The 60,948-nt window shown below is 42.4% G+C and overlaps 1 protein-coding gene across 3 annotated transcripts; it reads left to right on the top strand.

Moving 5' to 3' along the window:
• The first annotated feature begins 949 nt into the window (after positions 1-949).
• LOC122557062 (tRNA methyltransferase 2B) lies at positions 950-30,775 on the top strand. Of its 3 annotated transcripts, none has more exons than XM_087992265.1 (13): positions 953-1,083; positions 4,605-4,842; positions 7,514-7,568; positions 9,585-9,692; positions 11,365-11,464; positions 14,059-14,102; positions 15,284-15,430; positions 16,829-16,923; positions 20,938-21,152; positions 22,075-22,176; positions 22,998-23,117; positions 26,598-26,697; positions 29,935-30,775. In XM_087992265.1, exons 2-13 carry the CDS (start codon positions 4,613-4,615, stop codon positions 30,059-30,061), a joined length of 1,443 nt encoding a protein of 480 aa, XP_087848391.1. In that variant the 5' UTR covers positions 953-1,083; positions 4,605-4,612; the 3' UTR covers positions 30,062-30,775. The 3 variants fall into 3 exon arrangements, with proteins under 3 accessions (XP_087848392.1, XP_087848391.1, XP_043560255.2); XM_043704320.2 differs by having other exon boundaries at positions 954-1,083; positions 14,032-14,102; XM_087992266.1 differs by lacking the exon at positions 22,998-23,117 and having other exon boundaries at positions 950-1,083; positions 14,032-14,102.
• Positions 30,776-60,948: the final 30,173 nt, after the last annotated feature.

Below are 60,948 nucleotides of genomic sequence, written 5' to 3'. Positions count from 1 at the left end.
TTTACAAAGAGTGGAACCAGAACAAATATATTAAACAATAAACCTACAAACGCTATAGAACTTTCCAACATGTGCACAAGCTCAAGTGGGGAAATATGTTCCTACTGTTTCGTTGTATTAATTTGTATTCCAGCATATAGTTAATTGCCTCCTGAACAGGGGCTAGCTTTTCTGGGCCTAGCCGATAGGAATGTTGCCTTATGGGAGGGGCTTCTCCTATTTCTACATCATGTATAGTTAAGGTAGTGCAGCTTGGCTTATCTCTACTCAAGCCCTTGAATGTGGTGAGTTGTGTGTTGCATCAAGCATATCTTCATCAGGACATTTCCCACTCTTACCATCTGCTATGGAGATGCCAGACTTAACAGGCTAATTATCAACACTGAAAGTACATCATCAGCTTTAAGGTGTTTTAGGCTGTCCTGAAGAAGGCCGATGTGTTCGTTTTTGTTTCTTTGACTTTTTTCTTTCGTTCTTTTTTCTCTCTTTCACTCGCACATTATTCCTTTTTTTTAATGATCATTTGGTAACATCTGATTATTATTTTACTGAAACATACTAGAAGTTAGCAAAATTTGCCAACGAATTTATTAAAGGAGAAGATATTATGGTAATTGTTAAATTCAACCTAGAAGAATGGAAAAGTGAACAGAATTCGGTTCTATGAAGATAAATAAATAATGAAAGCGGGTTCTCTGATTTTTAATGGAATTGCGCTTTGATTTATAGTTGGGGGAGGGAGCATGTTGATGAATTTCCGGCGACTTTGGGATGTGGTTTGGTGGTCGGAACACCGAGTTCCTATCACAATATTCTTAACGAAAATGCAACGTATTTTAGATGTAGTTCGACATTTTAAACGCAGTCGTAGTTTTATTTTCCTTCAGAAACATCGAGGAGTTCCTTCCTGGATGAAAGAGCGTGCTCAACGTCGGTGTAGATGGAGGGGACTTTACCCAGAAGGCCGTGCGCGTGAGACAGTCCTCTATGAACCGAGCGGGCGAAGCAATCCCAGAAGGCGGCGGGGCGTGCATGCGCAGCTGGTTCGCTACCCTCAGCAGATTGTGGGCCGTGGAGGTGGAGGTGAGATAAATGAATAATGAGTAAATGAGGGGGAGGGATTCCTCTGTCTTGTCTTGTATTTCTTCCTCACCCTGTCAGAGACATCCAGACCCATTAGGAAGGTGTTGTGACTTTTTATTCACTCATGGGGTGTGGGGCACTGCTGACTGGGCCAGCAACTAATGCCCATCTCCAGCTGCCCTTGAGAAGGTGGTGATGGTGATGGTGATGGTGGTGGTGGTGGTGCTGGTGAGCTGCCTTCTTGAACCGCTGCAGTCCCTGTGCTGTAGGTAGACCCACAATGCCAATAAGGAGATAATTACAGGATTTTGATGAAGAAACAATCATGTATTTCCAAATCAAGATAGTGAGTGGCTTGGAGGGGAACTTAACAGATGATGGTTTTCCCACGTATCTTCTAGCTTGTCCTTAGATGGTAGTTTGAACTTGGGGCCAGGTAGGAAGTTGTGAATATTTAAGGTTGCTGGTCTCTAATGTCTTTCTTTTTAACTTGCAGGCTGTCTATTCTACACATTTATTGTTAATCTTCTATCTTGGTTTCAAAGTGCTAGCCAAATCTCATTCACAGATGCCTCCCTATCTCTGTCACCTCCTGCAGCCTCCAAGATATCTGCTCTGTTGTATTTCTGGTCTTTTGAGCACCCCCCCCCCCCCCCCCATTTCCATCAGTTGATAAGTTGCAGGTGTGCATTTGGCTGTCCAGGCCCATTCACCTAATATGGTTTTTGTCCTTCCAAATCTAGCAATGAGCATCTTACTGAGTACCTCCAAGTTCATTCAATAACAAACTGTATCAAACTTGGGAATTCCCTTTTGAAACTCTTCCATCCCTTCCTATTTTCAACATCTTGCACTTTGTCCAAGTATTTACTCTCTTAGATTTTAATGTTTTCTTCATTGCCTCAGTTTCAGTTTTTATCTTTTTTTGTGAAACATCTTGGGGTATTGGTAAATATACCACATCAATAGAAATAGTTAGGATGATCAGTTGTGTTAATAGAAGCTATTGGTTGCAGGCATCACACCACGTAGTGTGCCATTAAATTATACATTATTATCAGACGAATATAAAATAAATTGTTTGGTGATTTCTAGTATAGCTTAATCCTTGTATATTGACACCTTAGTTTACAATTTTGGGCATATCAGTTGATTTGAGCATCAATTATAATCACTGATACTTCACTGTTAATGGGTAAAATCCTGGTGATCTCCTGCTAATAGAGCCATGAGTATCCCTCCAACCAATAACTACAGTGGTTCAAGAAGGCAACTCACCGCCATCTTCCCAAGGGAAACTAGAGAAAGACAATAAATACTGGCACAGCCAGTGATGCCCACACCCCATGTATGAGCTACACCTTATGGGCTTCATAGAAGTTTATTAAATCATGGGGGTGTAAATAGGGTGAATTGCCAAGGTCTTTTCCCTGGGGTGGGCAGCCCAAAACTAGAGGGCATAGGTTTAAAGGTAAAGATTTAAAAGTGGCCTAGGGGCAACATTTTCACGGAGAGGGTGGGGTGTATATGAAATGAGCTGCCAGCTGAAGTAGTGAAGACTGGTAAAATTTTAACATCTTAAAAGGCATCTAGATGGGTATATGAGTAGGAATGGTTTAGAGGGTAATGGGCCGAATGCTGACAAACAGGACTAGATTAATTTGGGATATCTGGTCAGAATGGACGAGTTGAACCAGAGAGTCTGTTTCCGTGCTGTACAACTCTATGACTATGACTCTATACGAAGTCCCCAAAAAGTAAATTGGTGTTAAATGAAGGAAGGCCGATCTCTTCCACACATACGTGGAATGCTCAAGTTAGCCTCTCGTATTTTACACTTTAACGTTTGAAAAATGGCTAGAAAAGGCAGTTTCAGGACTTGCAAGCACATTCAAATGAATTTGCATAAGACTACCCTGAGCAGCACTGTGCCATTTTGAAATATCTGCAGACCTCAAGAAAATTGTTTGAGAGAAATGCACCTTGCACCTAGACAGTCATCAAATTATGTATTGGAACAAAAACAAATGACTGGCAGATTTAGCAGGTCTGGAAGCATTTATGGGGAGGAAGTTGTGTTAATGTTTCGAATCCAATGAGTCTTCATCAGAACTGTGGCGGCTATAATTAGAAAAGGCAGTTCCAGGAGTGTGTTTCTGATGAAGAGTCATGACTTGAAACATTAACTCTGCTTTCTCCCCACAGATGCTACCTGAACATAACCAGCAGTTTCTGTTTTTATTTCTGATCTCATCATCTGCAATTCTTGGTTTTATTGGACTATCTGTTGAGTTTAGAGAAAGAAAAGCATTTGAATCCTTTTGCTCAGCTATGAAGAAAGTGGTCATGTCAACCCAGAGTACAGGGTATATCATCGCACGAAACTAAAGGAGAGCGAATAAGATAATTAAGAAAATAACAATTAGATGGCATCGACCTTATGTTTAGGAAGTGTATTGATCATAGGTAAACAAACTGCTGCCACTTTTAACCTTCATAGTTAGACAGAACATTGTAGACCTGTGTGTACAGTATTATGTTGTGCCAAACGTGGCACCAAATTAAACTAATCCCTTCTGCCTGTCCTTAGTCCATAAACCTCCATTCCTTGTATATTCATGTGTTTATCTAAAAGTCCCCTAAATGCTCCTATTGTATCTACCTCCACCACCACCCCACAGGTGGTAGTTACAGACCCCGATCACTCGCTGTGTAAAACCTTGTCCTTCATATCGTCTTTTGAATTCCACCACCCCCCCCCCCCCACCCCACCACCCACCCCCACCCCACCACCCACCCCCACCCCCTCCCCTCCCCATATTAGACATTTCAACTCTGGGAAAAAGATTCTGACTGTCAACCCTATCTATACATCTCATAATTTTATCGACTTCTATCAGCCTCTGCTGCTACAGAGAAAGTGACCCAAGTTTTTCCAACCTCTCCTTCCAGCTCATACCCTCTAATCCAGGCAACATCCTGGTAAACCTTTTCTGCACCCTCTCCAAAGCCTCCACATCCTCCTTGTAATGTGGCAACCAGAACTGAATGCAATAATTTACAAGAAGTCTTACTGTGTGTTACTGTAATGTTGGGAAACAATAGCAAAAAATACATTTTTCTTAGACTATGTCAGGGAAAAGTCCTATCCTTTCCCTGGCTGTTAATTGTTAGCTGATCATTGAACAAGCCTTCAAAATTGCTTGTTATTTTTAACTTTCTGTGGTGGTGTGTGATTACTCACAATGTGGACATTACTGGGTTATCTGCTAAGCCAGCAGTACCTTTACCAGTGGAATCATCCAATTCAAGTCAGACCAGCAAATGAAACTACAATTTCCCGCTCTCTCTCCCTGTCCTAGCTGCAAACTGAATATACTTGTTCGGCCTTTTGGAAGTGCAAGGCGGGTGGGATTCCGATTGTGATTGAGGAGCTAAATAAATTTGGGATTTTAGAACAGGAACATTATTTTCCGATAAGCCAATGCATTCCTCTCATGGATCTCTCCCTCTCTCTGTAGGTGACACTATGTCAGCTGCTTTTCGAAGTCGCCTGTTGCGGATTGTACCTCAGCTGATCAGCCAGCAGGACTTCTGTTTCTGCTCCTATCTACGATGTTGCAGAAATGTGACCTTTGCACAAAGCTGCAGTCTAACCACTGCAACTAGCCAAGTAAATGTGCAGAAACCCTTTGAAGAAAAGCGAAAATCTGGCAAAACTCCAGTACTTCGCAACACAAGTAAAACCTGGGAAGAAAGGTGACACGTTTGTTCTGTACTTTCCAATTCCAATCAGAATTCTGATCATCCAACCCTCTGTGATCATTCCAATCACAAAATCCCCGTGGATCCAACCGCTTTTCCTCTATTCGTTGAGAATTCCAGAGGGTCAGGTTTTAGTATATTTGTTCTTGGAGCCCAAGTGTAATGTTGGCCATTAACTTCTGTTATTCATTTGCAATCCTTAGTCATAAACACACTTCACAGCTAAATATCAGAGATCCCAAGTGGATTTATTTCAGGGAACACCAACGTAGTTTGAGAGATTTTTAAACTGGTTTGAAAGTTGACAAAGCTGTCTTTGGAGAACTGGAGAAAAACCCCTGTAAAAATAGGGATATGAAGATCAGTAGGTGGGCTATCAGCTTGAGCATGGAGAAGCAGGTGAGAATGAGGTGTAAAGATTATGGCTGAAGACTTGGTGAAAGCAAGGAGTCTCAAGTACCTGGGGTCAGTGATGGCAGAGGATGGAAGTATGGAAATTAGGCAACTGATGAGCTCTGGTTGGAGTAATTGTGGAGCAAGTATAATGGAGTGTTATGTGATGGAAAAGTGCCACGGAAATTTTAAAGAGGAATCTGCAAAACAGTTGAGAAGACTGACGTATAGTTTAACTTGTGCAACATTGAGACAAGGAATAATAACTGGACACAAATGAGATGCAGCTACTGAAATGGATCTGTGGAGTAACGAGAAAGGACAAGATCAGGAACTAGCACATTATGGGTCAGTGAAGTTAGTTGGCCCATTGGATAAAATAGCTCAAAAAAGATAATATAGTATCTGTTGCTGGGAGAGATGACTAATGAAGATGGGACCTCTGGGGAGACAGAAGATGAAGGGCCTAAATCAAATGAAAGGATGTCTAGATGGAAACTTAAATGTCAAAGAATTGGAGGTGGACTGGGGTGACTGACAGAGGGAGATGGAAAAGAGTGCTCAAACTAACATTGTAGCAATTCCAAGAAAAATAGGAGAGACAATAAAAAAGTAACATAAGAGTTTTTGGAGAAATGTGAATTAGACCTGTTCATTCCCAAAGTTCTTCACTGTAGGGAGTTTCCTCAGGTCCAAGTCTGTTGCTGCATAATTGGTCAGAATTGTTCGGTCAACTGCTCTATCAATCAGCAGAGTGCCTTCTACTATTAGATAGTTGCACAAACTCGATGGACACTGGTGCGTCTAGTAATAGCTGATTGCACAGTGTGGTAGGACTTCATGCAGATCATTTTGTTCATGTCCAGAAAACATTGGTGGTAACATCAACTAATTTCACTGGGTGGAGAGCTGATTCTACACCCCACTCAATATTATTCTCCAGATTGGCAGCATCTGTGGAGAAAGCAGTAAAGTTAATGTTTCAAATCTGATTTGACTTTTTTCTTCAGAACTGAAAGGAGTTAGAAAATGATAGCTTTTTTATAATTTGCATAGAGCCAGAAGAGAGGCGGCAGGAAAATGTTGCAGAGGCCCAGTGCAAAATACAGAAGGGTTGCGATTTGACGGGAAGGACAAATAGGGATGGAATTTGAGATGTAAAATTAATGTAAGTTAAGTGTGGAGTGGTGGAAACAGGCCCCCTCAGCTGAATGGAGAAAGTGAGGACTTCAGATCAGAGTCAAAAATTGCAATGCTGGAAAAGCACAGTCGGCCAGGCAGCATTCGAGGAGCAGGAGAATAGACGGTTTGTGCATAAGCCTGATCAAGGGCTTATGCCTAAATCGCCTATTCTCCTGCTCCTCAGATGCTGCCTGACCTGCTGTGCTTTTCCAGTGCCGCACTTTGCGACCCTCTCAGCCGAAAGCAAAATAAATGATTCACAATTAAGACAAACCTGAGACAGGGAGAGGACTGTAAGAGAAATTGGGGGAAAGAAGCTATGAAATTCAATATTGAGATGTTGAGGTTGTAAAGTGCCAAAGCAGAAAATAGCTTGTGGAGCTTACCTCATGCATCACTGAAACGTTGCAATAGGCTCAGGATGGCAATGTTAAGATGAGAGCAAGGTGGTTTATTGAAATAATGCCCAACTGGGAGATTGGGATCATCTCTATCGACAGAGCAGAGGTGTTCCGCAAACTGGTTATCCCAGTCTGCGTTAGGTGTCACCAGTGTCAAGGAGACCAAATTGTGAGCAGCAAATCGAATAGGTCAGATTGAAGGAAGTGCAAGCATAAACTGCTTCACCTGGAAGTTGTAACCGAGGTCTTGGATAGTGAGGAAAGAGGAGAGTCCCCTTCATTGTCAGGATTCAGCAGGGATGGTTCCCTCTGTGACATTCTAGTCCAATCGTTCATCACTGTTAACACTTCCACACTCCCCTGTGGCACCTTCCCATCAAATCACAGAAGGTATACCACTCGCCTATTCACCAGGAACTTTAACTCTGTTTCTCGCTCCACAGGTTCTGCCAGACCTGCAGAGTTTCTCTCTCATTCTTACTGTTTGTTTCAAATTTCCAGCATCCACAGTAGTTTGTTTTCACATTCTCCAATTGCTTCATTAAATTGTTCAAATTCATACAATTATAGGCAGCTATAAACAACGGATAATCCTGCCTCATTCCTGATGAGCAATTGAGAATAAAGTTGACCCCATTCTATAAAATGTTTTTCATCCTATTGCATTACCTTTATCCGTTCTGTCTCAGGTTGGCTGATGCTGTGACTCCACTCTGGAGAATGAACTACGAGGAGCAGCTGCAGGTTTGTGAGCGGGTTGCAATGTCTATTATATTATATTATATTGATTATATCCTATCGATAAGAAGCTTTCAGAACACCTAAATTCAAACACTGGGCAGAAGACTGTTCAGATTCTCCTCCAGAGACACTGGGCTGGAGGATTTGAGCTCCAGTAAGTCCAGTCTCTGACACTGCCTCCTTGAAAAATAGTTTCCACCTACAGTGTAGGAAAGAGTTTTGAGTTTACTTGTATTTCCTGGTATTTTACGGGAAAAGCTAGAAAGACACAAAGCAACTTCACTAGACTGTAAAATTTAATACTGTTTTATGTGCAGCCGTTGAGTTATTTGAAAGCAGACTAGCAATGTTCCTTTTACCATTTACCTTCTATCTTATGATTCTCAATCATTCCACCAGTGGGAACAGTTTTTTCTGATCCACTGTGGCCAGATCCTTTGTTAGTTGGAACATCTCTATCAAATCTCCTCTCAGTCTTCTCTGGGAAGAATAGTCTGATCTATCTGTGTAACCTGTCAAACAGGCATTATGCTGGTGACTCTTTACCGCACCTAAACGGTGGTCTAAAATTGGACACACTATTCATGCAGAGGCCAAGCTAGTCTTTTAGAAAGTGTTTTGTAATAACTTTCTTCCTTTTGTATTCTGTATCTCTGATTGTCAAACCTACGACTCTGGAAGGCTTTTCAAAGTTATTTTCTCTCAATCTGTTTTGTCACTTCCTTTGTTGAAATTTCTCTGCATAACTTTCTTCACACACTTCTCTGCATTTAATTTTACCAGTCTGAATCGACCTACCCCACTAGATTGTCTGTGTATTCCTGAAGTCCATCATTAACCTCCTCGCAGTTCATAATACCTCCTAGATTTGTATCATCCTCAAGTTTTGAAATTATACCCTGTGTCCCCAGGTCTGACAAATCATTCATCTGGAATGAAGAAAAGGAGTGGTTAGGATGCCTATTCCTGAAAACCTCTCAGGTTTTTCTTTCTTTCAGTCTGAAAAGCAGTCAGTTGTGAGATTAGTGTCTGCATTGGTGAAGATGGTTTGATGGGGGAGGACAGCTTTTGCCTGTTATCCAGTTCCGATCTGCAGAAAAGAAAAACTGGACATGCTACAGCTGTTTACTTGCAAAGAGAGAAAGCTATAGAATCAAGATCTCGAAAATTATGATAGGTTTGTGGTAGAGAAGATGACCAAATTGGAGATCATAAGCATAAGCTAGTTACCATAAAACTAAGAGAATTTCAGGAGAAATTTCTTGCCCAGAGAGTGTTTAGAATGTAAGAATGTGGGCGGCACGGTGGTGCAGTGGTTAGCACTGCTGCCTCACAGCGCCGGAGACCCGGGTTCAATTCCCGCCTCAGGCGACTGACTGTGTGGAGTTTGCACGTTCTCCCCGTGTCTGCGTGGGTTTCCTCCGGGTGCTCCGATTTCCTCCCACAGTCCAAAGATGTGCAGGTCAGGTGAATTGGCCATGCTAAATTGCCCGTAGTGTTAGGTAAGGTGTAAATGTAGGGGTATGGGTGGGCTGCGCTTCGGCGGGTCAGTGTGGACTTGTTGGGCCGAAGGGCCTGTTTCCCACACTGTAATGTAATCTAATCTAACCTTGCTACCACATTTGAGAGTTCTTGTGAGTAGCAAAGGGAAGGTATATGAGGACCCCATTCTGTGCTGTAAATACTGAACAACTTTCGACTAGAAAGGTAGTTGCTTAGTGCCATTGCAGGATTTTGTTTTGGTCCTGGAGGCTTTAACTCCTCTAACAGCAAGACCCTCCAGACAGTAACTGACTGTCTCTCTATTAAAGAGCCTGAACTATAGTTTGGAAACTGACTGAGTTTACCTTGAACAGGAGGCTGGCTACCAATTTTGATTTTGTTGTATTCATGGGAAGTAAAAACTCTCAATTCAACACCTTGTCATGTGATTTGGCAACATATCTGCCATGTTTCTTTGTATTTTGCAATGTCCTGAGAGCATGAGCGTATTAACTTGGGTATTCTCTTTCCTTCTAGGTTAAATATGAAGCTCAGAAGAGGACCCTTCAGCTTTTAACTGCCAGCCTTCCCAGTTGTGCTAGGACAGAGGACCTGTGCTGCCCACTGCATTCAACTCTCCCCTCGGTTAGTATACAATCACTCACCCCCACTGGTTATTCATTATGACGGTGATATATTGCTTAACCAGGTAGAGAACAGCCGGAGCATGTAATGCTGGTTTCTCTTGAAGGCGTATGGTTTAGCCTCGATTGTTGGATATTTGGGAGAGAAATGGTATCTTTTCATCTCCTGACCCTGTTTGTCTTTCCATTTGCTTTGAATTTTGTCCATGAGATGTGGGCATCACTGGACAGGCCAACATTCATTACCCCGTCCCTAATTAATGCTTGGGTCGGCGGTGAGAGCTGCTGATTTGAACCGTAATGTGTTTGTGAAGGTACACCAACAGTGCTGTTCATTATGGAGTTCAAGAATTTCGGACCAGAGATAAAGGAACAGCAATTTTTTTTAAAATTAGGATAGTGTGTGATTTCTAAGTGAAGGTTTTCCCATGCTTGTTCTTCCAGGTGGTAGAATTTGTAAGTTTGAAAGGTTGCTGTTGTGCATTTTGCATTGCTCCCACTGACCCTTTTGCACTGGAGGGAATGAATGATTAAGATGGTGAATGGAGTCCTGATCAAATGGCTACTTTGTCCTGGATGGTGCCAGACTTTGACTCTTGTCAGAGCTACGCTTGTTCAGGAAAGTGGAGCATTACCTTGCAGTTGTGATGTATCTAGTGGGTGGTAGACAAGTTTTTGGGAGTCAGGAGGTCACTTGCTACAGAATACCAAATCTCTGACTTGCTGTGTAGGGGCGGCTCGGTGATTAGCGCTGCAGCCTCACAGCACCAGGGACTTGGGATCGATTTCAGCCTCAGGCGACTGTCTGTGTGGAACTTGCACGTTCTCCACCTGTCTGTGTAGGTTTCCGCTGGGTGTTCCAGTTTCCCCCCACAGTCCAAAGATGTGCAGATTAGGTGGATTGGCCAAGCTAAATTACCCATAATGTCCAGGGATTTGCAGGTGAGGTGGATTAGCCACGGGAAATGCAACATTACAGGGTTAGGGTAGCAGGGGTGGGTCTGGATGGGATGTTGCTCAGAGGTTGAATAGTCTGCTTCTGCATTTATGGATTCTGCGTAAGTCCCAGGATATGTTTTTAATTCAGTCATAGTGCTATAAATTCACCTGAGCCACACTTGGAAGAGATTTGAGCCAGAAGTGTTAGGAAACTTTACCTTGTTGTTGTAACAGAAACAGACTGTTTCAGTGCTGGGACATGACTGTATGATTTCAAACTTTGCTGCAAATAAAATCTGGGATTGACTCTTTAAATGTCTGAGCAGAATAACTTATTGAGCATTTTATGAAATCTACTGCAAAGTACGTTAGATCTGTAATTTACAGATTAAAAACCTAATTCCTGTGCCAGTCAAATGTGTTAGTGATGGATTATAGTGAAAGCCATAAATTCAAATGAATGAACAGTATGTATAAAATGCTTACTAGGAAATAGAACTTAATTTTAAAATCAACATTTAACTAAAAATGGTTTATTTAATAAGATAATTGAGTAGAAATGTTGGAGATTTGAATTGACAGGATGATGTTCAATGAATGAAGTAGCCTTTTTTGGGTTTTATCGTTCTACTTTCTAGTCATTCTGGTGGTTGCCATAGTGTAGTTGGTGTCTGCGGCAGGTAGATATCTCCTGGACACCTGAGATCTGTTCACTGTGCCACTCTTCGTTGCAGCCAGTTACTGTTGGGTATCGCAACAAGTCAACTTTCTCCGTGAACAGAGGGCCTGATGGCAATCCCAAAACAGTTGGGCATTACATTGGAACTGGCAAAGGTGAGTTACACCTGTGTTTGGCCATTTTACCTCATTAACTGTAATGTACTCATATTTCATGAATATTTTTCGCCAGTATTCACACTGGAAAAAGACAATGTTATCGAAGAGAATACAAGCTATTAGACTAGGCAGGATTGACGTTCATAAGGAGGAGGTGTTAGCAATCCTGGAAAGTGTGAAAATTGTAAGGCCCTTGCATCGGATGGGATTTTTCCTAGGTTTCTTTGGGAAGCTAGGGAGGAGATTGGAAAGCCTTTGGCTTGGATCTGTATGTTGTCATTGTCTACAGGAATAGTGCCAGAAGACTGGAGGCTAGCAAATGTTGACCCCTTGTTCAAGAAGGGGAGTAGAGACAACCCTGGTAATCATAGACCAGTGAGCCTTACTTTGGTTGTGGGTAAAGTGTTGGCAAGGATTAAGAGACAGGATTTATAATGATCGAGAAAGGAATAATTTGTTTAGGGATAGTCAACACAGTTTTGTGAAGGGTAGATCATGCCTTACAAACCTTTGAGTTCTTTGAGAAAGTAACTAAGCAGGTAGATGAGGGTAAAGCGGTTGATGTGGTGTATATGGATTATCAGTAAGGCGTTTGATAAGGTTCCCCACAGTAGGTTATTGCAGAAAATATGGAGGCATGGGATTGAGGGTGATTTAGCGGTTTTGATCAGAAATTGGCTAGCTGAAAGAAGACAGAGGGTGGTGGTTAATGGGAAATGTTCATCCTGGAGTTCAGTTACTCGTGGTGTACTACAAGGATCTGTTTTGGGTCCACTGCTGTTGGTCATTTTTATAAATGACATAGATGAGGGCATAGAAGGGTGGGTTAGTAAATTTGCAAATGACACTAAGGACAGTGGAGTTGTGGATAGTGCTGAAGGATGTTGCAGGCTACACGGGCATAGATAAGCTGCAGAGCTGGGCTGAGATGTGGCAAATGGAGTTTAATATGGAAAAGTGTGCAGTGATCCACTTCGGAAGGAGTAACAGGAATAAAGAGTACTGGGCTAATGGTAAGATTCTTGGTAGTCTGGATGAGCAGAGAGATCTCTGTGTCAGTGTACGTAGATCCCTGCAAGTTGCCACCCAGGTTGATAGGATTGTTAACAAGGCGTGCAATGTGTTAGCTTTATTAGTACAGCGACTAAGTTTCGGAGCCATGAGGTAATGTTGCAGCTGTACAAAACTCTGGTGTGGCCGCACTTGGAGTATTGCATACAGTTCTGGTCACTGCATTCTAGGAAGGATATGGAAACACTGGAAAGGGTGCAGAGGAGATTTACCAGGAATTTGGTATGGAGGGAAGCTCTTATGAGGAAAGGCTGAGGGACTTGGGGCTGTTATTGTTAGAAGGTTGAGAGATGGCTTAATAGTGAAGTATGAGATGATCAGAGGATTAGATGAGGTGGACAGTAAGAGCCTTTTTCCTTGGATGGTGATGGCTAGTCTGAGGGGAGTTAGCTTTAAATTGAGGAGTAATAGATATAGGACTGATGTCAGAGGTAGGTTCTTTACTCAGAGGAGTAAGGGTATTGAACGCCCTGCCTGCAATAGTAATAGACTCCAACTTTAAGGGCATTTAAAAGGTCATTGGATTAACATATGGACCATAATAGAAGAGTGCAGGATAGATGAGCTTCAGATTGGTTTCACAGGTCAGCGCAGCATCGAGGGCCGAAGGGCCTGTACTGCGCTGTAATGTTGTGTGTTCTATGTTCCTTCACTTGTAGGTTCCACTGAAGTGGTATCTTGATAATTCAGAGTCTAAAGGTACCAGCTGATATGGGGCTGAGTCACTTATCGAGTCATAGACCTGTGTTTACTTCAGCTGGGATAGTAATAGTAGCTACAGCTTATCATGTCTGTAGTAGCTAAAGGTATTAAATTAATTGCACTCCTCTGCTTTTCCCACAATCCTGTAAATATTTTCCTTTAAGTATTTATCCAGTTTTCTTTTCCAAGTCACTGTTCGGTCTGCAAACCTCCCCATAATCCTTTTGGTCCAAGGACGATAGCCTAACCGAACCGAACATTTTAGCTTGAAACAATCTGATAAATCTCCTTTGCACCCTGTCTAGAACCTTCACATTCTTCCTAAAATGTGGTAAACAAATCAGAACATCACTCTCTAGTTGTGACCTGGGTAAAGCTTTACAATTTGCATACTTTTCCTAAATATTCCGATTCCCCTGACTCTGTGCACTCTTTAGTATTGTGTCATTGATTAACCCTATATTTTTAATCTTTTCCAGCTTATAACCCGGTGAATTCTCTACATGCTTCTCATTCTGATTTCTTCCATGTCCCAAAGACCTTTGCCTCATCATTGGCCATGCCTTCAGTTTCCTGGGCCCTAAGTTCCCTATCTAAAACAGGTTTTTTTTCCCACATTGAGGTTCTTTACCAACAGCTTGGTCAAAGTAGTAGTTTAATCTGTTTTAACATCTTTACGCAGCCCAGTATAAAGGTTTGTCTGACAATGATTCCTGTGAAGTGCCTTGGGGTATTTTCCAATGTTAAATATGCTATGTAAACGTAAATTGTTATTGGTCTGTTCCTCACAGGGAGAAATATTGTTTGTACTCATTCAGATCACTTGGTGAATATGCCCGAGAAACACAAGCAAGTGGCCAGAGTAAGTCAACTTCATGTAGTGATACAAGGTCTCTTTTGACAGGAAAATGCAACATTAGTAGATGAATTTCTCAACTTAGATCTAGTGATTTATTGTCAGCCAAGGGGAAATAGTGGTGCATGTGTGTTGACAATATCTCTGGGCTAATAATCCAGAAGCCCAGTGTAATTCAGGGACAAGGATTCAAATCCCATTGCAGCTACAGTAGGTATTTTAAATTCAATTCATCAATGAGAATATCGAGTTGAAAAACTATTCTCAGTAAAGGTGATCATGAAGTTATTATTGATGATAAAGCCCCAGTTCACTAATGCTCTTAAAGGAAGGAAATTGGCCTACATGTAACTCCGATCAGAGCAGTGTGATTTACAGTTCTCTGAAATGGCCAAGCAAGCCACTCTACCTGTTCGCTACAGAAAGGTCAAATGGACTGCATTGTGCAAAACCACCTTCTCAAGGCTAAATTGGTATGGGGCTGGCAATATCCACATGCTATGAAAGAATAGTTTTAAAAAGATTTCCTGTTCAATCCCTGCACTGCAGTCATTTTAACAAGCTACAGTGTGGTGGTGAGGTTTGCCTTGGCACCCATGCCCAGGTAGAAGATTAGATTTCCTACAGTGTGGAAACAGGCCATTTGACCCAATAAGTCTACACCGACCCTCGGAAGAGTAACCCACCCAGACCCATTCCCCCAAATTTACCCCTGACTAATGCACCTAATCCCATGAGCAATTTAACACAGCCAATTCACCTAACCACATCTTTGGACTGTGGGAGGAAACTGGAGCACCAAGAGGAAACCCACACAGACACAGGGAGAATGTGCAAACTCCACACAGTTCCCGAGGCTGGAATCGAGCCCAGGTCCCTGGCGCTGTGAGGCAGCAGTGCTAACCATTGTGCCTCCGTGCTGCCTGTAAAATGGAGTGCATTTCTATTATGTATTAGGAGAAGAAGAAGGTACAAATGTCAGGGACAAGAACTGAGAGTTAAAAGCCTCAGTGTGGTTTACAGGTGATGTTTACATGTGAGTGATTGGCTTTTGATCTTGGGAGACCAATTGTCTGGGGAACTGTAATTCAACAAAGATACCACTCCTTAAGGGAGAAAATCTTGAGAGTACTTTTGCTGGTTTAATTGGTTTGAATTTTATTGCTCCCCTGCCCCCACCATGACAGAGTTATGAGCAGTTCATCCAGCTTTCTCCACTGGAGCCTTGCATCCTCTTCCATGAAGGAGGACACTGGCGGGAAATCACCGTTCGCACCAATAGGAAAGGAGATACGATGGCTATTGTCTACTTCCATCCTCAGCATCTAGAGAAGGTACTGCTCCACCTGGATTGTACACAGTCAGAGTAACTCCAGTATTGTGGGTTAAATCTGGTTATTGTACACATCATGTATTTGCAGCCTCCCTCACACTATAGCATGTAGTTTCCCAAGTACATTTGCCAGCATGTTGCACTTAGCAGGTGCTGTTGTATGAGATATTTTCTGTACGCTGTAGCTACAGGATCCATCTTGTTATACTCTATCCTGAAGGAAGAGTCTAGGAAAGTAAAATTAGAGTTTGCATTTATACACCACCTTTTCTACTTTAGTAGATTCTAAAATGCTTTGCAGTCAGTGAAATGCTTTTTGAAACATGGCAACAATTTAGGGCACAGCAGGGTCCATAAACAGCAATGTGTTCACGATTTCTAGTGCTGTTGATTGAAGGATACATGCCAGGCAGGTAAGATAAAAAATTACTCTGCTTTTCTCTGAATAGTGCCATGGCAATTTATTTTTTGCTTCTGGATTAGTGGTGCTGGAAGAGCGCAGCAGTTCAGGCAGCATCCAAGAAGCAGCGAAATCGACATTTCGGGCAAAAGCCCTTCATCATTTGCTCTTCCAGCACCACTAATCCAGAATCTGGTTTCCAGCATCTGCAGTCATTGTTTTTACCTCACCAATTTGTTTTTTGCACCTAGCTGAGAGGACAATACAGCTTGGGATTAACAACTAATGAAGACTCTGAAAAACTGCACCTCGCACTTTGCAGTGCTCCCTTAGTACTGCAGTTGAGTGGCAGCCTAAAATTTGTGCTCGCGTCTCCTGTGGGCATGAACTTATGATCTTCTGAGTAAGCGGTGCAAGTAACACTGCTGACTAGTCTACCTCTCTGCCCGAATGACCTTTTGTATTTAGTTTCTTGTGTAATTCAAGCTGGGTTTGGGTTGTTTTTACCATGCCTCCTTGAGGGTTGATTTGGTTTTTTCCTTGAATTAGCTTCTGCATAGCTCATAAACTGGATGAAACAGGAAGTAGTGTCGACCTCTCAAAACCCATTCACAATTTATATAAAACTGTTGCAAGAGTTCTAAGCCCTAAGAAATTAGCTTCAGTTGTTTTGCATACTCTGCTATCTGGGGTGTGTTTAGTCAGAACATTTCATCACGTTTCAAAGAGAAGTAATAGTTTTCTTCTTTGGTTGGGAATGCTTATCCAGACTGACTGATTGATTGATTGATTGATTGATTGATTGATTGATTGACAATTAAAATTAGATAAAGTGCTGTCCTCTTCAGCTAATTTATGGGAAAGGTTTGGCAGAATTCAGTAAAGACTCCCAACAATATGATGAATTGATAAATTGTTTTTATGAATGAAGGATTAGTCAGTATTAAAGATGAAATGTATGGTTATGTAAAGTATTCTTGTAGAATTTCTTTTTCACAGGAGGAAATTGCCAAACATCAGAAATCACTGGTGGAATATTTTACCATTGGACCGGGAGCTGCATGTGAACTGACGTGTCTCTACTTTCAGGAGAGGTATTTGTTATTCCCTGTTTGCTCATTACCATCTGGGAGGGCTATGACCAGCCGTACGATTATAATTCCATACCATCAATAAACAGCTCTCCTCAGTTTATCATTTCAGTCAGATGTCTAGCAAAGTATCCCAACTGAAATCTGTTCAGTTCTGCATATGTGCTCATCTGTGACACGGAGCCACCCAGTTAGTCAGCACAGACACAGTGCTGGGGCAGCAGGATCGGGAGATTGTGATGTCTCAAATCTGGCATCTGCACAAAATCATCCTGCAGTCACAAATTGGTGAAAAAAATCTCTTCCAAAAGTGAAACTGAAGCTTACAAGGACGAGAGCAGAAAGCACTAGTTATATGCTATAATGGGTTTGTAATCATCCTTTGGTGACATGGGAGTTAGTTCTCTTAGTTCAGTCACTAGGCTGATTGTAAATGCACCTTGCAAGTTGGATTAATATTTTGAAATTTTGTTCATTCGCAACTGGAGAGTTGGGAAAATAACTTCAAAGTTTTATCTTCTGCAAGGTTCATCGATGTTAGCTGCCAAATCAGGGGAACTAAGGTATAGTCAAGGATGAGGTACTTTTTAAATGCACTCACTGTTGTCATGTTAAAACGCAAAATGTGTGAAGGCTGCTGCAGGCAGCTTCATGTTAATGTTGCTAAGCTCAGTGGCTGGGCAGCCAACCCTTACACATATTGTACAATCTAGCTGGAAGACCATTACATCATTCATCCTCTGTTATCTTTGCCCTCATTTTCTAGGAGTTACTGCTATCGTAGTGTATCAGAGACTGTCAGTTTTCTGATAGCGGGGTATACAGGGGTGATGGAAGGTACAGAGTAGAGGTCAGAATGCTGCATAAATGGTATTGTTCCCTTGCTGGTACAGAAAGGGTAATCATATAGCTGTCAAACACAATGCTGCATCTATCAGTGAGTCAGAATTACACAGGAATCTGAAAGTTATTTTCATTGACAAGGCAGTGTAATAGCATGTAACAGCGCCACTCAAACAAGACTGAGATAATTCCATTTAGTGACGTTTGATAAGAGAGAGATGTTGGCTTAGACATTGCAAAAAATTCCTTGCTTTCTAAACAGTGCCATGAAATGTTCAGAACAGGGAATGTAGGAGTTCACTGAGGGCGAAAAGGGGGCTTTGGCTGAGCAGATTAGAACATTACAGCACAGTACAGGTCCTTGGGCCCTCGATGGTTTCACAGGTCAGTGCAACAATCTAAAACCCATCTAACCTACACTATTCCATTATCATCCATATGTTTATCCAAGTACAATTTAAATGCCCTTAAAGTTGGAGATTCTATGACTGTTGCAGACAGTGCATTCCACGCCCTTGCAACTCTGAGTAAAGAACCTACCTCTGACGTCTATCTTATATCTATCACCCCTCAATTTAAAGCTATGTCCCCTCATGCTAGCCATCACCATCAGACGAAAAAGGCTCTCATTATCCATCCTCACTAATCATCTGATCTTGTATGTCTCTCTAATGAAAACAGCCTCCAGTCCCTCAGCCTTTTCTCATTAGACCTTCCCTCCATACCAGGCACCATCCTTGTAAATCTTCTCTGCAACCTTTCTAATGCTTCTGCTATAATGCAGCAACCAGAACTGTATGCAATACTCCAAGTGTGGCTGCACCAGAGTTTTGTACAGCTGCAACATGACCTCATGGCTCCGAAACTCAATTCCACTACGAATGAAAGCTAACACACTGTATGACCTCTGAACAACTATATCAACCTGAGTGGCAACTTTCAGGGATCTATGCGCATGGACACCGGATCTCTCTGCTCATCCAGACTACCAAGAAACTTACCATTAGCCTAGTATTCTGTATTCCTGTTGCTCCTTCCAAAGTGAATCACCTCACATTTTTCCACATTAAACTCCATTTGCCACTACTCAGCTGCAGCTTATGTATGTCCCTCTGTAACCTGCAGCATCCTTTCAATTCGGGTGAATTGAAAGAGGTTCTTCAAGTAGGTTAAAGGAAAAGGAATAACTAGAGAGAATAGGACCCCTCGAGGACCAAAGTAAACTTGTATGTGTCGAACCACAGGAAATGAGCAATGTTCTCAGTGAATATTTCTCCTCTGTGTTTACCATGGGGAAAGACATGAAGGCTTGGGGAGGTTGGTGGTCATATCTTGGGGGGTAGTCCATATTACAGTAGAGGAGGTGTTCGATGTATTAGAATGTATGAAGGTGGATAAATCTCCTGACCAGACATATCCAAGAACTGCAAGAGGCCAGAGAAAAAATTGCAGAGTCCTGGCTGATATTTTTGCATCATAAAATGGTACCGGAAAACTGGAGGGTCGTGAACATTGTGCCGTTATTCAAGAAGGGCTGCAAAGAGAACCCTGGGAACTATAGACCAGTAAGCTTAACATCTGTGGTGGTAAATCACTTGAGAAGATTCTGAGAGGTAAGATATGCATGCAATTGGAAAGACAGGGTTTGATGAGGAATAGTCAGCAAAGCTTTGAGTGGGAGATCATGCTTCACAAATTTGTTAGAGTCCATTGATGAGGTGTTCAGGAAGGTTGACTAGGGCAGGGCAGTAGATGTAGTCTCTATGTAAGGCTTCAGTAAGGCTTTTGATAAGGTTCCAGATGGTAGACTGCTCTGGAAAGTTAGATCACATAGAATCCAGGGGAGCTGGCAAATTGGCTTGATGTAGGAAGCAGAGGGTAATAGTAGAAGGACGCTTGTCGGACTGGAGGCCTGTGACTAGTAGAGTGCACCAGGGGTCGGTGCTGGGCCCATTACTGTTTGTTATCTATATCAATGACTTGGATGAGAATGTACAACACATAATTAGTAAATTTGCTGATGACACTAAAATAGGAGGTATCATGGACAGTGAGAAAGGACCTTGATCAGCTGGGGAATTGGGCCGAGAAATGGCAAATGGAGTTTGGTCTTGGAGTGTGAGGTCTTGCATTTTGGAAAGTCAAATCATAGTAAGAGTTTCATGGTGAATGGTAGGGCCTTAAGGAGTGTAGTGGAACAGAGGGACCTTGGAGTTCAGGTGCATGGTTCTCTGAAAGTGGAGTCACAGACAGGGCAGTGAAGAAGGATTTTGGTGCACTGGTCTTCATAGGTCAGGGCACCGAGTATACAAGTTGGGAAGTTGCATTGCAGTTGTACAGGATGTTGGTAAGGCAACAGTTGGGAGTACGGTGTTCAGTTTTGGTCACCTTGTTATAGGAAGGTTATTATTAAACTGGAAATAGTGCAGAAGAACTTTACAAAGTGTTGCCTGGACTCAACAGTCTGAATGAGAGGGAGAGGTTAGACAAGCTAGGATTTCTTTCTTTAGAGTGTATGAGATTGAGGGGGGAGCTTTACAGAAATGTATAAGATCAAGAGAGGCATGGATAGGGTGAATGCACTCAGTCTTTTTCCCAGGGTTGGGCAATCAAGGATGAGAGTGCATCAGTTTATGGTCAAAGGGGAAAGAATAAAAGGGAACCTGAGGGCAACTTTTTTTTACATAGAGGATGGTACACATGTGGAATGAGCTGCCAGCAGAACTGGTTGAGGCGAATTCATTAACAACACTTAAAAGGCCTTTGAACAAATACGTGTATAGACAATGATTAGAAGGTTACAGGCCAAGTACAGGGAAATGGAGTTAGCGTGGACAGAGATTTTGGTTGGACCGTATGCTTGAAATGTTGACTGTCCTGCTCCTTGGATGCTGACTGACTGGTTGTGCTTTTCCAGCACCACACTTTTGAACTCTGATTTCCAGCATCTGCAATCCTCACTTTTTCCTGAGTCCAAAGGGCCTGTCTCTGTGCTGCAGGACCCTATGACTCTACCTGATGTAGCAGACAAGGCCCCTGTTTCGTGACTCATTCAAAATATGGTCAGCTGTCTATGAACTGTGGGGTATAGTGGGCTCTACATTTTTCCAAATCCTTTCCTCTTCCTCAAATGAGGCAGTTTTTGTTGTTAATTGTGTGTGTTTTCATTGATAGTTCAATGACGCGCTGTCTCCATGAGCATTCACCATATCAACTCCTCTATGGAATTCCTTATATCTATGAGGAAGTATTGGGTCTGACCTTCCGAATCTCTCCAGATGCCTTCTTCCAGGTCAATTCTGAGGGAGCAGAGATCCTTTATCAAACAGTTCGGGACCTGATCAGGGTGGATGGTGACTATATTGTGCTCGATGTCTGCTGTGGTACAGGTACATGGGATTGTGACATGTCAAGATTGTTGGACAATGGTGGAAAAGTACTTTACTTTCCCTGTTTGTTTTTGTCTTTCATCTTTCAAGGTGTCCTAAGTATTTGCTTATTGCCCTTCCTGGCACTGATACCTTATCGGAGGCCCACTAGTCAAATCTGGACTCCATAATTGTTCCATCTGGATCTTCCAATATTTATTTTCCTGTCAGACGTCCTCTTGCTTTCCCTTCATTTCTGAAGGCAGTGACTTTGTCCTTGATGACTAGACGTTTCAGAAGAGCTAGCTCTCCCCTTGTAACTGACTAGATGGTGGCTATGCACAATCGGATGTGCTCAGTGAGATCATTGGTGGGGCACCACTGTCACATCCCCTCCCCCGCCCCACATCAGGTATCTTGGCACTGCACCAGTTATAGCCACTACCAAGACTCCTTAGACAATATTGTTTCTCCTGTAGCCCAGGAATATGGGTCCACTGTGCTGGGTAATTAATCCAGATTCAGATCAATGACTGTTATGACTTCCACATAAATCCAAACAAACAAAATAATGCGGATGCTGGAAATCTGAGATAAGAACAGAAAATGCTGGAAACACTGCATCCCAGTCTATGAAGTGGGGAAGGTGACTTACCCTTCATCTGTGTCTCATGCTCAATATCCAAGTTAGGTGAAGCAACTACAGGAAGGTGAACCACTGTTATTTTAAAATTAGTATGCCCATTGTTTGCTGTAACTGGGAGAATTACCCTGATTCCTCTGCACAAACTTCCTTCTTTCTGACATGGTTTGGTGCTGGCATCTGAGACCAAGCACCATGTTAACCTTGCATTGAGCACTGTGCTGGAGGAGAGCATTAGATATCAAAGACGGTGTGTATTGATGCAAGGATAATTACTGAATGCCTGGTTTTACTTTCTAGGAGCTATTGGCTTGACCTTGTCCCAAGGAGCAGCTAAAGTGATCGGAATCGAGCTCATTGAACAAGCTGTAGAGGATGCCCGGTGCAATGCCATTCTTAATGGTATGTTTGTAATGGGACAGTATCTCCAATTGTCACGTGCCCTTTCTGTTTTATTGTATGCCCAAGAATTTAAATGAGAATAGAGATTGGATTCGTCAGGTTGGCATGTCTCTCGTACTTCACCGAAAGGATCCTACTTGATGCGTTAGGACAAGACGATGGATATTGACTGGCTGATTATCTGCAAAGTCAGAACTAGTCCTTATCTCCTAAACTGTACATGTCTAATGCTGGATAATCATCAAGAGTATGGTCTCTAGTGGATTTCTGACTTCTCCACACACAGGCGCCCCCCCCCCCCCCCCCCAAACACACACACACACCACTAAGTTTACACAGTAATCTGGCTTTCTCCTAAAATTTTCCATCATTTCTGTTCCTTTAGGAGTCTACAATGCTGTTATACAACAGAGCAACACCCTCCCGACCACAGTGTGCTATTTCCTCACCTGTTGCCATCGGTCTCTGATCCCCTTCTTTAAAGTTTGCTTTTCTACCTCAATAAGGCTTCAGCAGAGAAGCAGAAATGAGGCAGCTTGCCTCAGGACGACAAAGTTGGAAGGAGAGTGTTCTTGGTAGTTACCTGCTGGTGTCAGCAGATCACTGAAGAGGAATTAAGATGAGTTTGATATTCCACACAAACATGTCGAATAAATGACCAATCTGAATCTCTCCAGTGAATGAGAGACAGAGAGTCCATCTGTCCTACTCTGTTTCACAATGCATTATCAAAGCTCGAGTTAGATGTCAACCTGAGTTTTACCCAGGACTCCTGGGACATATATCAGAGTGCTTGGTATTCTCCTTGTTCTCTCTTGCAGGTATTGCTAACTGTGAGTTCCTCAAGGGCAAAGCAGAGATTGTTTTACCACAGCTGCTGTCCTCACTGGAGGATGTCAAGTTCCTCATTGCCGTTGTGAACCCATCCCGGGCTGGATTGCGTAAGAATCTAACCTTTTTTATTTAAACCATCTGCTTCATTTATCTGGTGCCTATCTCACTTGTGAAGCAAGATGAAATTTTACATGCTGAGTGCGTATCCATCCCTGTACTCTGACAACAGTGCAATGTTGTTGTGTAGTGTATCCGAGATCTTGTACAATCTGCTAGGCGCTAGCTCTGTGCAGTTCAGTATCTCAGACCATTAGACATGGCAGAAGGAGGCAATTCAGCCCATAGAGTCTGCTCCCCCATTCAGTGAGATTGTCAGATCTGATAATACTCAACTTCACTTTCTGTCTTTTGCCCATAACTCTGATTCTCTTACCGGTTAAAAATCTGTCTGCTTGAGTCTTGATTTTATTTAATAATGTCTCAACTGTAGTCTATAGTAAAGAATTGCATAGCTTCACTCCCCTCTGGGGGAAGACATTGCTCCTCTTTGTCACCATATTAGATAGGTGACCCCTTATTCTGAGGTGATGCCCTTTGATCTTAGAGTCTCCACAAGGGGAAATAACCTTTTTGCATTTATCTTGTCAAGTCTTCTAAGAATCTTGCATTTTTTCAACAAGATCACCTCTCATTTTTCTAACTTCCAATCAGTACCGGATTTATCTACTCAACATCTCTGCATTAAACAGTTCCTCCATACCTAGGATTAATCTCGTGAATCTTCTCTGGATTGTCTCCAAGGACAGTATATCTTTCCTTGGGTAAGCGAGCTAGCCTGTTCACAGTATTGCAGCTGTGACCTGACTAGTGCCTTGTATTATTTTAGCAAAACCTTTGTTTTTATACTCCCTTCGTTTTGAAGTAAAGCTAACATTCCACTTACCTTCCCTATGTCCTGCCACATTTGGATGCTAGCTTTCAGTAATTTATGGATGAGGTCTCCCAAATCCCTGTGTTCCATAGCTTTCTTCAGTCATCCTTCATTTAAAAATATGCATCTCTATTCTGCAAAATGTGTTATCTCTCATTTGTCTATATTTATTCTATCTGCCAAGTCTTTTTCCTATTCACTTAACCTATCTATATCTCTCTCACACACTGTCATCCTCACCACGTGCTTTTTGCATGATATAGCCAAATGTTGTATAGTACATTTGCTTTCCTTATCCAAATCATTAATGTATGCAGTGGGTTCTGATATAACTTGATAGTTCTGTTCCTGTGCAATCCCGCGTTATAAGATAATCAAGTAATAGCGATGACTTTTAGACTAATGGGGCTAGAATCATATTATAGCCAACATAGGTAAGGAAAGTTCACGTTCTACAAATAATGGTCTAAATTCTTCAATCACACTATAGCTAATTCACATTGAAGAAACGTGCATTATAGCAGAAATAATTGTTGCCCTAGCACTGATTCCTGTGACACTCCACAAGTGTATAGGTTGTCATCCTGGAAATGGCCCTGTTATCCCAACTCTGTTTATTATTAGTTATCAAATTCTCTATCCACGTGAATAGGTTAGCTCCTATGTCTCAAACTCTTAAGTTGTCTAATGTGTGGTACTTATCAAAATCTTCTGAAAATACAAATTTATTACATCCACTGCTTCTCCAGAGATCGTGTAGCATGCGCCAACACCTGATAAATATGGTTTGTGCAAGGTACGACAAGGATCAGGATGTAGGCCTCCACTGCTTACATTCTATATTAATGACTTTGCTGAGAATACAAAGTGAGGTGGGAAAGTATGTGGTGAGGAGGGTGCAAGCAGGCAGCAGAAGTATATAAACAGGAGGGTGATTAACCAGAACATAGCACGTGGAATGCAGTTTGGTGAAGTTTGGCATTAACTGGAAAGATGAGCTGAATATTTTGGAATGGAGAGAGAATGGGAAGCCTTTATAAGTTCATAAGATATAGGAGCAGAATTAGGCCATTTGCCCATCAAATCTGCTCCACCGTGGCTGATCTGCTCCTCATCCCCAATTTCCTGCCCTCTCTCCATAACCCTGCAACCCATTAATAATTAAAACTCCTCCTTAAATTTACTCACTGTCCCAGCATCCACCACACTCTTTGGGATAGCAAATCCCACAGAGTCTCAACTCTTGGGAGAAGTAGTTTCTCCTCACCTCTGTTTCAAGTTTGCTCCCCTTTTCCAAAGACTCTGACCTCTCGACCTAGAATGACCCACAAGAGGCAGCACGTCAATTTTACCCACCCCTTTTATCATCTTGAATACCTCAATTTGATCTCACCTCATTCTAACTTCCAGAGAATAGGCCTAAACTGATCAATCTCTCTCCATATGACAAACCCCTCTCCTCTGGGATCAATCTAGTGAACCTCCTCCGAACTGCCTCCAATGCCACAACATCTTTCCTCAAATAAGGGGAGCAAAAGTATGCACAATACTCCAAGTGAGGTCTCACCAATATCTTGTATAGTTGCAACAATACTTCCTTACCTTTTATATTCTATCCCTTGAGCTATAAAAAAACAACATTCCATTCATTTTCTTTAGCATGCAGGTACAGCAGGTAATAGTTTTCTGTGACTCATGAATGATTACACCTAGATCCCTCTGCACCGACGCACTCTGAAGTGTCTCCCCATTAAGATAATAGGTCACTTTCCCATTTTTATTTTGAAATTTAATGGCATGACCATCATTGGAGTCCTATTATTAACACCTTGGAGTTTACCATTGACCAGAAGCTAAACTGGATCTGTCACATACAGGGGAGTCTGCTTTTAAAGTTATTCCTGTTAGCACCATTTCACTTTAACATTATTCTATTCTAGTTAAAAAATCTCACTGAGCCTTGCAAGGTTCATATTGGTATTGTTGACAGTACTGCCATATGGTTGCTGACCAGATTGGTGCCATTTTGGAGTGTCCCCTCAGACTTCCCAGCTTCTTCCTACTTGTGCCCTCTCCCGTGATGCACCTCTGTCTGAAGTCTGCACCAACAAGTGCCCCCGCACCTCCCCACCCACCCTCTGATTACTGCTCTACTACCTCTCCTCTCTTCTCCTGCCCTCTGTCCTGTGAGGTGCCAGTCAGTGCCAAGCTTAGAACCCCCTTATTCCTCCAAGACAATGTCCCAAATGGCCCAGTGGCAAACTGCAGTTTTCAGCCAGTATTATAGGACAAATAAAATACCACAGCAGCCATCATCCAACCCAGCTGCACCTTCCTGTTTCCCCGATCTGACCACATGGCACTGGCCAGCTCCACAAGGGGGGGGAGAGAGAGAGAGAGAGAGAGAGAGAGATGGTCTCAGCTGGTGATCTGGAGTCTAGTGAGAATGTTCCTTACCCAGTGCAGACCCTGGGCAGTAGTGCCCCTTGCTGCAATCTTAAGAGTATCCACTACAGGACTACTATAAGAAAAATGTTACATTTATAAAGGGAAAATTCAGATTGTCATTTCAATCATCAATCTGGAGTTTAGGCATTTAAACTACTGTGTTTCAGTTGAGATGGTGCTGATATTTTCATTTTATTTTGTTTTTCAGATTACAGGGTGGTGCGAGCAATTCGTAATTGTGAGCAGATTCGGCAGCTTGTGTACATCTCTTGTAAGCCAGAGGGTGAAGCCATGAGAAACTTTGTTGAGTAGGTAGCATTGGTGAATACTCCAAGTGCCATGTTACCGCTAGGCAGCCCCACCCGCTCCCATTTAATTTAGTACACCCGAGATGTAGAGGGAATCTAATCACATGAGCCAAACAAGCGGAAGAATATAGTGCCTCAGCTAAGCCAGGCATCTACCTATCTGTCACCGACAGTGAGCCAGTTTAGTTTGACCAACATGGAGAGGATGGTTCTGGTGATGGGTGGTCACGGGCATGCATTGGGGTTGCAAGATTCCTGACTTTGTCACCTCGGCAGAAAGCTGACTGACCTGGATGTTAGCGACTTACCTAGTCTAGAGGCTGAGTGAGGAACTGTATCGACTTGCTGGCTGAACCTGGAAGATGAAGGAAGGTGAGGGAGCATATTCAAGTTTTGTTGATCCAGTTGAAAAATAACTGAAAGGAAGGGATAGATTGAGATCACTCACTGGCTCAGTCATCACTAATCACTGAATTTGGAAAGGCCTATACATTAGTTGAGAACAGAATTGAGATTGCTATGATGACTTAGGTTGTGATATTCAGGATAAAGAGCAATCTTCATTCACCCTTCCCTTCAGTGTCCAAAGTTAATTTAAAAACAGCTCACTTCTGTTGTAGATTTCCTTTCCCCAGGCCCTAACTAGCTTATGTTTTATGATTGGGGCAGCATGGTGGCTCAGTGCTTAGCACCGCTGCCTCACAGCACCAGGGACCCAGGTTCAATCACCCGGTTCAAGGCTGAAGCCTTGGTGATTGTCTGTGTGGAGTTTGCACATTCTCCCCATGTCTGTCTGAGTTTCCTCCAGGTGCTCCGGTTTCCTCCCACAATCCAAATAAGTGCAGGTCAGGTGGATGGCCAGGGATCCATGATGGCAGCGACCCAGCAAGTCTGAGTCTATAGTGCTCCTCCCAAGACTTGGGCAAAGTGTGCCATCCACCCCCACCACACTCACCAAATCATTTAAAATAGCTGTTTAATTTAATTAGTTGCTTAGTATTAAATTGAAACAATCTAATCTTTAGTAAAAATGACTAAAGGGAAGGGAGCCCGCAGCTCTCAGCAAGCAGGAACCCCTCCCCCACCCTCTCCAGCTGCAGCAAGGCGTCCACAGCCGCCCCGGGGGACTTACCAACAGTGGCAAGCCTTGGGGAAATCATCTCCAAACTGGATGCGAAGATCGACGCTTTCATTGAAGAATCCCGAAGTCGATGGGACTCGCTCTCGTCCGCGCTGCAAAAGCACGACCGAGACATTAAAGGTGGATTGGCCATGCTAAATTGCCCATAGTGTTAGGCGCATTAGTCAGAAGGAAATGGGACTGGGTGGGTTACTCTTCAGTGGGTCAGATGTGGATTGATTGGGCCAAAGGGAATCCACGCTGTAGGGAATCTTAAAAAAAAAAAAGCCAATTTCACCAGGTTTTTCTTCAATTCACAAAGAGTGGGCTTATTAATTATAAAACATAAGAATTAGAAATGTAACAGACATATACACAAATGAGTTAAAAAAGATGAAAGTCTAAAAAATAGTTGTGTGGCTCTGTTTCTGAATTGTTTGTGAAGAGCCGATAATTACAAGTTATGGAGTTCAGTGAAGTTTATTGGTTATGCTCTTGTTGGTAGTTGAACACTTGGTCTCACTAGCATTTACTTTTTCAGATTGGTTGAGGTTCTGTTGTTCTGAATCCTTTTGACGATGATTAAATTCAGCACTTGGGGTGAGAGAGAGAATCGTTTTGTTGTACTGTTTCCTTTTGTTTGCAGTACTGTGAAGGAGGTTCTTTACCCACAACGTGGGATGACTAGGGAATGATTCTTCGACTGTGACCTTCACAGCATGTTCATGTACTGGTACGCAAAATAGTGTTCAGTCCCACTAGCTCACTCCAGTTGTGTTGCAGCAGGCTTTTTAGCTCCTGCCCTTGTGTATTGTCACTTCCTCAATATCTTTGTCATTGCAAGAGGTCACAGCCCAGTCAGTTTTAAGTTGCCTCTACAGCTTTTAAAAGGCTGTTTCAATTTCCCTTCACATCTACAGGTGTGAAATTTCAGGGTCTCTCTCTATATTCAATCATTTAATTTACATCTAAAAATGTCAACAATACATCGGGATTCTGACCAGTGGTCAGAACTCATAGCTGAAATCCAGTTGCCGTTTGCAGTTGGAAAATTGCACTTCAGTTTAAGTTGTGACCTTCAGATCAGCTGCAGTGAAATTGAAAACAAAGTAATTCTTTGGAGAGAATAGGCAATAAGCACCAGGGTCCCAGGTTCGATTCCAGCCTCAGGTGACTGTTTGTGTAGCGTTTGCACATTCTCTCAGTGTCTGTGTGGGTTTCCTCCGGGTGCTCCGGTTTCCCCCCACAGTCCAAAAGATGTGCAGGTCAGGTGAATTGGCCATGCTAAATTGCCCCTAGTGTTAGGTGCATTAGTCGGAGGGAAATGGGTCTGGGTGGGTTACTCTTTGGAGGGTCAGATGTGGATTGATTGGGCCGAAGGGCCTGTTTCGAATCTAATCTAATCCTGAGTTAATATTAGAGCAGTTCTGATGACTGAGTCAATATCCTCACTCTCAGCATGAATAAATAAAATTCTCTGAACATAAAATCGAGCTATGCTGAAGTAGGTGACATTAACCTTGCAATTACCTTGTATGTATCCTACATCCAATCTCTAGATATCCTGGAACTCCCTCTGTAATGGTATTGTGGGTCTACCTGCAGCAAATAGTCTAGTGGTTCAGGAAGGCAGCTCACCATCACTTTCTCAAGGGCAACTAGGGATGGGCAATAAATGCTGGCCCAGTCAGGTCACTGACCTCCCAAGAATCAATAAAAAGAAATAAATACTTGGAAAGTAAATGCAGGGATGTGGAGAGAAAGACTGTGAGTGGATTACCCTTCAAAAGAGCTGTCTCAAAAATGATAATTCAAACGGTGCCTTTCTGTGCTGTGTTAATCTGTGATTCTACAACAAGAAATTCATACTTGAGGAAAAATTAAATATTCCAGGAGGAAAATATCTTGCGTAATTTCAAATTATATACTGCTTTTAAGTAAAGTTGGAATAATTCCATATTTCACATCAATAGAAATGATCATGTGGAAATGCGCAACACTAGTTCCAAGACACTAGTCACAATTCCTAATTCCATTAGACCTGCTGGTCTATTACAGCCAATAAAATGTATTTGAATGATTGGGCTCGCAATTATAATGGTTTTTGCTCCTTTCAGACTGTGCTGTCCACCTGACCATCAGAAGAAACTGTTTGGTGACCCCTTCACTCCAAGAGTAGCTGTACCTGTGGACATGTTCCCACACACCTCTCATTGTGAACTTGTGCTGCTGTTTGAGAGATAAGCCCACAGCCACCCTTTTGAGAAAGGAGATTGTTTTCAACAGCTCTACAGTTACTAGCCAGTGGAGCAATGTTGCAGAAGTTAGTCATTGGTTATTGACTTTGGAGAGTGGATTGGAATGGACCTGAGCTGACGGATCATGATACTTTCTCCATATTGGAGTGATCAGAAGTATATTCGTGAACTTTGAATTTCATATCTCGAATGAATGGTGAATGATTATTTATTTTTGCAGTTTTCTTACCAAACTTTTTAAAGATGTTGCTGGATGCCCAAGAACCTGTTGATTCTCAGATATGGAAATATGTTGATTGCAATTCAAATTGAATCATCTTATACACAAGAGGAGCTAATCCAACTGTTCTTGAAAAATATTGTTTACCATTTATTTTCCTTGCCTTAACACGCTTACTTTGAATCAATTTTCTTAAGTAAAATTATACTTTGTTTGAACAAGATGAAATTTGCTTGTAAGGCTCAATATTTCCCGGTCGTCTTGTGTGGTTTTGTACCATAACTTTTACTATTTGATTATGTCATTATTTTAATGCAACACCTCACCTGCATTTCCTACTGAGTGTAGGGTAGTTATAATGATAGGCTGCACACCCAATTTAAATGGATACATCACATGAAGCATGTGCGAACATGAATGTCTGGATTTTTGAATATTTTTCCAGAATACTTAAGAATAAAAGAAAACAATTATTTTTCAGTTGTGCATTGGTCGTTTTCGCTGGAAGAGTAAATGTTGTACAATTAATCTAGACTACACAATTCAGGTGGCTGCACGACAATGAGAGAATCGGAATTGAGTTTCTTTTTCAAATCTTGCAACTGTCACTTTATTGCAAAAATCCAACTGGTTTGCTTCTGCACTTTTAGAAAGGAAATATGCTGTTTTTAGCCTTGGCCTGGCCTGTATTTAACTCTGATCCCACACGGATGGCTTTAAATTGCCTTCCAAAATGATTAACTCATTGTTAGGGTAGGGAAATGAATGCTGGCTTTACCACTAATATCCAGCTTGTAAGAGTCCATGGGAGTAAATTGGCTGTGCAGTATGCTACATATGGGGTTTTCTTGTCAAGATCAAATGTTAGGTTCTTCAGGGATGAAATAGTCAAGTGGTTCATCCAGTGCAGATGCGACTGTTGGTTTAGCTATTTCTGTCACCACTCTGGAGCCTCTGTTATGAATCCCTTCATGTGTATCTAAACATATTAGAGGAAACCGTTGCCTCAATTTCATGGCAGCGGTCATAGGGGACCAACAGACTGCAGCTAAATGTGTTGTTCCTGGAAAGTGATGTTTTTGTTCAACCTGGAGCCCCCCCAAGGACTTGTAGGAAACCTTAGTTGTGGCAGCTGAGCTGCAGGAAACCTGATTTCAAACAAAGACGTGCTTTTACAAAGGGTCTTTCATGATCTCAGAACTTGTGAAAGTACCTGTTATTCAATGAAGCCTTTCTGAAGTGCAACCGAAAGCATAGAGGGCTGAAAGTGGCAGAAATGACTTCAGTGAGAAAGCAAATCAGTATAAAATGGCCATCTAGTTCAGAATTTCATTCCCTGTAATATCTCCAAATCATATTGTGTTCACCCCAATTTCAGAGACGTTGAGGCAGTTTAGGGATAGCATATGATGGATTCCAAGGGATGTGTTAAAGGTGGTTTTGAATTTAACAGCATTGGAGTGCCAGGACCTTTTTTAAAATCCTTAAAAGAAATCAAAGAACTGTGGGTGCTGGAGATCTGAAACAGAAATTGCTGGAGAAACTCAGTAGGCCTGACAGCATCTGCAGGAAGAAAGAAGGGTCAGTGTTTCGAGTCTGGTGACTCCTCTTCAGTTCAGCTCTGCTTTCTTCCCACAAATGCTGCCAGACCTACTGAGTTTCTCTAGAAATTTCTGCCCTTGGTTGAAAATCTGTACCTGTGTCAGTGGCATATGAGGAAACTTTGGAATATATGATCTGTTCTTGTATAGTACAGTGCCAAATCTATGCATCAATTAGTGATTAAACTGAGGGATTTCTAGAGACTTAAAGCAAGTGACATTTGCATTTATTATTTCATGGGAAAGGGATTAGGCCATTCAGCCAATCAAACCATCTTGACATTCAAAATGATCAAGCCCGATGGAAAACTTCAATGCCTTTTACTCACCCATCCTCAACCCTGTACTCCATTAGTAATCAAAAGTCTATCAATCTCTACCTTCAACATGCTCAAAGACTGAACTTTTAAAACCCTCTGCTAGAGATTTCCGTAAGTTTGTAACACTGAGTTTTTTTTAAAAAAAGTCTCTCCTCATCCGGACCCAAGTGGCATCCATCTTATTTTTAAATTGTGCTCTGGGCTCATCTCTATTCACCCTGTTTATTGAAATATTTTGTAAGTTTCCATGAAATCACCTTGTTCTTTGAAACTTGTGAGAATACAGGCCTAGTTTGCTTAATCTCTCTCCACAGAACAGTCCCACCATCCTGGGAACAAGCCTGATGAAGCTTCATTGCACTCTCTCTGTAGCAATAATAAATTTCTTGAGGTAAAAAGACTAATTCTGCCAACACTACTCCAGGTGCACTCTAACCAAGCGCTAATACAGTTAAAGGCAGACTTCTCTACTCCTGTATTCAAATTTGCTTGCAATAATGGCTAATATTCCACTCGCCTCCTTATAGCTTGCTGCTCATAAGGGTTAGTCTTCAATGATTTATGAGTGAGAATATTGTGATCTTGTATGCCTACACGTTTTAAAAATTCATTCACAAGATGTGGATGTTGCTGGCTAGCTCAGCCTTAATTGCCTAGAGGGCAGTTAAGAGTCGACTACTTTGCTGTGGGTCTGGAGTCACATGTAGGCTGGACCAGGTGAGGATAGAACAAAGAAAATTAACAAGCCCTTCAGCCCTACAAACCTGTGCCAATCCTGTCTAAACCTATCGCCCAATTCCTAAGGATCTGTATCCCTCTGCTCCCCATCTACTCATGCATCTGTCCAGATGCACCTTAAATGAATCTACCGTGCCTGCCTCTACTACCTCTGTTGGCAGAAAGTGAGGACTGCAGATGCTGGAGATCAGAGCTGAAAATGTGTTGCTGGAAAAGCGCAGCAGGTCAGGAACAGGAGAATCGACGTTTCGGGCATTCCTGAAGAAGGGCTTATGCCCGAAACGTCGATTCTCCTGTTCCCTGGATGCTGCCTGACCTGCGCTTTTCCAGCAACACATTTTCAGCTACCTCAGTTGGCAACACGTTCTAGGAACCTATCACCCTCTGTGTGAAGTACTTGCCACGTGTATCCCCCTTAAACTTTTCACCTCTCACCTTGAATACGTGACCTCTCGTTATTGAATCCCTCACTCTGGGAAAAAGCTTATGTCTATCCACCCTGTCTATAAACTTCATGATTTTGTAAACCTCGATCAGGTCCTCCCCTCAATCTCCTTTTTTCTAATGAAAACAAACCTAACCTACTCAATCTCTCTTCATAGCTAGCATCTTCCATACCAGGAAACATCCTCAGTAAACCTTCTCTGCACCCTCTCCAAACTGTTCACATCCTTTTGGTAATGTGGCGAACAGAACTGTACACAGTATTCTAAATGTGGTTGAACCTAAGTCTTGTACAATTTTAACATGACCTGCTAGCTCTTATGCTCAAAACCCCGACCGATGAAGACAAGCATACCATGTGCCTTCTTGACCAGTCTATCCATCTCTGCAGCCACCTTTAGGGTAAAATGGACCTGAACTCCCAGATCTCTCTGCTCATCAACTTTTCCCATGGTTCTTCCATTTATAGTATAGTTTGCTCTAGAGTTAGACTTCCCAAATTGCAACCTCACATTTGTCTGGATTGAACGCCATCTACCACTTCTCTGCCCAACTCTCCAGTCTATCTATATCCTCCTGCATTCGTTGACAGTCCCCTATGCTTTCTGCTACTTCACCAATCTTCGTGTCATCTGCAAACTTACTGATCAGACCACCAATGCCCTCTTCCAGATCATTTATATATATTACAAACAACAGTGGCCCCAGCACTGACCCCTGTGGAACACCACTGGTCACCTTTCTCCATTTCGAGAAACTCCCTTCAACTACTACTCTCTGTCTCCTGTTGCTCAACCAGTTCTTTACCCACCCAGCTAGAACACCCTGCACACCATGCGACTTCACCTTCTCCATTAGTTTACTCTGAGAAAACTTTTCAAATGCCTTACTGAAGTCCATGTATATGACATCTCCAATCCTTCATCTATCAGTCTCCTTCCTTAAAAGGGATTAGTGAGCCAGATGGGTGTTTCCCAACAATCAACAACAGTTTCATGATCACCATTAGACACTTAAATCCAATTCTTTTTATTGAATTCAAATTCCACAATCTGCCATGATGGGATTTAAATCCAGATTCCCAGAACGTTGCCTGGGTCTCTGGAGTAATACTCCAGTGATAATACCATGCAACCATTGCCTCTTTCCAACCGCTTACCATTTAAGAAATACTCTCCATATCTGTTTCTCCACTCAAAGTGGATACCCTCACTTATTTTCCACATATTCTTGCCCATTCACTAAGTTTAACCAAATATTCACAAAGCAGCTTTATATCTTCTTCATGGAACACTTTGCTGCTGAGCTTTATACCATCTGCTGATTTGGAAACGTTGTTTGGTCCGCACCTCCAAGTATGTGGTGAACAGCCAGGGCTAAGCACTGATCCTTGTGCTATCCCACTAGTCAGAGTCTGCCAACACCATCTCAATATCCAGCAACTTCTCTTAATTTCTACCAAACCATGAAAATAGTTCAAAACGTGGACCGAATTGTCATTTTTTTTTTAATCTAATGCGCATTCTGAACATCAACCCATAGGTTCTCAATAGTTTTATTTTTTGCAATATCCTCAGTTACCACTGGAGGTCAGAAGAGTTTGTGGTTCAATGGTACTTTCAGAAAGGCAGTAAAACTGCAGACTGCATATAGAAAAAGCAACCCAGACACACGCATGGTGGCATGGAGCTACAAAATAACAGGGTAGACACCAGCCAAGAGGCACACAGGTATGGACAGAAGCTGTGATGTACTGAGAGGGACAGCAATCGCGATGTTAAATACTCTACATTGACAGGGACTAGCAGTGAGCAGCTTTGCTGATAGGAATAGGTAAAAACAATGACTGCAGATGCTGGAGTAGAGTGGTGCTGGAAAAGCACAGCAGTTCAGGCAGCATCCGAGGAGCAGGAAAATCGATGTTTTGGGCAAAAGCCCTTCATCAGGAATACAGGTAGAGAGCCTGAAGGATGGAGAGATAAGTGAAAGGAGGGTGGGGGTGGGGAGAAAGTAGCATAGAGTACAATAGGTGAGTGGGGAGGGGATGAAGGTGATAGGTCAGGGAGGAGGGTGGGGTAAGGTAGCAAAGAGTGTTGAAGAGCTTCAGGGCAGAGGAAATGACCTGGGAGTTGCAGTGGGTGAGGGACTTCCTGAGATTCTTGTAGAGAGAGGAGGAAAACATCAAGGTAGGCATCCTTGCAAGAGGATTCGCAGTAGATTTAAAATCAACTATGACTGCAGATGCTGGAAACCAGATTCTGGATTAGTGGTGCTGGGAAAGCACAGCAGTTCAGGCAGCATCCGAGAAGCAGGAAAATCGACATTTCGGGCAAATGCCCTTCATCAGGAATACAGGCAGAGTGCCTGAAGGGTGGAGAGATAAATGAGAGGAGGGTGGGGGTGGGGAGAAAGTAGCATAGAGTACAATAGGTGAGAGAGGGAGGGGAGAAAGTAGCATTATAGGAAAATAGCTAATAGGAATACCATGACAGACATTCTGAAGAAAACTTGCTGTTCTTTGGACACTGCAGTAGTTCAGTAGCATTTCACATTTTGTGCATACTATCATAAATATTGTACCAAATAATATTTAAAACAAAAAAACTTGGGAAAAGGTAACACTAATCTAAAATTATAAACCTTTCTGAATAGCTGATGCTACTGATGCATTAAAAAAAAACTCATAGAATTATTAGAACTACTTAAGCTAAAAAGAAATACAGCCTGCGTTTCAGAATTGTAGCAGTAAGGCTACTAACCCAAGGTCATTAATGTTAGTGTCAGACTGACAGATTGTCAATTACCACAAGTAATTCAAAAAGTCAAGGACACGTTCCATGTTTAAAGTGACCAGTTAGTCCATAGGACCAAAGTTGTGGTGTTGGCTTTTATATCGAATGAGAGATATTAGCACCATTGATCAAATGGGTGTTAGGGATCGCTTAGTGAGATAATCATTTACTGGGATCAGTACCCAATGATGCTCCACTGAAAGCTGCTTTAGTGATGGCCACAATGATGTACAGGTTAGTTAGAAAGTATCAAGTAATCTATATCTGCAACAATGGGATTGCATGGTGGCTCAGTGGTTAGCACTGCTGCCTCACAGGCCTTGGGCAACTGTCTGAGTGGAGTTTGCACATTCTCCCCGTGTCTGTGAGGGTTTCCTTCAGGTGCTCCAATTTCCTCCCACAGTCCAAAGATATGCAGATTAGATGAATTGACAATGCTAAATAGCCCAATGTGTCCAGAGATGCATAGGTTAGGTGCATTAGTCAGGGGTAAAATATAGGGTAGGGGAATGGGTCTGGATAGATTACTGTTCGGAGGGTCGGTGTGGACTTGTTGGGCTGAAGGGCCTGTTTCCACATTGTAGGGATTCTAAAGGAGATCAGGTTTTAACAGGAGCACCATCTTTTTATACTTTCTCCATGGGCTAAGATGGAAGAAGACCACAGATATGAATTAGAATTAGCTCTATTGTCACATGTACTCTCATGGGTACAGTGAAAAGTTTACAAGCCATCACCTATGGCACCATCTTAAATACAAAGGTACCTAGATACAGATTCTTAAGTAGAAATTCTTAGGGAAAAGTAATTAAGGAAAATAAAGATAAAGTCCAGCAGCACTGATCGTAGGAATATATTAGAAAAATCAAGGAATAAGAAGTTCAGAACTCCTTCCAAACCAGTCCACACCAGCACCTAGCCTCTAGTATGCTCTTGGCCTTGACTCCAGACCTCACTGGGCTTCATCAAGGTTTAGAGACTGTACTGGAATCATCTCAAGGCTGGAAGTCTACGCTGAGGCCATAGTGGGCCAAGAGATCGCTGCGCCACCGAGAGATCATCACACCGGCCCAGGAAACCACTATGACAGGCCTAGAGTCTGCCACACCAAGCCAAGAGATCACCATATTGGCTCCGCACTGAGAGTCTGAGTCTGAGCCCGAGTCCGCACTGAGGCAAGGAGAAAGTGAGGACTGCAGATGCTGGAGATCAGAGTCGAGAGTGTGGCGCTGGAAAAGCACAGCCGGTCAGGCAGCATCCGAGGAGCAGGAGAGTCGACGTTTCAGGCATAAGCCTTTAATCGAAATGAGGCTTGTAGGCCAAGGGGGCTAAGAGATAAATGGAAAGGGGGGTGGATCTGGGAGGGAAGGTAGCTGAGATTGCGATAGGTAGACAGATGTGGGGGTAATGATACATAGGAGAGGAGGGTGGAGCTGATAGGTGGGAAGGAAGATGGACTGGTAGGACAGGTCATGAGGGTGGTGCTGAGTTGGAAAGTTGGAACTGGGATAAGGTGGGGAGAGGGGAAATGAGGAAACTGGTGAAATCCACATTGGTGCCGTGGGGTAAAGGTGAGGTGTTCTTCCTCCAGTCGGCGGGTAGTTAAGGTGTGGCGATGGAGAAGGCCCAAGACCAGCATGTCCTTGGCGGAGTGGGAGGGCAAGTTAAAGTGTTCGGCCACAGAGTGTTGGGGTTGGTTGGTGAGGGTATCCTGGAGATGTTCTCTGAAGCACTCTTCAAGTAAGAGTTCAGGGCATCGCTGGGAGGAAAGAAAGGGAAAAAAACACAAACTGGAAAAAAAAAGAAATGGATGACGGACAAGCTCTGGCTGACTGCCATCTTGGATCTGATCCAATTTCTTCAATTGTTGATTGAAAAGAACTATCAATTGGGAGAAGCAAATGACACACTCCTTCCCCAATTTTCTGCACTTCAATAATTTTGACGTTGTTAGATTTTGCTCCCTTAAAACTGTTCTTTGCTACAGTGCCAAGAGCAGCAAAGCCATAGCTAATACAGTGCTGTGAAATTGATGCAGAGAAATTTGTTTATAATCAGGGATTATAGTAGCTACATTTTCATTGATCTAATCAATGTAGGAACTCAAGGTGATCTGTTTGGTGTATTATACTCCCCTTTGGAAAGACTCAGTAAACAGCTGTACTCCTATACTAAAATGGTTTTTGATGTCCCTTTATTTGGAAGATTATGATAGCTGAAATTTAATTAGCACAATCCACTCAGGAGATTGTGATGATCATTTTGCTATATCACACACAACAGAAAGCTACAGTGGGGCTCCACAGAAGCGTGCCTCGCTCACACATACACCAACACAAACACACACACACGTACACACTCATCCATTTATTACAGAGAAAATGTGCAAATGAAACAAGGGCGGTGTTTTAACACAACAACAACAATAACAATTCACAGTAACAATTCTCTGATTCCAAAGATGTCGCCTGTGGATTATGACACTAAAAGGCAGGAGTCGCTAAGTTCTCCTAATGCCAGTCAGCATAAGTTTGCTTTGTGGGTAAGATTCCTTCAGTAGTTTTTTTGTCATCCTTCCTGGGCTCAGCTGCAATCCAAAATATCCAGTGACAGATAGACTGACCTTTCATCAGCCTCTGTTTTCGAATTTGCTGTATTATTTATGGAATCCCCTGAGAATCTGTCCTTATTTCCCCATTCCCCTTTGATCTGCTGCCCTTTGGTAACATCATTCAGAGGCACACTGTCAGGTTCTGCAGTGTATGCTGACAAGGCTCATTTTTGTCATTTGATTTGATTAGTTATGGGCATGGGAGTAGTCATGATTTAATTAGTTATTGGATATGGGCACCACTATCAAGACTAATATTTATTTACGATCCCTACATGTTCTCAAGAAGCTGCCTTTTTTGAATTGTCACAGTCCCTTGTGTAGGAACACTCAATGCTATCACTATCTCACCCTGCAGTCTGAATGGAGCCCATGTCCTAACATCGGAGAAACCTTGCATAAGCAGTAGAATTCTATCACTAATCACTAAGAAATCATGATGACAAGGTTGTCAGTAGACCTTAAGAATGACTTAGAATTGTATGGAATATAATTCCAGCACAGAAATAGGCCATTCAGCTCAACCAGACGCATCTAAAATGGAGGGGGGGGCATTTTAAAATAGAAATATTAGACAGTCCAGGAACTGATGTCATTCAGCGGGCGGATGGGGAATGTACGGATGGGATTTGGTACAAGTGAGAACATGGGCATCTAAGGATGTGGAATCAATGTGAGCTTTTTTTATTTATTCTTTCATTAGATACCCTCGGAGGATGAGGCAAAATCAGAGGGGCCATGTATTCTGGTTATTTGAAGAGGAATCACATATAATAGTCCTGATGCTGGAATATTGTGGGAGTTTTATTTTCATCTTAATACTACGTCAATTGTAAGAGCCTGCCTTTGATTTTTGGGAACTTCAGACCTTCAAAGGCATTAAACATCAGGAAGTTTGATCAAACAGTCTTCTATAACTCTGAGTGAATTTGATATTTGTCAATGTGACACTCATAGCCTTGTCATCACAGTCATCAAAGACATTAACAAAGATCCATTTTGGCCAAATGCCTGATTTGGGATTAGAACATCAAATACAAGCAGAGAGTGCTGTAATTCTTTCTGTCGTCCTCTGTGAATTCAGGCTTTAGTATTTGTGGGTCACTGTGCTTTAATACACTGTGGTTCTGTGCTCTCCATTTGATTTTTTCTTTCTTGAAGAGACGGGACCTTCAGGCAGAATGTAAAATAGTCATTCCCTCTGCATTTGCTTGTGACCAGTTCCTTTTGCCCCTCACAGGAGTTGCATGCCTGAGGAATCCACTTTGCAACTGTAAATCTTAGAAAACAGACGATTGATTCTGTCACATTGGTTTAAGTGTGGAGAATGTCTTGTAGAGTTGTTGATGGTATTTGCTGCATAGCTTCTGTTTCACAGCTTTGAAACAGAAAGACTAACTTCTACCTCAATGTCCAGAGACTGTAAGCCATTTTATAGTCAATGAAGTACTTCTTCAAGTTGTGATAACCCCATGGGGAAACTTCAAACCAAACTAATCAAGTTCACTGACTGACCCCCAAATTAAGTAACTGCCAAAAACATTCCATTTTTGATGGCTTTTGATTACACATGAATCAGACTCAATGCATATTTTGCATGCATTAACAAGAAAATTATTCTTCAAATAAAAGTACATATTTCACATTAAATAATCAATACAACAAAGATATGTATGTCTTAAATAAGCACAAGTGCTCACTTCACTCCCCCCACACACACTGTGGAAGCAGGCCATTTGACTCATTGAGTCCACACTGACCCTCAGAGCATCCCACCCTATCCCTGTAACCCTGCATTTCCCATGGTCAATCCACCTAACCTGTACATCTTTTGACAGTGGGAGGAAACCAGAGCACCCAGAGGAAATCCACGCAGACACAGGGAGAACATGCAAACTCCACACAGTTGCCCGAAGGTGGTGCTGTGAGGCAGCATTGCTAACTACTGAGCCATCGTTGCACTATATAACGACACTATTCCACAACATCCTGTTTTTTATTCAGACGGGATCCTACATTCAGCAACAGCTTTCACCTTTGAGTTTTGTGTGATTATCATTAGCAAATGTGATGGAATCTGTGCTCTTAAAGTTTGAATATTTGAACCACACCTGAATTATAAAGGAAAGCTGAAAAGGAAATGGAGAAGGGCAGCCTGGCCTTCCAGCCTCTAAGGACAGTGATACTGAAAATCAGATTCCAAAACCAAAATCACCGTCGGTAACCAATGAAAGGCTACAGAGCCAACAGTACTCAAATGATTATTCGAATGGTGTAATACAGGGGGGGCTGAAGAAAGTGGAGGCGAGATCAAACAGCTGGGAATTGTCAAATATACAATCGCTGCAGCCTTTTCTGTTACTTACTCACAGCATTGCTTGATTTACATCATCCAGATAGCCATAAGCTAAGTTGAAGAGGTTCTGCAGAAATGTACCATTTTTGGCAAAGGCTGTGCCTGCAGAATTCGATTCGGTTAGCTGTGCACTGCTGTCAGTTGAGGATTACGTTAAACCCTAAGAGAACTTGAAATTGCATGTAAGCAAAACAGAATTTTGATGGACTTTGTGACTGAAAAGGAGTGCACTATTAAGCCAATTCCTACGGTCTGTCTTCGTTGTATCTAACACATAATGTGTAATTAGCAGTTTATAATTGACTGCAATTTGCCTGTTAATTCAAGTTTAATTTATGTTATTGATTTTTTTTCTTGAACTGTGGAATTTTATGTTCACTCTTTTTGTTATTAACAGTGATCTCAGATTACTTCTTCTTCACAAGAAATGGTTACTTGTCTCAAACAATATGATAGCGCACAGGTCACACTTCCAAGAATCCTCTCTCCCTTGGGTCACAACAGTTCTGGTGGTGTAGATTTCCAGGGTTGCTTTTCAAACAACCAGTTAATAATGCCTCAGTTCACTCTTTCTGGGAAAACACTCAGCTCTTTAGGCTCTGAGCTATTTACACAGCTTTCCAGATTTTAGACCTTTGTAGCCAGTTTGCACAGTATCTTCAAGGGTTCATATCCCCTTTTCATCAAACAGTCAAATTGACAGCATTCCACCTCACAAGATATCCCTGTATACCTCTGTCTCTGTTTGCTTTCTTCTTGGTGTCTCTGTATGCTGATTACCTTCAACCTGGGAATCTCCTGCTTTGTTGCAGTCCTGCTGTGGGTCTGCCAATTAAACTGATTCATTTTTAACTTCCTCTCCATTGCTACTGCTTCCAGGTGAAGGATCATCCAGTGACATGGACCAGATTTTCTTGCTATCCAAGGAAATTACAATTACACCCTTTATGATTGATGAAAACTCTTACAGAAATTCTTGAAAAACGTTAACAGATACCCCAGATATTTCAAAGAAATTACAGATTGTCTTTGTTTTTCTGCTTCTGGGTTATCAAAGCAGTTAGGATGGAAACGAATTGTGTTTCTGACTTGACAGAAGAGTTTTTTTCACCTTGGCTTTGCCTTAATAAATTGAAGAACAAACTTGTGGTGAGCAATGTATTTCTCAAAGTGCGACGGAATTAATGGATTACTTTTAAACTGGTATCAAGATTGTTTGTTGGCAAAAATGGCAACCAGTTTTGTGCACAGCTAGCTCCCAGATACAGCAATGGGTTAACTGGCCAGATCATCTGTTTTAATGTTTGTTAAGACCAGATCACTGGGAAGCAGTATTCCGTTCTTGCTTCTGGACTGCTTGGGATCATTTAGGTACTCCAGACAGCACAGATGGGTCATTGGTTTAATGCCTCATTGAAAGAGTGGTCTAGATTTTGTGCTCTGGCCCTTGAGTACCATGGGTCTCAAACCAAGAATCAGCAGCAGCAGCTCTTACATCTGGACTCCTCCTGTTCTTTACTGAGTATGGAGATATACATTGTTGAGCATTTTGTTAATAGACCATGTCTCCCAGAAAGCATGTGAGCACTTAATGATTGATCGATTGCTGCCTTTCAATGCTTTAAGATTTCAACTAAATGACTAGTGGAGATCTTCCCTCCTTGATGCATCTAGGATGGTCAGTGCTCTTCATCTGAATACTTAGCAGGTTACCGCTGAGGTATTATTTTCAGCTGAAGTTTACTGAAAACAAGAGTTTTCCTTCCCTCTGAGCCTCTGTGTTGGCTGGGAATGGAAAAGACTGTTGTTGAAGTGGTAGTATTACAATATGGGTCATTCCTGATGAAGGGCTTATGCCCAAAATGTCAACTCCCCTGCTCCTCAGATGCTGCCTGACCTGCTGTGCTTTTCCAGTGTCACACTTTTTAACTCTGATTCTCCAGCACCTGCCGCCCTCACTTTCTCCTAGTACAGCTATTACAATATGTTGTGCTCATTGAGTGGGAATAATATTCATATTACTGAATTCAATGAGGTGGTCACTTAGTTGTCGGGGCAGCATGTACAATCAAAGTCATTTTCCCAACCTTACTGATCCAGTTGGCAAGTTTCCAAAATTACTTTTGCCAGAGAGCTGACAGCATTTTGAATTGCATTAAGCGTCTCGATGCAGTCAGGGGTCAGTTAGATGAATGAGCAATGCCATAAACCATGAGCAGAATCTTTAGGTTACATTGCATTTTAAACCCTGAGGAAGTCGACTGGGTTCTGTTTATAAAAAGTCTAAACGATGAAAGTTGATTGCACAACATCAAAGTGTGATGACAAACAGGAGATTTACTAACGGTCTAAATTATGTCCTGACTGAAAACATATTTCACCAACTTCTACCCTCTGTGCTATTTGGTCTTATTATACTTCTCATCATAAAAATATGGGACATTTTACATGTATTTGTGAGATGTCCAAACCCAAACACATGATTCACATCCAGACTTAGTTTATATGAAAATAAGTCAAGAGCATAAGAGTCAGCAGCTAAAGTAGCTCATTTGACCCCTGGAGACTGCACCCCCAGTCAACAAGATTTAATCTGATTGTGGTCATGACTCTACATTCCTGCTGACCTCTTATAACCGTGGATTCCTTTGTCAATCAAAACTTGTGTCTATTCTCAGCCTTCAATATATTCAATGACACAGCCTTCCCTACTTTCTGAGGCAGAGAATTGCAAAGGTGAACAACTTGCTGTAAGAAGAAATTCCTTGCATCTGTCTTAATTGGGCACGCCTTATTCTGAGACTGTGCCCCCTCGCCTTCGATTCCCCTCTGAAGGGAAACATCAGCTATCATTGGGCCACATTGAAATCTTATCTATTTCAATACGATCACCTCCCTTACTTCTAAATGCTAATGAGTACAGGCCCCATCTTTTCAACCTTTCTTCATAAGACAACCACTTTACATTGTCTTCGCAACCTGATTTCTGCCTTTTTTAGTATCGTCATACGTTTGGGTTGCAATACATTCAGATTGTTTCATCCAAGTCATTGAAATAGATTGTAAATAGCCGAGGAGAAAGTGAGGACTATAGATGCTGGAGATCGGATTGGAAAAGTGAGGCACTGGAAAAGCACAGCAGGTCAGGAAGCATAAGCTCTTCATCAGGAATGTGGGGCAGAGCAGGGGACTGAGAGATAAATATTAGGGTGGGGGTGCGGCTGGGGGAGGGGAGGTTTCTGGGAAGACGATATGGATATAGAGGTGGGGGCTGATGGCGATAGGTCGGAGGGGAGGGTGGAGTGGATAGGTGGACAGGAAGAAGGTGATGCCGGGTTGGAGGGTTGGATCTGGGATGAGGTGGGGGAAGGGGAGATGAGAAAACTGGTGAAATCATCGTTGATGCTGTGTGATTGTAGGGTCCCAAGGCAGAAATGAAGCATTCTTCCTCCAGTCGTTAGGTGGCTTGGATTTGGTGGTGGAAGATGCCCAGGACTTGCATGTCCTTGGCGGAGTGAGGGTGGGGGGGGGGGAGGGAGTTATTATGATCGGCCACAGGGTTGTTTGGTGCATGTGTCCCAGAGGTATTCCCTGAAATGTTCCGCAATTTAGCGTCATGTCTCCCCAATGTAGAGGAGACCACATTGAGAGCAACAAACAAAGTAGATGATGTGTGTGGAGCTGCAGGAAAATCTCTGCCGGATGTGGAAGGAACCTTTTGGGGCCTAGGATGGAGGTGAGGGCAAAGGTTTTACACCTCGTGCAGCAGTAAGGGAAGGTGCAGGGAGTGGAGGGTAGGTTGGTGGGGGTGTGGACCTAAGGAGGGAGTCATGGAGGGAATGGCCTCTGTAGAATGCTGATAGGGGTGGGGTGGAAATATATATCTGGTGGTGGGGTCTAACTGTAGGTGGCAGAAATGTCCCAAGGTGAGCGTAGTGGTAGTTCGGTGCACCGACCTAAACACCGCTGAAACCAGGCACCAACTTACGGACACCTCCTCCTACTGCTCCCTCCGCCATGACCTCACCTCCCATCACCAAACCATCATCTCCCAGATCATCCACAGCCTCATCACCTCTGGAGATCTCCCATCTACAGCCTCCAACCTTAAAGTTCCGGAACCATGCATCGCTCGGTTCTACCTCCTACCCAAAATCCACGAACCTGACTGCTGCTACCCCTCCGAACTTACCTCCTCTTATCCTGATACTGTCCTGTTCTCCTTGGTCCAGGAACTCCCCATATGTATTCAGGACACCACCCATGTCCCCCTCCTCCTCCTTCATGACTTTTGTTTCCCTGGCCCCCAACGACCTCTCCATCTCCATTTCTGGCGACCAACTCAACACGACTTCTAGTTCAAACCCAGCAACCCCACCACCAGAGATATATTTCCCTCCCCGCACCCATTACAGTTGAGAAGAATGAGATCAGATTCTATTAAAACACAAGATCCTGAGTGGACTTGACAGAGTGGATGCTGAAAGGATATTTCTTTTTGTGGAGTTGTCTGGAACTAGAAGATACTGTTTAAAAATTAAAGGTGTCCCATTTCAGAGTTAACTGTGGAAAGTATTATTTAATCTATAGATTTCTCTTTCCCATACTGCACTGAAGGCTGGGACATTGAATTTATTCAACAAATGGCTATCAGGGATGGACAGGAAAGTGACATTAAGGTTATAGTTAGATCAACGGGGATCTTATTGAATAGTGGAGTAAGTTCTAAAGGATGAATGGCTGAATGCTACAATTCCAGATTTGCGGGCATGGTCGTAAATGCTGACATTATAAGCAATGCTCTGTGAACTGTTTTTTTAAATTATAAATTTATTATTGCCCCGTGACTTCAATTATTTCACACTTCCTTTGCACCAGTGCCCCCTTTTCCCAGTTGCCCCCGAAAGAGAGGCAGACTTATAAAGGCCCATGGCCTAGGGTCACCTTCACCTTCACAGTGGCCTGCTCCCCATGCCTGGAAACATTGGAGATGAATGCAAAAAGTGGAACACTATTAGTAGGACGTGTTCTTACTGAAGTAGTGACATCTGACACAGTTTTTCCCAGTTCTTCCAAAAGGAGGATTCGGATGCAAAATCAGGATCATTCTTACAAAATCGTGCATTGGGTTGTCTCCCAGATGCATTGCCAATTCTGAGCAGTTCTGTTGGAGGTAGGATTAACTGTGGCTAGCCAATCGGATCTACTAATGGGCCAATTGGAAAGGTGACTGTGTAGTTGAGATCTTCCTGACCACAGGCAGGCCAGCCACTGAGGCTGAAGCCAGTCATTTATATTGCAAATGGCACCCTGTTGGCATGTTGGGTGCACCATTGATACCTCCGCCCTCTAGTACAGACCCAGAGGATGTGATTGCGATGGCTGTGGGTGAAAACCATTCTGTGGAAGGCCCCCTACACATCAGGGCTGGAGTTTTTTTTCTTTTAATCTTTGTGAATGATGCATTCTGAACTACTTCACGTTCTCCTCTCTGCCTGAACAGTACCTCCCTCTCTCACGGCGTACACTGCTGTGGGTAATGGTGCATTGAGATCTTAATGTGGCTGTTAATTAACCACTTAAGGGCTTCAGTTGCTGGTGAGTGGAGAAAGTCACCAATGGACCTTCTCATCCAGCACTTAATTATAGAGTTAGCGAGAAGTGGGCGTGTTTCTCTCCGGGCCAACTCACCCAGTTATTAGAGTCAGAGCAAGATCCTATTGCATCCTGTAAAAACCAATCACTGATTGCTTTGGCAATCAGTGGAAATCATTCAACAACTAATGTGTAAGAGCTTGATGCTCTGCTTCAAGAGCACTTGTCGAGGAAGAGAGTCCCTCCTGCTGTTGAATCAACAATCAGCCATGTGTGAGATCCCGAGAGGGTGTGAACTGAAGCATTGAGGTCTGAGATGGCACCCTGGGACTGGAGCCATGAATACTTCCAGCCACATCAAGATCAGTGAGTCTGGCACTACAATGCATGTACTACCCTGCAATGGCATCCAAAGTGGTTTGCGTTGCACTTATAAGACTGGTTACAGCACCAAAATACATGATATAGGCAGTTCCTGCGTGTTTTGAGTCGGCTCCATATGGGGAATCAGAGAGGCCACATGCAACCACAAGAGGGAGTATGTAACCCAGAAATGGAGGATTGCAGCCAATATGAAAGCTGCAACTATGACCCGACTATTCTTTTGAACAGTTATACTCAAACTGTTCTGGCTGATGGATCCCTTTGTAAATGAATTAGCAAATACAATCTCCCAATCTAAGCTTTATTTCAGCAAAATGTGCACAACATGAAAGTGCTGCACGTAAAGAGCATGATTCTCGTTGCTTTTAATTAAACAAGTAACAACTTGAGGCGATTGTAGTCCAGACGTGTCCAGGGTCGGTGGGACTTGAACCCTGCTCTCCCAGCCTAGAACTGGAGACTTTGCCACTTACCACAAGACCTTCAAGCCTAATACATGCAGACAGGACAGATCAATCAGCGACATCTATGACTATTACCATTTTAGTGATTAGAATCCCTGCAGTGTGGAAACAGGCCCTTCGGCCCAACAGGTCTACACCAACCCTCCGAAGAGCAACCCAACCAGACCCATTCCCTTAAATTCACCCCTGACTAATGCACCAAATACTACGGGCAATTTAGCATGGCCAATCCACCTGACCTGCACATCTTTGGAGCACCCGGAGGAAACCCACGCAGACACGGGGAGAATATGCAAACTCCACACAGGCAGTTGCCCAAGGCAGGAGTTGAACCCGGGTCCCTGGCGCTGTGAGGCAGCAGTGCTAGCCACTGTGCCACCCCACGGTGGCTCTGTGTTCAGAAATGCTATTATACACCTCTGGAGAAGGTGGGACTTGAACCCAGGTCTCCTGGCTCAGAGGCAGGGTCACTACCACAAGATCCCTTCCACTACCTTTCCAATGTCGGCCAACTGCCCTGGTTTTGATGTGATTAATGCTTATCTGTGAATGGCATACACACCAGCTTGGTTCACATATCATATCTGGAACAATATTAATTCCATCAATATGAACAACAGTTAGATATATTTAGATGTTTAATATGCTTTAATAATCAGGCCAGTCTTCTAGTCCTAAAATGTTCCTCCTTTTATGCAATGTTGCTTCCATCCAATTCTGTTACACAGTATTCATTAAATGTAGTATCCTTGGGAATGTTGTACTGACCTGTGCTAAAACAGTACAGTTGTTATTGACAGTTGTGGAAGTGGTGGTAGAGTGCTGATATCATTAGGTTTGTGGCCCAGAGTTCCATGGTAAGGACATGGATTCTAATCCCAGTGCACCACTTGGTGGAATTTCATATCAATCTGGGAATATAAAGCTGGCCTTCATATCGGAACTACTACACTATCACTTGTTGGAAAATCCCTTTTGGATCAACTAAAGGTGCTTAAGGGAAGGATAAGAAACCTGCCATCTGTTTCTGGTCTGGCCTACCTGTGACTCCTGACCCAACAGCAATGCTTAAGTGCCCATTGAAATGGGCAAAGCAAGCCACTCAGTTCAGGGGCAATAAGGTTTAGGCAACAAATGCTGGCCCAGCCAGTGATGCCCACATCCCGTAAAAAGAATTTTAAAAAGGCAAAGAATTAATATCGTAAAATGGTGGAAGATTTAAGTTTTTCGAACTGATAGCATTTCCATGCTGACATGGGTCAGACCAATAAGAGATTAATATAAGCAGAAAATGCCTGAAATCGACAGGTTTGATAGGTAATTGCTCATTGCATTCACTGCCAGCTCAGTACAGCAATGTACTACAGCAGTAGCTGGCCTCCCACTCAAGGGAAACTTGAGACTGGACAATGAATTTATGCAAAGTGGGTGACTGACCTTCCCTTTTCTCCCATGTGTTTGATCTCGTCTTCCTCTGGAGAAATGTATTTGCAGGGAAGAGAGAGACCCCAAGCATTCGGGTTTGACCCTCCCTTTGGGAAACCCTAATCCAGTTGGATATTGAAACAGACTTAATGGGCTTCGTGGCCCCATCCTGTTATGGTGTCCTCTGTGGAGCTTCCTACTGGGTGAAGAGATTGAACATCAGAACACTATAAAGGAAAAGGTAGAGGTTCCCACAAACCTGCTCAAGACACAGAGGTTCCCACAACCCATTCCCAACTTCCAAGCATGCCCTGAGGGCAAAGATAGACCTTATATCATTAATGCATCATTAAACATCAGTTGTTGGCATGACTTACATCATTGGCATGTTATACCATCTCTTTGTCCCCCTTACTGTTGTTTTCTCTCTCTGTCTCTCTCTTTTTCTCTCTTGCTCTCTCGCTCTCTCATCCCCTCTCTCTCTGTCTCTCTCTCTCTCTGGGTTCATTACCATCTGCCCTCACTCCTTCCCACCCACCCCCACCCGAGTTGACCTGCATTGGAAGGATAGTGGAAGGGACCTTCAGCATGAAACCACCTTTTCCCAGCTAAAATCGGTTCTGAACGAGGGTCACTGGACCCGAAACGTTAACTCTGTTTCTCCCTCCACTGATGTTGCCAGGCTAGCTGAGTTCCTCCAGAAACTTCTGTTTTTGTTTCAGATTTCCTGGGTCTTTGTTTTATTTATTCTAATGGCATTGATGGCTGGCTACCTGAATTTGGGGTGCCAGACAGTGTGGCAGCGTGTATTACAGAGTGTCAGATTTTTCATGAGTGTTGCCAAGGGATGTAGTTTCTGGTATAAAAGTATGGAGGAAAATGCTCAATTATAGTTCCAGATAATACCATGTGCTTCTCTGTGTTCTGAATATCTTCCATATTAACATCTGAAAACAACTCCTGCCCTAGCTAGGCAGGAGCACCATAATATAAATTCTTTCTCACTGTTAACTTCAATGGTGTTCACTCACAGCACATTCTGTACCTCGATTACTATTTTGGCAAGCAAACAGAAATTTGTTTGGAGAAACTCAGCAGCTCTGGCAGCATCTGTACAGAGAGAAACAGAGTTAACATTCTGAGTCTGGCAACCCTGCTTCAGGAATTCTCCAGCAATTACTGGTTTTGTTTCAAATCTCTAGCATGTGCAATTCAAATTCTTAACTCATGTGGTTGTATGAAATCCAGAAGATGGGTGAATTGTAAGCAGTCAATTTACCATCAGTCCGTCAGCTCGATTGTTTGTAGCAGAAGAAACAACTAAAGATTCCCAGAAATAATGGAGAATCCAGGGACTAAAGTAAATGAGGAACTGGAAAATATTAACATTAATAAATAAGTAGCAATAGAGAAATGAATTGAACTTAAAGTCGATAAATCTCCTTGACTGCATTACTAAATGAGGTGGCTTGTTGAGATAGTAGATGTGTTGGTGGTCATCTTTTTAAATTCTGTAGACTCTGGAATGTTTTCTAGAAATTAAAATATGAAAAATGTAACCCGCTATTTAAGAGAGAGAGAGACAGAGAAAGAGAGAGGGTTGGAGAAAATTAAGGAACTACAGAACTGTTAGCTAACATAAATCATAGGGAAAATGCTAGAATATTTCACTGGAATTTGATGGCCAGATACCTTGAAGGTAATGGTAGGACTGGGTGAAGTCAACATGGAGTTACAAAGGGAAATCTTGTTTGGCAAACCAGTTGGAGCTTTGTTTGGGTTGTAGCCAGCAGTGTAGATAATGGCGGAACCTGGTGAATGTGGTCTATTTAGATGTTCAGAAAACTTTGGTAAGTTCACAAACAAGTGATTGGTAAACAAATCTGGTTCACATGCGATTAGGGGTGTATATTGACATGGATGGAGAGCTGATTCATGCATAGAAAACAAATACTAGAAATATCTGAGGTGATCGCATTCTTACATACAAAGTTATAGACTCAGAGTCATTCAGCACAGAAGCAGATCCTTCAATCCAACTCATCCATGTCAACCAAATTTCCCAAGCTAAACTTATCACATTTGTCTGTATTTGGCCCATATCTTTCTAAACCTTTCCTATTCATGTACCTATTCAAACGTCCTTTCAATGTTATAACTATACCTGCCTCTACCACATCCTCTGGCAGTTTATTCCACACACGAACCAACCTCTGTGCGGAAAACATTGCCCACCCCAGGTCTCCTTTAAATCTTTCTCCTCTCACCTTAAAAATATGCCCCCTAGATTTGAACCCAAGGGAAAAAAAGTCTTTGCTATTCGCCATATCAATGCCCCTCATGATCTTATAAAAGTCTGCGAGGTCACCGCTCAACCTCCTTTGCTCCAGTGGAAAAAAACATCATGGCCTATCTAGCCTCTCCTCATAATTCAAACCCTGTAGTCCCAGCAATATCCTGGTAAATCTTTTCTGAACCCTCTCCAATTTAATAATATCCCTTCCCACAGCGAGGTGACCAGAACTGTACTTAAAAGTAGCCTCCAACAGTGGCCTTACCAAAGTCCTGTACAACCTCAACATGGCATCGTATAGTCAACTTTCAAGCACTATGTACTTGAATCACTAGGTGTCTCTGTTCAATAACAGTCTCCCAGGAGCCCTAGCATTAACTGTACAATTCCTAACCTTGTTCGTCTTACCAAAATACAACCCCTTGCATTTATCCAAGCATGGTGGCACGGTGGCACAGTGGTTAGCACTGCTGCCTCACAGCGCCAGAGACCCGGGTTCAATTCCCGACTCAGGCGACTGTCTGTGTGGAGTTTGCACGTTCTCCCCGTGTCTGCGTGGGTTTCCTCCGGGTGCTCCGGTTTCCTCCCACAGTACAAAGATGTGCGGGTCAGGTGAATTGGCTATGCTAAATTGCCCTTAGTGTTAGGTAATAAGGGGTAAATGTCGGGGTATGGGTGGGTTGCGCTTCGGCGGGTCGGTGTGGACTTGTTGGGCCGAAGGGCCTGTTTCCACACTGTAAGTAATCTAAGTAATCTAATCTAATCTAAATTCCCACTCCTTGGCCCGTTAACCTAATTGATCAAGATCCCTTTATAGTCTTAGATAACGTTCTTCATTGTCCACCAAACTATCAATTCTGGTGTCATCTGCAAACTTACTAACCATTCTTCCTAAATTCCGCTGGTCACAGGTCTCCAGTCTGAAAAATAACCCTCCACCACCATCTTCTGTCACCTACCATCAAATCAATTTGGTATCCAATTGACAAGCTGTCCCTGAATCCCAGGTAATCTAGCTGTACTAATCAGGCTACCATCCAGAACTTGTCAAAGGCTTTACTAAATTCCATGTGAACAATGTCCACTGCTCTGCCCTCATCAATCTTTTTGGCCACATCCTTAAAAAAAGCTCAATCAAGTTGGTGAGACACAATTTCCTCTGCATAAAGCCATGCTGACTATCTCTAATAAATCCTTGACTCTCCATTTGCATGTAAATCTGATGTCTCAGAATCCTCTCCAACAGCTTACCCACCACTGATGTCAGACTCACCAATCTATAGTTCCCAGGCTGCCCCTTATAGCCTTTCTCAAATAAAGGCACCACATTAGCCACCCTCCTGTGCTCTGGCACTCAAGGTTGTCACAATAGGTACAGAAAGGATGTTTCTCCAAGCTGAGGGTCTTGAACCATCTCATAATAAGGGGCAGGCCATTTAGGACTGAGATGAGGAGGAACGTCTACGCTCAGAGTGGTGAACCTTTGGAATTTTGTAACTCAGGGAGCTGTGGAAGCACCATCATTGAGTGTGTTCAAGGCTGATAGCGCTGGATGCTACAATCCTAAAAGGGTATGAAGATAGTCTTTGAAAACTGTCTGCGAACAAAGGATCATCTTTGATCTCACTGAACGGTGGAATGGGTGTGAAGGACTGAATGACCCACTCCTGGTCTTTATTATCTGATGATGGTTTCTTCCTGTGTGTTATCATAATTGTATCTCCCCTTTCCCATGGTTGAGACAAGAGACCTTACAAATCTACTTTAGAAAAGTTTTCTTTTCTGTAGTACCAGATTTTCTAGTTCTTAGCCCCCTTCCTTGTCCTAGTCTACACACTTTTTGACTTATATTTTCACTTGTTGCCCAAATCTCTCTGGCCTCTCATGACCATTAGTCTCACACTCATCCCCGACAATATAATCTGGATTAGCTAATTCCAGATTCTCAAAATCCTCCAGTATCAAAGCACATAGATCCTGATCTACTAACACTTTGAGGACCCAGAAGTCTCAAGGTGAGTATTAAACTGATTTAAACTGACACCACATTTCTGACATAGTGTCTGGATACACAGAGCTAACTTGGCGGGCCAAAAGCAAACAATAGTAGTTTTGCCTGCAAGGGAGAATATTCCAATTTAATGCATTGGTATTAACTTTGTAGAAATATAAGCCCTTTATGTTTGCTACCATATTCCAAAACATAGCTGAACAAAACTCCACTGTCCAATATCCTACCCTGCACCATTTTCTCACTCACCCAACTAGTTTCTTGCTGACCCATTCATTGTGGTTCAATTGTATATGCCGAGAGAGGTTTCAATCAGAGATGACTTGTGCTCCTTAAAATAAGAACACAAGTGGTTGAGTTAGGAAGTGCATACTTATGACACATCTCTGTAAATAAAAGCCTGAAAAATTGTGAAAAGATTGGCTTCAATTCTATCCTTTAACACCAAGCTTTGTGAAATGGAAGAGGTGAACATTAGGTTCAAGTACAGAAGTCAATTACAATGGATGCTGCCTATCTGGAATAAAGACAGCAATTACTAGAAATACTCACCAAGGAAGTCAGGAAGTACTGTAGAAAGAGAAACAAAAAGTAATTTGACACATGTTACCAGTCTTGGCCAGAGAGGCTTCCAGATGGTTTACTTCATGGGCTCATTTTGATCTCTGAACCTCCATGATTGTACATTAGATCTTCAAGATCTCACACCTTATTTGTTGACATACCCACCATGCTCTATTCATGCAACCCATGTCCTCAACTACCCCTATTGCTTCTCATACCTTGCACGCCAGCCAATGTCCTGTCACTTATCCCCAGGACATATAGAGCTAGGGTGTCAGTTTAGTAGCATGTTGTCCTTTGTCTTTACATTTCTATGTCATTCACCTAATAACCATCAAGGACAGATCACAAGAACCATGCCGAGATTTAATGCGATCATGATCTAAGTATCTATTACAGACTGCACAACATAAACGTACATTCTCATTAATGAAAGTCCATTCAATATACTTACATTCCTTCAAGCGCTTAATTTATGGTATAACAAACATTTGTATTTGTAGACCCGCATCAAATACAGTTTATCCATAAATTTACACCTTTAGAACAAGCAAACAGTGAAATTTTAGGCCCAATCCATAAAGATAAGGCAGGTTGTGGTAGAATCTAGCAGTAATAATATTATAGTGATAAACCTTAGAGCTACGCTGAATTTGCAAATACAAATTTCTTTTCAACTCATACAGGCCAACTGATTTTTCTTTTCAAAATATAAAGAGCAAGGTATTTAAATAACAATAGCTTGTCAATTCCATAGACATTGTTTGCCTTTTCAGAGCACTTACGTTTACTCTAAAAGAATTGCAAGTCTCATGTTGTGGGATAAGGCACTTGATAATGCACAAATGTAGCCTGTTTGAACTGTTAAATTTTAATTGATAAGCTCAATGATGTGAAGGCTAGTCTCAGTGATGGTGACCATGCAATTTAATGGTTTGACATAAAAACACATCTGTTTCACTAATGTGCCTTAACTAGTCTGCCCTACATGTGGTTAATGCTTTAATAAACTCTGAGCTGGTTCAACATGCTAGTCAGTTGTACCAAGCCAGCAGAATAAAGGTCATAAAGAAATACAACTGGTCACAGCACTAGGAACAACAGCAACACTGTTGACCTTGCAAGGTTCTCCTTAACAATATCTGGGACTTGTGCCAGAATTGGGAGCCATATCCCACAGACTAGTCAAGTGACAACCTGACATGTTCACTGAATCATACCTTACATTGTCATAGATGCCACCATCACAATCCCTGGGTATCTACTGTCCCACTGGCAGGAGAGTGGTCTACAGTTAGGAAGCGGTTGCTTTGAGATGTTTCAACATTGACTTCAGATCCTGGCTGACCTAAACAGAACACTTTTCTTATCTCAACCTGATTCAATGTGAGTCACCTGCACCTTATCATGGTCACTGTAAGAAAGTCCTATCATTTGCTGCAGCCACCACTCCAGGGCAGGGAGAGTGTGGCCTGTGGCTTTGGGTTTATTCCTAGATTTCAGATGACACCACCAACATCGCTCAGTCCACCTGCATTGAGACTTTCCGGTCTGAGAAGAACATCTGCATCACCGTCTCCATGGACAAGAAACACTAAACAAGACACTAGACAAACTCTATACAAGTGCTGAGACAGCATGGTGTACGAGCTTCCAAGGAAGACAATAGAGCTGAAACATGTCAATCAAAAAAAAGGGAAATGGAGATGTAAAAATCTAACCTGCAATGTCGAAATGAGACGATTGAACAATTATAATCTAACATTACAATGTGGGCTTTTTTGCTGAACTGGTTATAATTTGAATTTAGTTTGAATGACTATTGATGAGTTCCGATCTCTTTTCAAAAAGACAGTGAGGGAATTGGCTGTGTTAGAGAAAGTGGCTCCAATACAGAGAACTTGGAATTATGTCTGCACCCGTATCCAAGTATTTTTTAACCAGCTGTTGTACTATTCAAAGCAGCACTTTGTTTGTCTCTTCATAACCACAGCACCAGTAGCAAGTAAAACAAAAATGATTAGGTGCACCTCAATCCTTGTGTCTTCAGCACAATTGATTTATTACAACGTGTAAAATATATTTGGAAAAGTACATCAATACGAAAGGTTTGGAGGGATATAGACCAGGAGAGGGGAGGTGGGACTAATATAGTTTGGGATTATGTTCAGCATAGACTATTTGGACCGAAGGATCTGTTTCCATGCTGTATGACTCTATAATGTAAATGCCTTCGATGGTGAAGTTGTTCTTTGTTGTTGCAAAGAGAATTCCTCTCTGTATGTGCAAAGTGCCATATCCTTATAGAAATTGCAAGTTTTTTGTCTGGATATTTTACATTGTAGGGCTGACGAGGAAGGGAGTGTACTCTAGCAAAAGGCTGAGTTCCAGTTGTTGCATGCCTGAGTAATGAGTCTGATAAGTGCGATATATAACATTCACCAGCGTTTCATAGTCTTGCACATTCACCGTCTGATGTTTGCACTCACCTTGCTAGAAGGAACAGTTGCTGCGGAATTAAAATTCTAACTCCCCAGGAGACTCAACATCCCATTCCATCTTACTTTGCTGAAATGCTCCCTATCCGGGGAGGGCTCACAAATGAACGCCTAGTGAAGTTATGCGCTTTCAATCTTTACGGCCACAAAAGCAGTATCTTTGTTCCAGTCCTGTGGCTGAAATAAAATAATGGATACTGATCATCAAAAACTACATCAGACACTCGAAGGGTTAGCGACATAGTCACGCCAATTACTTTAATAGATTTTTAATCTTTTTTTAAAATAACAAAGAATGTGAACAAATGTTCACCTCAGCAGGAGGACTAGAATGTAGTATTGTCCTGCCCGATGAGAATAGACGAGAAGGCAGTCAATAGTGCCGTTTATCACTCCAGCAAGCTGGACAGTGTAAGCTGTCACTCAGTTGGTGATACTGTTGCCTTTGAAGCACAAGGTCGTGGGGTTGAGACCCACTTCAGCACAAAGTCAATACTAATATTTTGCTTTAGCATTGGGAGAAACCACTGTGCTGTCCATAGTGTGAAACTAGAATTAAAGGTGGATGTATGGATGTTCAGGGTACTATTTCAAAGGAAAATAGGGTTGTCTTGGGATCAATCTTTATAACAGTGACTGCCCTTTAAAAGTACTATATTGCACTTTGAATTTTTTTTAAGCATGCAAGGTGCTATATAAATGCAAGTGGTTCTTTTTGATAGCACCATTTGCACTTATGCTGTGTCTTTTTCATAGAGAAATGCCGCAAGGGCCTTGATGGGGCGATGATTCTGAAACTGGGATCCTCGGAAAGAGGGGAGAGAGAGAGAGAGAGCAAACACCCCAATGAGGTGAAAGAGAAGGAAGAGAAAACTGAAGCAAGTAAAACACAAAGATAAGGTACAGGCCAATTCTTGTGTCTTCAGCACAAGAGTTGATTTGATGTAAACATCTTTGTTGGTGAAGCTGTTCTTTATTGTTGCAAAGGGATTTCCTCTCTGTATATGCAAACTCCCATATCCTTATTTAAAAAATGAAACTGTAAGTTCTTTTATCCAGGTATTTTACATTAGAGCTGACTAGGAAGGAAGTCTATTCTAGCAAAAGACTGGGAGCCAGCTATTGCCTGCCCAAGTAATGAGGTTTACAGAACTTTAAGAAGAAAGTCCATGCTTTGTATAAATTAAGGGGAGTTGGTGCCAGTCCTGTAAGGTAAGATATCCACCCATGAATCTTCTGAATCCTCAGCTGTCTTTGTTGCGTGATTTTCAGCAGTGTGTCTCGAGTTTACCTTTGGCAAGTAAGGGGCATGCTTTTGCTATACCCCTTGATGTGGAGAAAACTAAGTGAAAGTTTGATAGAAGCTTTCAAAATCATGAGGGGTTTGTAGAGAGTAGATAGGGAGAATTTTTTCCTGCACGTAGAAGCATCTTGAACAAGAGGACACAGATTCAAAATAATTTGCAAAAGAAGCAAATGCTCTGATACTCCAATATACTAAAATTGGAGTCAAACTGTAAAGAAGGCAGTAAAGTAATGCTGCCTGGTATACCAAGTTCTTCCATCACTTTCTGTTTATATTCATTTCCAATGAGTTTAATTTTTGTACTCATGACTTATTTATATCTCCCACAATGCAGCAATCATGTAAATTCATTGAATGATTCAATAATACTGTGAAACTGGACTGGATTTGCATAGTAGGTAAACTATTCTCCTGAACTTTACATTGCAGTACATATTGCAATAGAATTGGAGGGAAGGGAATTCTTCTGTTTATACAACATTTTTGTAAAGTAAATATTGTAAAGCAGTAACCTACTTTGAGACTGTTAAACATTGAAACATGATGCAACTGCTGTTAATATTAATTGGACCAATTGGTCTGTATTGGATGTGAACTGAGTGGTACAGCAGAGACAGGCGATCCTTAAACACATTAAAAACAGGGCAGTGGTCTATATTTGGATGTTAGAAGAGTCATATTTATTCGTGATCTGGGCTGTCTCATTACTGTCTACATCGATGAGATAATCCTTATATTTATATTGTAAGCAACGATCTATAATATTAAAAGCATCATTAACTCACACTTTACATTTGGCACCTTCATATTATAAGTATTATGCAAGATTGTAAGTTGGCTCACTGGCTGGTTTGCAATGCAGAGTGATGCTAACAGTTTCAGTTCTATTCCTACAATAGTTAAGGTTACCATGAAGGTCCTGGCCCTCACCCTCACTTCCCTACCCCCTCGCCTGAGATGTGGTGAGCCTCATGAAAAACCCACCACCATCATCTCTCTCCAATGAGAGAACAGCCCTCTGGTCCTTTGGGAATATGGTTTCTTTACCTTTAACTTAGATTGGGAGACCTTGATTTCTAATTGTTTTGGAAAGAGATCATTTGACTAAAAACGTTTGACCATGGACTGTTTTTTAACACAGAGTAAGGCCTTTGGTCCTTCACGTCTGTGATAGCTCACTGCAGTTAGTCCCATTTCCTCATTTACCTGTGTATATTTCTCTTCAGAAAAGGATTTGATTATCTTTTGTAAACTATGATTGTGTTTGCCTCCTTTGCGTTCCCAGGCAGCACATTCCAAATGCTAACGACTTACAGCTTAAAAAAAGGTCTTTCTTCATGCCAGTCATTCTTTCACCATGAAATCAGTGTCCACTGGTCCTTAACCCCTACTCCAAAGGGAGTAGTTTCTCTGTCTAGAGTCCACATGATTTTGTGCATTACTCAATATTCCCTGGCTTTTTAAATCTATCCACGTGATTGAAGGCCCACATCTCTGGAAGTGTTTTCTGAAATATTTTCTTTATCTTTTCTAAAGCCTTCACATCCTTCCTAAAATGTGATGCCCAGAACTGGGCACAACACTCCACTGTTTACAAAACCTGGGATTTTGTATGCAATCACTTTCTCAGCTGATCCTGCTGTCACTCCTCTCTTGTCTGTACATTCAGTTCAGAATTCTAACCTTCATTTTATGTTGCCTTTCCTCATTCGTGCTTAAAACATTTCCTATGTACTTGTCTTTGCCTGCATTCCCCAGAGGAACTATCACTCTTATCAATATTCGGAATTCATTGCCAGTTGGAGAGTGAGAAGCACCCAGGGGATTCCTGCACTAACTGCCTGGCAGTTAGCCATTCCCTCTTTGCCTGCACTTTCTTCAGTTGAAATGTGCCAGCTGTCACTAATAGTGCTGTCACGCAGCACTTGCTCAGCAATAACCTGCTCAGTGACGTCCAGTGTAAGTTCCTCCAGGGGCACTCAGCGCCTGACCTCATTACAGCCTTAGTAGTCCAAACTTAGACAGAAGAACTGGATTCCAGAGGTGAGGTGGGAGTGACTGTCCTTGACATCAAAGCTACATTTGACAAAGTTTGGCATCAAGGAGCCCTAGAAAAACTGGAATTAATAGGTTAGATTAGATTACTTACAGTGTGGAAACAGGCCCTTCGGCCCAACAAGTCCACATCGACCCGCCGAAGCGCAACCCAGCCAGACCCAATCCCCTACATTTACCCCTTCACCTAACACTACGGGCAATTTAGCATGGCTAATTCACCTAACCTGCACATTTTTGGACTGTGGGAGGAAACCGCAGCACCCGGAAGAAACCCACGCAGACACGGGGAGAATGTGCAAACTCCACACAATCAGTCGCCTGAGGCAGCAGTCCTAACCACTGTGCCACAGTGCTGCCCACTTCTTATGGTCTTATGGAGTAATTAGATTAGATTACCTACAGTGTGGAAACAGGCCCTTCGGCCCAACAAGTCCACACCGACCCTCCGACGAGTAACCCACCGAGACCAATTCCCCCTAACTAATGCACCTAATTCTACGGGCAATTTAGCATGACCAATTCACCTAACCTGCACATCTTTGGATTGTGGGAGGAAACCGGAGCACCCAGAGGAAACCCACCCAGACAAGGGGAGAATGTGCAAACTCCATCCAGACAGTCACCCGAGGCTGGAATCGAACCTGGGTCCCTATCGCTGTGAGGTAGCAGTGCTAACCACTGAGCAACCGTGCCGCACGATTATTATTTTTGACTGGAACAGACTCAATAGGATGAAGAGGTTTATTCCTTGATGAGTGCACAATGATTAGCAACATTCATGACTCTTCAGATACTGAAGTATTTCATGTCAAATTACAGCAAGGCCTGGACAATATCTAGGTTCGGGCTGACAAACAACAAGTAACATTTCTGCCACATGAACACCATGCATTTACCATCCTCAATAAGAGACAATCTAACCACTGCCCCTAGACATTATCATCACTGAATCTCCCACAATTAACATCCTGGGGGTTTACCGTTGACCAGAAACTGAACAGGTCTCGTATGACAGTGACTACAATGGCAGGCCAGGGGCTAGAATGCTACAATATGTAACTAGCTCCCAAATCCTGTCCCATCCATAAGGCACAAAGCCTGGATGAGTGCAACTCACGGGAACACCACCACTGGGATATTTATCGCTGTTTCTTCAGTGTTGCTGGGTCAAAATCCTAGAATTCCTTCCCCTA

Source organism: Chiloscyllium plagiosum, unplaced genomic scaffold (assembly GCF_037043375.1).
Source record: "Chiloscyllium plagiosum isolate Xiang-an unplaced genomic scaffold, Cpla_swu_hap1 HiC_scaffold_11, whole genome shotgun sequence".
Taxonomy (NCBI): Eukaryota; Metazoa; Chordata; class Chondrichthyes; order Orectolobiformes; family Hemiscylliidae; genus Chiloscyllium; species Chiloscyllium plagiosum.
Note: the sequence above shows the minus strand (reverse complement) of the source record. Positions and strands in the feature narration are given on the sequence as shown.

Excerpts from the sequence above, each read along its gene's own strand:
- LOC122557062 (XM_043704320.2), top strand. The coding sequence starts at position 4,613 with ATGTCAGCTGCTTTTCGAAGTCGCCTGTTGCGGATTGTACCTCAGCTG. Across the intron at positions 9,693-11,364 it reads TGCATTCAACTCTCCCCTCG|CCAGTTACTGTTGGGTATCG; the intron begins GTTAGTATACAA and ends TCTTCGTTGCAG. Across the intron at positions 21,153-22,074 it reads CGATGTCTGCTGTGGTACAG|GAGCTATTGGCTTGACCTTG; the intron begins GTACATGGGATT and ends TTTACTTTCTAG.